This window comes from Hemitrygon akajei, chromosome 8, assembly GCF_048418815.1.
Source record: "Hemitrygon akajei chromosome 8, sHemAka1.3, whole genome shotgun sequence".
Taxonomy (NCBI): domain Eukaryota; kingdom Metazoa; phylum Chordata; class Chondrichthyes; order Myliobatiformes; family Dasyatidae; genus Hemitrygon; species Hemitrygon akajei.
In genome coordinates, this window is record NC_133131.1 from 101,361,346 (window position 1) to 101,433,434 (window position 72,089).

The window sequence follows — 72,089 nt, forward strand, 5'->3', positions numbered from 1 at the left end:
CATTTTCTTCCAGATCTTGTGTATTCCAGCAGTTTTCTTAAAACTTGAATCCCACTCTTCATATATATTTTCATTTACTTTGCACATTAACAACCCAGTAAAAAAAAACATCTTTTTCAAAGGGGCTCTCAAGAACCCAGCACAAATTGAAACATCAGTTGGCAGTTATAATCCAAATGCTAAAGATGGCAATTATTCCATGATAGCAATGTGCCAGATCTCTAAGGAATGGTAATTCCCATTTGTGCCATTAAAGGTTTCAATTATTAATATTTTTGAAGCTTACTGGCTCATCTAGTACATTATCAAGCCTTGAAGGCTTTTCCAATGTAGTCACAGGATCTCCTTTATACAAATGATTTTCTTGTCCAAAGCCGGTGGCTGTGAACTTGTTGATGTGACTGAATATTAATGATATAACTCCACCTTGTTTATATTTTCATGTGGGAATGAAGCTCTCATATTAAGTAGAGAAATATTAATTTTTGGTATCCAATAATTCAAAATAATATTGGAAGTAAAAAGACAATCAATGCCTTCCCATTTTTTCCCCTGAGAAAGATTAACTTCTACTAACCATTCCCAAATTCCATCAACAAACTGACAAAACACTGTTTGGAATTGTAAAGTCCTTGTGTTAGGGAATTCCAGCATTTATTCCCAGCAACAAAGGGCACTTCGTGGAATATTTCCACATTAGGATAGTGTACAACCTGGAAAGGAATTTTCAGATGGCTGTGTTACCATGTGCTTGCTGTCTTTGACTTTCATAGTGGCATAGATGGCAGGTTTGTGAATAACTGCACTTCATTTTGTAGATAATGCACACCAAAGGCTCCATGTGCCAGAGATGAAAGGCATTAACGATTGGGGTGGTTAAAGGCATCAGAAGTGACAATCAGGCAATCCTCCTTTGGCTTAGACAGTATCAAGTTTCTTGAGAGTCATTGAAACGGCACCTATCCTGGTAAGCGTTACTAATCATTTAGAAATAAAACAAGTACAGTAAGAAACATACTTGTAATATGATGCCTCTAGGCAATTGTATTTTGTGTGTTACAAGCAAGTTAGAGGTCTCCAAATATAAATTTGCTTCAGGAAAAATGTGATGATTTAAATTTTTGTAGAACTATTTCTATGAGAGTACAGAAATTTCTTCATTATCGAGTTCTTCATATTAATGTAATGGACATTCTGTGCTTTGTATCGTCTATGTATAAAAACATATTCAATTTAGCAAACTGATTTGCCCAACCCTTCTGCTTTACAAAATTTAAAGTTTCCCAGAAACATAGTTGGAACATATATATCTTATAATATAGTTCTTCTAAAAATTACAGTGGCATGCAAAAGTTTGGGCACCCCGGGTCAAAATTTCTGTTACTGTGAATAGTTAAGTGAGTAGAAGATGAATTGATCTCCAAAAGTCATAAAGTTAAAGATGAAACATTCTTTTCAACATTTTAAGCAGGGTATTATTTTTGTTTTGTACAATTTTAGAGTGGAAAAAAGGAGAGGAGCACCATGCAAAAGTTTGGGCACCCCAAGAGATTTGAGCTCTCAGATAACTTTTACCAAGGTCTCAGACCTTAATTAGCTTGTTAGGACGATGGTTTGTTCACAGTCATCATTAGGAAAGGCCAGGTGATGCAAATTTCAAAGCTAATAACCCTAACTCCTCAAACCTTGTGCCAACAATCAGCAACCATGGGCTCCTCTAAGCAGCTGCCTAGCACTCTGAAAATTAAAATAAATGATGCCCACAAAGCAGGAGAAGGCTATAAGAAGATAGCAAAGCGTTTTCAGGTAGCCGTTTCCTCAGTTCGTAATTAATTAATAATGGCAGTTAACAGGAACGGTGGAGGTTCAGGTCTGGAAGATCAGGAAAACTTTCCAAGAGAACTGCTCGTAGGATTGCTAGAAGGGCAAATCAAAACACCTGTTTGACTGCAAAAGACCTTCAGGCAGATTTAGCAGACTCTGGAGTGGTGGTACACTGTTCTACTGTGCAGCGACACCTGCACAAATATGACCTTCATGGAAGAGTCATCAGAAGAAAACATTTCCTGCGTCCTCACCAAAAAATTCAGCATCAGAAGTTTGCAAAGGAACATCTAAACAAGCCTGATGCATTTTGGAAACAAGTCCTGTGGACTGATGAAGTTAAAATAGAACTTTTGGGCCACAATGAACGAAGGTATGTTCGAAGAAAAAGGGTGCAGAATTTCATGAAAAGAACTCTCCAACTGTTAAGCACGGGGGTGGATCGATCATGCTTTGGGTTGCAGCCAGTGGCACAGGGAACATTTCATGGGAGAGGGAAGAATGAATTCAATTAAATACCAGCAAATTCTGGAAGTAAACATCACACAGTCTGCAAAAAAGCTGAAGATGAAAAGAGGATGGCTTCTACAACAGGATAATGATCCTAAACACACCTCAAAATCAACAATGGACTACCTCAAGAGGCGCAAGCTGAAGCTGAAAGTCCCCCGACCTAAACATCATCGAAAATCTGTGGATAGACCTCAAGACAGCCCAAGAATCTCACAGAACTAGAAGCCTTTTGCAAGGAAAAATGGGCGAAAATCCCGCAAACAAGAATTGAAAGACTCTTAGCTGGCTACAGATTTACAAGCTGTGATACTTGCCAAAGGCCGTGTTACTAAGTACTGACCATGCAGGGTGCTCAAACTTTTGCTTTGGGTCCTTTTCCTTTTTTGTTATTTTGAAACTGTAAAAGATGGAAATAAAAAAAGTAATCTTACTTAAAATATTAAAGAAATTTGTCATCTTTGTGGAAATCAGGTAATCTTTTACTCAGCTATTCACAGTAACAGAAATTTTGACCAGGGCTGCCCAAACTTTTGCATGCCACTGTATGTATTGCAATGCACTGCTGTTGCAAATTTCATGACATAAACCAGTGATATTAAACCTGATTCTTAGTTGTGTTTGTTTCATAAAACATGAAAGCTTAGTTCAAGAGTTGTTATTTGCAAGGGGACAAGAAACAAATAGTAAGGAGGAGTCAATATTTCAGGTTGTTGAGCAATTTTTCAGAGAACAAGCTTGTCAAGAACAAGCAACATTCTTGCTTGTGTAACAGGCAGGACACCATCATGGGGTTATAACTTCCTTGAAAATAGCTATACCCAACATATTTATTGAGTAATTCAAAGACAACATATTGTTGCAAAAATGTAAATGATCGGCTGCACAAATCATTAAATACTGTTATCACAGTGGCAAATAAAATTAAGTCCCATGTTCTCAATTCTCGAGTATTTCGAGAAATTTGTATTGAGAAAGATGATCAGTTTGAACACTTGCTATTGCACACAGAAGTCAGATGGCTCTCAAAAGGAAACTGCCTGAGACACCTTTATGTAGTTTGTGAAACTGATGATTCTTTGTTCAAAGTAAATTTATTATCAAAGTACATATATAGCACTATATATACACCACCCTGAGACTCATTTTCTTGTGGACATGCTCAGTAAATTCATAATAGAATAAAAACCTCAGCAGAATCAATGAAAGACCACCCAACTTGGGCATTCAACCAGAGTGCAGGAGACAACGAACTCCAAATGCAAAACGAAGAAATAATAAATAAATATCAAGAACTCAAGATAAAGAGTTCTTGAAAGTGAGTCCACAGGTTGGGGAAACATTTCAATGATGGGGCAAGTGAAGTTATCCCCTTTGGTTCAAGAGCCTGATGGTTGACTAGTAAACTGTTCCTGAACCTGGTGGTCTGAGTCCTGAGGCTCTTGTACCTTTTTCCTGATGGTAACAGCAAGAAGAGAGCATGTCCTGGGTGGTGGGGGTCCCCGATGATGGAAGCTGCCCTCCTGTGACAGTGTTTCATGTAGATATGCTCAATGGTATAGAAGGCTTTACCTGTGGTGGGCCGGGCCATATCCACTACTTTTTGTAGGATTTTCCATTCAAGGGCATTTGTGTTTCCATAACAGCCTATCAATATACTTTCCACTACACATCTATAGAAGTTTGTCAAAATTTTAGATGGCATGCCAAATCTCTGCAAACTCCTAAAGCACTGCCATGTAATTGCACTTACCTGCTTGGCCCAGGTCAGGTCCTCCAAAATATTAACTGAAAATTTGAAGTTGCTGACCATCTCCACCTCTGATCGATAATTAGCTCCTTGATCTTGCTGACATTGAGTAAGAGATTATTGCTATGGCACCTCTCAGCCAGATTTTCAATCCTCCTCCTATATGCTGATTCATCACTTTTAATTCTGCCTGACAGTGATGTCATTATTATACTTGAGCATGGCATTAGAGCTGTGCTTAGCCACACAACCTCATGTTACAACTGTGCCATTGGAGATCGTAGGGGTGATGTTGTTGCCAATCCAAACTGACTGGGGGTCTACATGCAAGGAAATCAAGGATTCAATTGCACCTGAAGGTAGAGGCCAAGGTCTTGGAGCTTATTGATTAGTTTTGAAGGGGTGATGGTATTGAATACTGAGCTGTAGTCGATAAAAGAGCATCCTGATATATACACCTTTGCTGTCCAGATTTTCCAGGGTTGGGTGAAGAGCCAATGAGAAGGCATCTGCTGTGGACCTGTAAATTGGAGTGGATCCTCCTTTCCTCCTGGTTCTTTAACTCTGCTGCTTGAATAAATTGTGGCTGAAAATGGCCATGAGTATCAGCAGCACGTCCACTACATTGTGACTGATAACAACACATGGGTTCTCTTCTCCTCTGCTCTCTCGACCCTCCATTCTTCCAACAGAACTCACCACTGCCAGTAAATAAGACAGTGGTTTTCTGCGGCATGAGAAAGAGTGCTGATTGTTCCATATGACACTATTACTCAGTAGTCTGAGCCAGTTCCATGCTTTGCATGTTTGGCTGCAAGCAGGAATGGCTTAATATTACTTTTTAAACTGATACATGCCCTTATGTAATAGATGTGGTTTACAAGCAACACATCATTAAATTTTATTTTTTGCCACCACAGGGCTGTTGTTACTGGGGAATGTAAAATATTTCATTCAAGTTTCCTAATGACAAATGTAATACACACAGCTCTAATGACAGGTCACAGCCTACGTTTCCTCTAAGCTGTGCGAGTGTGCGTGCGCACATACATTTTTCAACCAGTGCACAAAGGTTAGTTACTTAAAATAATGTAATTAATAATTATACTTACTGAAAATAATCTTTTAGCCAAATGTTTCTGGTAACTAGTCAGTTTTTCAAATAACACAATGCACGTCACCTCACCCTTCCTGTTCCAGTTTGTACAGCTGCATTTCGGAGGCAGCCATCTTTGGTGGACAGTGTTCATATCATAAAGCTTACAAAGATCTGTTTCAAATCCTGTAGATAGCTTAAACTCTTATTAAAAAAATTTTTGATTCACTATGTCAAATTCAAAAGAAGCAAAGGGCGTGAAGTGCAAAAGAACTGCAAATTTGTTTAAAGCTGGATGGCTTAACAAAATAGTGGAAACTGCTACACCAAAAGCTCATGAGGTCATGAACGTTCAACTACGAGAAATGTTTATGTATGATTTGGAAACTGGAGTTATCTGTTTGTATTGTCGTGATGCAAAAGTTGCTGGAGAATTTGCTAGTGGAAAAAGGTGGGATGATATTCGGAAACCTGACTTTTTGAAGTGTCACTTGGCAAGTAAATCGCATTTGGACGGTGTACAAAAGCTCAGGCAACAGAACCCATCATTACCCATTACAGGAGTGCTACGGTTGAGTGCAGATGAGCAAGAGCAAAAACGATCAAACCCAGGAGATCAAAGTTCTTATCGACAGTGTGTTGTTAGCTGTTAAAATGAGTAACTCTTTACATTCAGTTCAACACATTAATGAACATATGGAAAAGTATGTTCAACTCCCAGACAACTGGCGAAGCAAAAATTATGCACTCGAATTTCTGGAGATTATCAACTATATTGTTCAGAAAGACATGTTTGAAGAAATAGCATCAGCAGATTTTCAAGTTCGTTGTTGACTTTTATAAATAGTTTTTGTGTTCATTTAGGTTTCCTGAAGATGAGGTACAAGAATGGTCAGCTTTTAATTTCTCCGCAATTGCAGATTGTGACTTCACATTTGGTGATGAACAAGTTAATGTCTTATGTCTAAAATATCATGATTTACTAGCTGAAAATATTGTAATAGTTAGACAGTTTAATGTTTTCAAATTTTCCATGTAAGGAAAAATTAAATCCAAACCAATTTCAAACTTTGCTCAAATGGGGGCATTTGTACTTCAAAAGGAACAGTTTTGCGACCTTGCACAGTTGATGGACAATGGGGGAACCTTTCTTGCATCTAGTGGGGACTGTGAGTGAGGTTTTAGCCTAATGATCAACTAAAAAACAAGCTGAGAAACTTTTAGGTGAATATCATTTGGATATGTTAATGAAAATCTAAAGCTATAAAATTGGATTCTATTAGTCTGGATAGAGTTTACAAAGAATGGGTAAATGCCAAAGACAGGAGAGAGTGACTTAAATATGTATGTTATTTTGTTGTTATTCTATGCAGTTTTATGTCACATAAAACCTACATAAACTGTGCCACGCATGCATTCAGTGCACACATACTTTTGACACAGGAACCAAATTTGCACAACGTAAGATTTTTGCGCACACTGACTACTAAAAATTAGAGGGAACATTGGTCACAGGTTAAAGCATTCATTTTGGTCTATATGTGCTACCTAACAATGAATATTCCCAGCATTTTCTCTTTTCATTTTCAATTTCCAGAATACTTTATTATGTAATGCAAATCCAATTTAGCTACAACATTTCTAAAAATAAATCTTTAGACCAACAATAGCTTATACTAGGATGAGCATATCTCAGTTAAAAAATAACTTAACTAATTCAAGGATATTTTCATCAACTTTGAATTGAACTGAGATCCTTTGGAGAAAAGATTCATGTTTATCCCTCTGTGTTATCCAGTTCAGAGTACCTTTAACACAAATTTTAGTAAGGTGCAGCGACTGAAATATTTAACAATTAAATAAAAACAACCTTTTCATGTCTTACACTATCAAAATATCACAAAATGCTTCACATAAATGTATCTGTAGCATGGTATGCAAAGTAAATTGAGTTTGTTAATGCCAAAAAAATACAATAGAGAGATAAATAAGACTTATTTCTTTAATGGAGAATACCACTGAGCAGTTTTACAAAAATGTAAAACAAAGTTCAAAAAGACACTTTCAAAGACTTCAGAAATCGAACACTTCTCCTTACTGAAATAAGTAAAGACTGAGGAGCCACACGCAGTATTTAGAGGATCTTCACTTTAATTTACATAAGTAAATGCAGGATGTAATGTGTCAAAAATCAGTTCTCATAAAAATAGGTATTTGGTCCAGGATGAATGAATACATTAAGTTGACATTGGAGAAAGTTGCCGAGGTCTGGTCTATGAGCGAGTGTACTTGCCCCAGATGTGCAGCATAAATACTGAAGCGATGAACAGTAGGCTCATAACAAGCACTGGAACAGGCCCACTGAGAAGAGAAAGGAAGAAAAATCAATAGAAGCACATTTAATAGCACATACACCACAGCTTGTTTTTACTTCCAATATTAAAGTAATGACAGTAATCCAAGGGACAAAAGAGACACCTAGTGGTGCAGCAAGAGTAGCCTGCATAGTCATTATGTACAAAGTACAACTTCTCAGCTTAGGTAAAACTTGTTGAACCTAGAACAAGGCATGCATTGTTCTGAACTTAAAAGTTGGCATTTCTCCTTTTAGACTTACAAAATATTACATACACCATGAACCTAAAACCCAATGACTTTTAGATAAAATTTTTGATTGTATACTTATAACCTGGACAAATTTTGAATTGAAAACTCAATCTCATATCTCTCCTTTTATTTCCTTCTCCTGTGAAGTTAAATTGAAGTGTACCTATCTACATGTCTGACAAATTGTAGCTGTTCTTTATTTTAGCTTACAATCAAGCTTTGACACGAAGCCTTAAGGTGCCCAGACCAAGATATTATTAAAACTCAATAACAAAGAAGGGAATAGTTATCACAAAATTGCATATTTTGCACAAGCAGGAAATCTTGGCCACATTCTAACCACAGACAAAGATGGTCCTATAATGATTCTCAACAGCTTACGACATTATATTTTAAGAGGTTAAATATAAAAGTCTAGACCTCATCCCACTAGATCATTTCAGACCCAGAACAATTCTGGTTGTATGTGATTTATCTGAAGTGGAGATACTTTTCAAAAAGTTGAAAAAAATTTCAATGACAAAAAATTCAAGTAACAGCAACTTCAGCTTTAGAACATAGAAAGGCTGGCATCATGCAGCTAACTATAACTTATTGTGATAGTTCATATTCTTTGATGTTTATTTAGTAAGGAATTTAAGCATTATATTAACAGATTTTATCCAAGCAAATTTTAAAATAGCAAAACTGAAAGTCAGAGACTTAAAGAATTATCCAGCATAGAAAATAGGAATTCAGACATCTTGCCTGCATCAAATGTCAAATTCCATGCTGTCTTCCTTTCAAATGCCCACATTCTCATTTTATCCACACTAATTAACTATTGCAGCAGAATGGAGCACAAATTGGATTCGGACAAAATGCAATGACACAATGATGTCAGCGGGCACTATTTCCTATTCTAAGAACAAAGAACCATGGATCCAGGCAAAAATTCAAAGGAGGCATTTAAAACTCAAGTCCTTGTACATGACAGCTAGCTGGGAATTATGAATATGAAAGAAAAAAGCTGTATTAACATAAAAAGACTTTTGAACTAATTCTGAACTAAACATTCAAATAGAAACCATTTAATTGAGGTGAAAGTTATTAGTTTGCTTTTGTCCTTCAAACAATTTGCTCTAATTAAAGTTTATTTTTATTAAGTTATGGATAGAGATTAAATATATTCTGGATCTTAAAATGAAAACAATCACAGCTTTGACCAATGAATGATATGTTTTTTTAAAGATCCTGAACTCATCTGACTTATTCAAGTTATTAGATGAAGAATGGACATTGACATAAAGCTCTTGTTTCATTTCCCAAGTGTAGTACAATAAACACAAGGTATTGAAAGCCTCAGATCAATGAGTGCATGTTCTTGGAAACACAGTCAAAGCTGATAAACTCATCTATCACTAACATACAAATCCAAGCTACCATTTGACCTTCAAAAAAATACTGACAACACACAATGAACATACTACCCTAAAGAGCAACAGATCCTCTTATCCAAATTATTTACTAAACTGAAATGAGTTAAGATGAACTCAGAAGTTAGACACCTACCAGAAGAGTATATACAGCCACTGAGTTAATGCTTAAAATTGACAGAAACAAAAAACAACCCCACCAGAGAGATGGAAGTAACACTTAAAGGTGTATACATCTAATTTTCCACTCCAGACACATTTTACAAATATACTGTTGAAGACCTTCATAAGACTTTGGGGCTGTGTAGAAAAGATCTTTGATGTTCACTGATGACAAAGACATGGGAGTCCATTGAAGCATGATTAGCACAGAAAACTGATAACAATTTAAAGAGAACACTTTCAGAACAGATGCTGATTACATGAATATAGGATACATTTAATATTAGATAAAATATATAATGGTAATGTACCCCTAAAAATGTTTCCTTCATTTTGGAGGAACTATTGCACAGGATCAGAAAGCTGCAAACTCAGCCATCTCCATCATGTGCACTGACCTCCTCAGCATGGAGGACATCTTCAAAAAGCAATGCCTCAAAAAGGAGCCTTAATCCATCATCAAGGAGCCCAACACCTAGGAATACCCTCTTCTCATCATCAAGATAGTGGTATAGGAGCATGAAGATGCACATTCAATGTTTTAGGAACAGCTTCTTCCCCTCCACCATCAAATTTCTGAACAGACAATGAACCCATGAAAACTACCTTACTATTTTTAAAGAGCAAACACAAGGAAATCTGCAGATGCTGGAAATTCAAACAACACACACAAAATGCTGGTGAAATAATGTACTGGTTAGGCACAGGAATACATTCAGCCAGAGACTCATTCCACCAAGATGGAACACTGAGCGTCATAGGAAGTCATTCCTGCCTGTGGCCATCAAACTTTACAACTCCTCCCTCAGAGGTCCTAGACTTATTTCCACTTGGCATGATTAACTTATTATTATTTATGGTTTTATATTGCTACATTTCTACACTATTCTTGGTTGGCGCGGCTGTAACGAAACCCAATTTCCCTCTGGATCAATAAAGTATGTCGGTCTGTCTGAACATACAGGTCAGGCAGCATCTACAGGTAGAAGCACTGTCGACATTAGTCCTGACGAAGGGTCTCAGCCCGAAACGTCGACAGCGCTTCTCCCTATAGATGCTGCCTGGCCTGCTGTGTTCCACCAGCATTTTGAGTGTTGTTACTATTTTTAAACTCATTTTTTGCACTACTTATTTAATTTTATATATTTCTTACTGTTATTCATAGTCTTTTATTATGTATTTCACAACATATGCCAGTGATATTAAACCAATCTGATTCTGTGTGTGCCTCAGCTGATCTGCTACCAAAACCACATGGACTTGACTATTCCATAGGTGCCAGCTGGCTTCTCCTTTTCCACCCAATGCAAAACTCACTGAAGCTCATTGGTGCTTCAATTCCAGTACTGTCCGTCTGTTATCTGTACCTGTCATCTCCTGTGCTTGCTGAACTACATTGCCCCCTAGTGAATGGTAACAACACTTAAAATTTGTTACCGATAGGCATTTTTCCAGTTCAATAACAAGCATGAAACACTATATCTCACTGCATCACTCTATTTTTGGCCTTTTGCACATTTCACAGCTTTCATACCTTGACTGGTCATGCCTCCAACTATCTAGGTTTAAAATCTCTCCACCCCTCCACTTCACTCTTCATCAAAGCTGCTACTGAAAATTTATCACTTTAACCAAATTGTTGGTCACCTGTCCTAATATCTGTAATATAAATAAAATTAGTTTTTACAATACTCAAACGACATTCTTGTCAACTTGAAACTAGTTGTTGATCTGGAAGAAGAGATATTGGGGAGATTTAATCTGGAAAACACGAATTTCATTCAATTCTGGAAACCAAATACAATGGATTGGGACACATTTGGACCATTTGGTTTCCGGCTGCCTCCTCCCTCTCCAAATCCAGGATGCGAGTCGTCCAGAGAAGACCATTGGCTGTCAGCTACTACCATTAAAAGATGTGTTCACTGCCATAGCGAAGAAAAGAGCTGAAAAAATTCCTGTTAACTTCACCCATCCTAGCAGTCACCTATTCACCAAATTGTCATCAGTGAGACACTACATGTCCATCACCACCAGGACTACATGTCAACTTCAAAGCATCTTTCCTGCAGCTATTCAGCTTCCTGCTCTCCTTGTTCTGTTGCTATTCATTTAAGTTTGATTATTGACATTGCACATGTGACTGTTCTGATAACTGATTGCTCATGGCTGTTTGCACTATTATCCTATAAATTGTTGGTTGCTATTGTCCTTTGTTTTATGCTTGGCACTGAACTACAATCATTTCTGATATGTTTTACATACTGGCAATAAAGTGATTCTGATTCCCTGAAGTTTCATTGAAATAGTTAAAAATGTATTTTAAAAAACTGTTTAACTGGGTAACAAACTATGTATTTAAATGAAATGCAGAACAAAGTGGAACACTACTACAGTACTATAAAACTGGGTATTGGTTCCTGATAGTTATTGACAGAGGAATTCATTCAATGCAAGCTGCAATGATTGACAGTAAAGGAATGAAATCAGTGCAAACACCCCTAGTGTAGATAATGGACTGCTTCATACATTACTTTCAATGATTGCATCCTCCAAATCACTATTTTCATTGTAACATTCAAGATGATTGCTGATACCCTCAAATTCTTTGACGTTCCTAATTTGAGGTGTGAATTTATTTCATTTTCACTCCCAGCCATTTCTGACATTGCCAAGCCTCAGTGCTTGAAACCATGGTGAGCAAAACAGTTCTGATTTTCTTAATGCTTATTTCTTGCCAACTATCAGCGACAGATATCACTGGGTTTTTTTTAAAAACACAAACACATGTAACTGTTGCTGTTTCAAAACTGTTCACTCTACGCATGATGTAGTGTCTAATATCACACAAGTGATGTGCCTGATGCTAGGTAAAAACTGTTCGCAACAGTCCCAATTAAGCGGCATTGTATCCCAAATAAACAAAGGGAATCGTGGATATTTTCTCTTTTAGTTTTTGCTTTTTAAGAGTTGTCCAAAGTAAGCGACTAAACCAATTAACCAATGTATAAGCAAAATAGTTCCATTGTAATGAGTGGGTGCTGTCTCCCCCCTCCCCAACATGGACATGTTACTCTAAAGTTACATTAAAGCCATAGTAAGTAATGAAAGTTATAAAAATTCATTCCCTTATCACCAGACTAATATATTTCATATTCAATAACTGTCCCTTAATTATATCAGGCTTTGTTTACAGCAAACTGCGTGAAATCTCCCTACTTATGTAATTAAAATTAGAAAAGCCATCCCTCGTACATCTTCCCTCTATCTCCGCTACCTGAGGCTATCTGAAATGCTCTTCCACAAAACTGATTCTAGAACACCAATGGAGGCCTGAAACCAAATATGTAACACTCCCATCATCACTTGCTATTGTCAAAATGCAGTGCAAAATGTAGTACATAATGTAGCAGAGTGATTTTTCCCCCAGAGTTTTTGCTCTGTGAAAGGCATAGTAAATTTTCGAGTCCGAATGACTAACAGACATGCCATTGATTTCCCTTTCTTACCATGGATTTTCAACTATTTAGTCCATCTCATTGAAAAAAAATGGTGTGGCGCAATTTCATTAGCTTATCACTGAATACATCTCACTATAAGCCAAAGACAGGCATCACATACAAGACAATTCATTTAAAAAAAAATTTAAACCACCAAATATAAAAGGTCACTAAATGTAGGAGTTGGAGACAGTTGTTTTTTTTCAGCTCATCAAAACGACATTGCTAAATATCACCTTGCAGAACATCCCACTTCTATTTCTTTGAAACATTCAAGGCTGCATTGAGCAGGTTACTGCCCCAATCATAACCTACTGCATGGTTATGAAGTTCAAAATGCAAAATAATAATGCCATTTATTTGTAATTATGCTGCAATTTAGTTGTCAAGTTAAAAAGTAATATGCTTATGCAAGTCTTCTATATACTTGGCATCCAGCAATGCCGATCATTTAATTAGAAATTTATTAAATTAACATAATACATTCATTTAATGTTGCATGGTAACTTCCTAAAATGCACTGGTTTACCAATGGAGCCAGTGTTCTGTTGAAGAGCAAGGTTTTACAAGGATAAAAAAAATTAAATATTCTACAGATTATAGTGTGTGCAAAGTAACTGATCTGCATAATTGCAAAAATTCATTCATTGTTAATTCTCAAAGCACTTTTCCATGTAACTGCAAGAAATGTAATACCTTCCCTTCCTACCATTTAGGCACCCAAAGTTCTTCTAGTGAGGTAGCAATTGAATTACATTTACCAATTTTATACATTGCATTTCATGTTTATGACATGATCTCCTCTACACTGGAAAAATAAAATGCTTTCTCAATGACCACTTTGCAAAATACCTTAAAGTGACCTTGAGCTTCCAGTCTCTTTAACTGCCCATCCCACTCTGATCACTGTCTTTGGCCTCCCACATTGTTCCGTTGATCCGTCAAAAACCAACATAAGTTTGTAAGGCACAGCTCATCTAGAGCTCTGATGTAAGATTGCCCACTTGTAAAACTAACTCAATTAGTTTGTTTCTGCAAAAGTTTACCTGATCTGCTGCCTATTCCTAGAACTCTGTTTTATTTGTTTGCAAACAATTGTATTCTGCAACTCAGGTGCAGCATGCGATTTTGTTTCTCACTCTCAAATACACTCAGCAATTATGTTCAGATGGCACTTAATATAATTCTAATCCGGACACACTCTATCATGCACATTCCCTTTATACTTGTCAGTCCTTTGTCGCTGAATTAAAACATGCTTGTTTCACTTGTCTAGTTCTGATGAAAGGTTGTCAACCGAAACATTACTTTTCCTCTCCTTGGATGCTGACTAATCTATGAAATATTTTGAGTATTTTGTTTTTGCTTCAGACTTTTAATGTCTGCAGGTTTCCTCTTTTCATCAGCATTTGGTCATCTTTGCAAACTTAAAAAACATTCTTTCATAAAGCAATACCAACATTTAATCTTACATTGTATCCAAGGAGTAAAAATAAGTTGCAAGATTTACTTGTAGAATGGCTAGCCACAGCAGTTTGATGCCCATTCATGCAATATCTCAGAGATCTTAAATCAATAAATTGCTTGGCCAATAAGAATCAGGAAAATAGCACACTGGAAATATAATGCAAGAACACGAGAGCCTGTCAACATCTGCAAATCCGCCTTTGCATTCCACAGATTTGGCTGATCCGAGTTACACTGTTTCTAACTCTTATTTACACTAATCACTGTTAGGCTGAGTAGTTAAATACTTTAATACTATGCCTGGTAGTTTGGATTTTGCTGAGTGTTACAAGACTCAGCATTAATACATCAGTCCCTTGCTTCATACTACTTTGGAGAATGTTGATTCAATATGACGCTCTTGGTCCAATATGTACCCACCCGTACTTTAACACAAAAAAGACATCTTCTTGGACTGCAAGCTGGGAACTGGCAGAAACCCCTGCTCTTTGCTGGTGCTGCTGCAACAATAGACCATGATCTCCTTGCCACTCAGGCAATGTGCAACTACTGCCCATGTAGACTGGTGTTGCTTAGCACCAAAATATGCTCCTTACGCCTGCTTCCAGGCCATCAGCACTATCTTAGGATCACTTACTCTTTGTGTTGACAAATGCCCAGGTAATTTAGTTTCTCTGACTGCCTCTTACTGGATATGATGCTAACTGCCGTCTCCCAATCTCAGTTGAGCATGTTACCAAAGAGGTATCTGGGGCAAAATATGCAGCCAGAGAAGGGTTGCACGTTGCAGTAAAAGCTCCTGATTCAAAGGGGGAGTCATAGAGCAATGCAGAATGGATACTTCAGCCAGAGTCCATGCCAACCACATTGTCCATCTAGCTAGTCCTAAATTTCCTACATTCAGCCTGTATCGCTCCAGAGTGCCAGAACCTATCCAAGTTCATCTCAGACCATAACATAGGAGGAGAATGAAGCCATTCGGCCCTTCGAGCCTGCTCTGCCATTCCATCATAGCTGATGTATTACAAAGAACAAAAAATCTGTAGATGCTGGAAATCAGACACACACGCATGCACACACACACACACAATGCTGGAAGAACTCAGCAGGCCAGGCAGCATCTATGGAAAAAGAGTACAGTCGACATTTTGGGCCAAGACCCTTCAGCAGAACTGCAGCAAAAAGCTGAGGACCAGATTTAAAAGGTAAGAGGAGGGGAGAGAGAAACACAAGTTGATAGGTGAAACCTGAAGAGAGTGGGAAGTAAAGAGCTGGGAAGTTGATTGGTGAAAGCGATACAGTACTGGAGAAGGGGGGAGTCTGATAGAAGAGAACAAAAAGGCCATGGAAGAAAGAAGAGGGGAGTAGCACAAAAGGGAGGCGACAGGCAAGCAAGGAGATAAGGTGAGAGAGGGAAAAGGAGAATAGATCCCACTCAACCCATTCTTTCACTTTCCTTTAACCTTTGACTCCCTGACTATTTAAGAACCCATCAACCTCCACTTTAAATATAACCAATGACTTGGCATCCATGGCCATCTATGGCAAAGAACTCCACAGGTTAACCACTCTCTGGCTAAAGAAATGTCCCATCTCTGTTCTAAATCAATGTCCCTCTATTCTGAGGCTGTACTCTCTGGTCCTCAATTCCGTCACTACAAGAAACATCGTCTCTATCTAGGCATTTCAATATTTGTAAGTTTCAATGAGATTCCCTCATTCTTCTATACTCCAGCGAATACAGACCCAAAGCCAGCACATCTTTTCTTAGATAAGGGGCCCAAAACTGCTCACAATATTCCATGTGGTCTGACCAATCCCTTATAAAGCCTCAGCATTACATTCTAGTCCTCTTGATGCTAATATTGCATCTGCCTTCCTTATCATTGACCTAACCTGCAAGTTGACCTTTAGGGAATCCTACACGAGGACTCCCAAGTCCCTTTGCACCTTTGATTTTGAATTATTTCCCTGTTAAGAAAATAATCTACACCTTTATTCCTTCTATCAAACTACATGACGATCCTTCTGTAGACTCTTTTGTTTCCTTAAGACTAGCTGTACATCCACCTACTTTCATATCATCCAGACTTGGCCATAAAGCCATCAATTCCATCTTTGAATCAATGACATAACATGAAAAGAGGCATTCCCAACACTTGTCAAGTTGGACCAACCCCCTGTGGAACACCATTTGTCACCAGCAGCCAACCATAAACCTCCCCTTTATTTCCACTTTGCCTCCTGCCAGTCAGGTAATCTTCCATCTATACTAATATCTTTCCCATAGTTAACCAGCTTATGTGTGGCATCTCATCAAAGGTCTTCTAAAAATCCAAGTAAACAACATCCACTGACTAATTAAGCTTCTTAAACGATAATATTGTATTTGCCTCAACCCTTTCTCTGGTAGCTCATTCCACATACTCACCACCCTGTGCATGAAATATATACCCCTCCAGTCCCTTTAAATCTTACCCTTCTTGCCCAAAATCTCTGCCTCCGAATTATGGACTCCTCTACCCTGGGGGAAAGACAGTTATCATCCACCTTGTCTATGCCTCTCAGAATTTTAAACACTTCATAAAGTTGCCTCTCATTCTCCTATATTCCAAGAGATAAAGACCTTGCCTGGCCAACCTCTCCCTGTAAAGTATAATGTCTTCCCATACTGTTCAATATACTAAATGTTAAGACTTTTTAATATTATCCACAATAATCTCAATATTATTAGACCAAACTATGATTATGGTATACGATTCTTATGGAAGACTGAAAAAGGTGTTGGGAAAACCTGCTCATCAATAAGGAAGAAAAGGACCAACAAAAAAAGTAGATTAACAAGTGTAAACATTGAAAACTAAATCAAATTAAACCTCAAAATAGATATGGCAATCTTAAACACAGTAAAATAAGAGTAGAAAGAAATAGGAATATGAATAGACCACCAGGAACCTCAACCCTGCCCTGTCATTCAATGTTAACACTCTAATCTACGTTGGCTTCAACTCTACTTCAGTGCCTGATTAGACCTGCTCCTAAATTTTTAGTTCAATTTATGACACCCATCGTGTTTTTTTTACCTTTACTCCTAAATGTATTATTAATTGGTATGCATATTATAATATACAGGTTTAACAGAAGCACAGGAAGGTCAGAGCACAAGGCCCTTTGCATTCTAGTCCATGCCTGCTCTATGTATGACCACAAATGCAAATTAATAGCCTAAAGACTTTTTGCAGTCTCATATTACAAACTGTTCAAGAGCATACATGTATACCTCAAACTTACAGAAAGTACCAAAATCTGTCACTGGAGAACTTCTTTTTTCCTCCCTCCTCTATCATATGTATTAAAAATATTATTACAACAAATAAACCTTCCAAATGAAACATTTCACACAAATTTCTAAACCTCACTCAATGTAGCCATTAGTCAGTCACCCTCATGGAAATAGGAAGTGACAGAGCTCAGGGAAGAATTCGATTTCCCTTACAGTGGATTAACCATGGATCATATTCTAGTCACCTCGCCCTCCCAATTACTTAAAAACAAATGATTTATCAACTTATTATTAATAAAAAACACATCTCGACTGTTTCCACTTCAAGCATGGCTTTCATTTTGATCAACTGAAAATGTTCTGGTTTCTCAGAACAGCAAAAATTACATGGCAACACTTCCAACATTGTGTGTTTTTAAAAAATGAAGTAGAAATGAAGATCATATGTTTTTTTTAAATTGCAGTTTCTACTGAGGGGAAAAATGCAGTACAATGCAAATTTAAAAGATGATTATGAAATATAGTCAAACAAACCCTGGATTGTAAATTACCAATCAATGAGAGATACTCCTATTAAATTAGATCCTTTTAGTATTAAAAAGGACCACGGCATCAGCTCCAAATGCCAATTCTAAACAAATATGTATTCATGGTATCAGCAATCATTGTTATGTGATTAAAGAAAAGCAAAATAGATAACGAAAAATGAAGAGGACTTTATAGATATTAGAATATTTACTAACATACTTAAGCAGATTTACAGACGATACAATCTTACTTAGCTAAAGGATGAACACTTTATTGTGATTCAGCATCCAGAAAATGCACTTACACTTTAAGCCCAGGAGAATCCTCTGTATAGAATCGCCACATTCCCCCCGTACCCGTCGAGGTAGTTCGACCAGCTCGGCTCACTGCACTATTGGCAGCTTTCCTGGGGAGGTAAAGGGGAGTTTGGGGAGGGAAGAGAGAAATAAGCTCCACATCACATTGTTATCTTTCAATTAGTACAGCAAAGGTATTCAAATGTATCTTTTATCAAGGATTATAGTAATTTCAATACGATCAAAATTTCTGATAGAATATATTTTTATTATAATTCCATTTACTAAGCTACACTTTTATTTTTAATTACAAATCACAGCTGTAAATATACAAAAATAAATTATACATAGAATACTGTTCCGTTCCCCTGAACTTTGAGTAGAAATAAAGCTTTGTTAAAAGCTATACATTTACAAAAATGGAAGGACAGCAATGCAGAATGGGGATGTCTTTACATATCACGCAGTGGCGACAGGTTTGAGGAAGCTCCATTCAATCCCCACTCTAAACTATCTTGCACATAGAGGATGCGATTTTCTGTGCTAACTGGGCAAGAAGGGATGAACTGAAAGAAGGTAGCATCAGTAACATTAGGGCTTGACACAACTTGATCCCGGGTCTAATGCTGTTAATGAAGGAAACAATATTAAAAATACAAAAAGAACCTGGCAGCGGTAATGGATGGAGTGGGAAAAGGGAGTATCAATAGTCCACGAAGCATGATCTCCAGTTTTGTAACACTATTACTGCCCATTAACCCACTTGACCTGGCTTTATTCTATTACCATGTCTCCTATCCCTCCTGCCACCTTCTCTACAACATAAAATATCCTTTTTATGTAAATCTCTATTTCCCAGTTCTGACCTAAATGTTAACTGCTTCCCTATTACCAGATCCCACTTAACCAGCAGAGCGTTTGCAAAACTTTGTTTTCACTTTAGATTTCTACAATCTGTAGCATTTGACTTTCACTCTTTGATGCCATATCCAAAAACTATCCCTGCAGTTGAGAGGATGTTGGGGGGAGGGGGGGGGGAATGGAGTGGCAAGTACAAACTAAAAGTTAAAGCCATGCCTCTGTTAGTAAAAGATGGCAACAAACTGCATTTCTGGTATTCCCCTGGGATCTAAATAACTACATTATCTTCAATCCCAGGCAGATGCGTCAGACAGCAATTGTCAGATTCAATAAGGGCTATTTTATCTCTTTCTGCCATTTAGCTGAGAAATTCCACTTGCTTTAACAGGATCAGTATCACTAATGCAGGATGGAGCACCACTTCTGTAGACAGGAGACCTAACGAGTGGTAGCCCTCAGGACTTAATCCCTGTTCTTCCTTTACATCAAAATTTGCTGCTGTTAAGTAAAGACCTGCATATAGATGGCAATTTCATAACCTCAAGATGTCTTGAAGCCAATGAGGTACTTCTGAAATGAAGTTGCTTCTTTTTAAATATAGCAAAATGTTCTCAGAAAGAATCAATATGTAGGCAGAATGTGAAGTTCTCTATATTGTGACAAGCATTGTAATAGCCTGTGAAACTAAAGCATCAGCATATTACCTCCACAAATTCTGGAGAATGATTCAGGACTCAAATAATGACACATCAGTCAGCATTAAAAACTAACGCAAGATGGCCCAACCATATCCAAGTTCTGCCAATTCTGCAGTACAGAACAATTGCAGAGTGCAGAAATTAATTGTTAAACTAACAACATTTACTAAGACCCACACTCAGTGGCCATTAGGTACCTAATTAAGTGACCACTACGTTGTTCATGGCCTTCGCTACTGTAGCCTATCCACTTCAAGATTCGATGAGTTGTGAGTTCAGAGATGCTATTCTGCACACCACTATTATAACGTGTGGTTACTTGAGTTACTGTTGTTTCCTGTCAGATTGAATAGTCTCAAACAAGAGAAAATCTGCAGATGCTGGAAATCCAAGCAACACACACAAAATGCTGGAGGAACTCAGCAGGCATCTATGGAAAAGAGTACAGTTGACGTTTTGGGCCGAGACTCTTTGGCAGGACTGGAGAAAAAAAGCTGAAGAGTAGGTGTAGAAGGTGGGAGGAGGGGAGAGAGAAACGCAAGACAACAGGTGAGACCTGGAGGGGGAAGGATGAAGTAAAGAGCTGGGAAGTTGATTGATGAAAGAGATACAGGGCTGGAGAAAGGGGGACCTGATGGAAGAGGACAGAAGGCCATGGGAGAAAGAAAAGGGGGACGAGCACCAGAGTGAGGCGATGAGTGGGCAAGGAGATAAGGTGAGAGAGGAAAAAGGGCACGGGAAATGGTGAGGGGATGGGGGCATTACTGGAAGCTTGAAAAATTGATGTTCATGCCATCAGGTTGGAGACTACCCAGACGGAATATAAGGTGTTGTTCTGTCAGCCTGAGTGTGGCCTCATAACAACCCATTTTAATTCCACTTCCCATTTCGACATGTCTATCCATGGCTTTGTCCACTGCTGTGATGAGACCACACTCAGGTTGGCGGAACAACTCCTTATATTCTGTCTGGGTAGCCTCCAACCTGAAGGCATGAGCGTCGATGTCTTGAACTTCTGGTATTGCCCACCCTCTTTCACCATTTCCCATCCCACTTTCCCTTTCTCACCTTATCTCCTTGGCCACCCATCGTCTCCCTCTGATGCTCCCCCCCCCTTTCATTTTCCCATGGCCTTCTGTCCTCTTCTATCAGACTCCTTCTCCAGCCCTGTACCTCTTTCACGAATCAACTTCCCAGCTCTTTACTTCATCCTTCCCCCTCCTAGATTCACCTAACACCTTGTTTCTCTCTCCCCTCTACCCATCTTTTAAGTCTACTCCTCAGCTTTTTCTCTCCAGTCCTGATGAAGGGTCTCGACTCAAAACATCAACTGTACCATTTTCCATAGATGCCTGCATGCGTGCATCTCTCTCTCGAACAGTCTGACCAATCTCCTCTGACCTCCCTTTAACAAGGAGTTTTCACCCACAAAATTGCTGTTCGCTGGATGTATTTTTGTTTTCAAACCATTCTCTAAAGACAGTTCTGCATGAAAATCCCAGGAGATCAGCAGCTTCTGAGATCTTCAAACCACTTCCATCTAGCACCAACAATCATTCCATGGTCAAAGTCATTTGGATCTTATTTCTTGCTCATTCTGAACAACTGAACCTCTTGACCACTGTGTGCTTTTATGCACTGACTTACTACCACACGATTGACTGATGAGATATTTGCATTAACGAGCAGGTATACCTAATAAAGTGGCTATTAAGTGTATTTATCCTTGAGGGACAAATGCATTGAGGTGCTTCAGTTCTGAACTTTCACTCCACTCAACTCCCACCTGAAGGCCCTTAAATCTTAATTTAAGGAGCTGCTGAGACACTGTTGAGCAGGAATGACCAAGGACAAAGAAGTGATGTGTTATAAAATTACTACCATCACCTTCAAGCAGCTTTTGTTCGACTGCAGGAAATGGTTTTCCAAGGTCAAAACCCCAGACCTGGTACAGAATATTTCCTACATGCTTCTGCAAACTTGTTAAATGACAGCAAGCACTTCAGTGCACTGAGAAAAAAAATCTATGATTTTTCCCTCAAAATCCTTCAACTCCATGAGAGCTAAGTTAACCACAACCACATCCTCACCCAGGTTAACACCCTGCGTTGGGAAACTCTAGTTACATTTAAGATAGCTGAATTGCCAGACAGCATTAGCCACATGCCTGATACCAGATTCTCAGAACACTTTATTCTTAACTCTGTCGAGGAAAAAGATTACCAGATGGAGAGAATCTGATTGAAGGATCCGATCAACGCCTCTCTGAAGACCTGCACATTCTTAATGACCCAAAAAACAAACTGCTGGAGAAATCCAAAGGGACAGGAACTCTGCTGCTCAGATGTATGGTCACAATTCAAACCGTTGAGCATTCCTTTGCCTCCATAGATGTTGCCTGACCTGCTGAGTACCTCCGGAAGTTTGTTTTTTGCTCCAGATTCCAATATCTGCAGTCTCTTGTGTTGCCATCCTGAATGAGTCCTTAAAATCCCTGGCAACTAAGTAGTGGAGAAAAAACATTGGGGATGGTCTTTAAAATTAAACTTCTCATCCCTTCAAGCATTACCTGCCTTATTAGAGAAATAATCTACAGTTTCTACATTGGCTTCAATCAGAACACAAAAGTAGGGTTGAATCAACCTATCCTGTCCATACTAGGTATTCAATCAACTTAGATCAGACCTTTCAGAATCGCATTGTTCCCTACAATGGAAGAAAAAGTGCAAGCATAAAGTTAAGCTCGTGGCTTTTTCCAATTTCTAAGCATACTAGTTGAATGTGACCTGGCTTTATTGCAGGAGCGACACAATAAATTCTTTGATTAAATAGCCAGAAACAACTACAGCAGCAATACCCCAAATTACAGGGTCATACTGTACGTAAAGGCCATTACAATTATCCAATGAAACAAAAAAGGCATCTTTTAACAACCAGTTGTCATGTAAATCTTCAATGTATTCTGACATTGAAGCTCTTAAATGACAAGGGTGTCAAAATTCCTTAACTCACAGAAAATGCCTTCTTGGATTCAAAATTGATGAACAGCACTTGAATTGTGCAATGTTTGACAATGCAATATTAAGAGCAACAAACACAAAAGAACTCAATCTCAACATACAATACTAATGATGTTAACATGGCAACAAGGTGCAATAATAAACGGCAATCAAAAACGGAATAAAATTAGCTTTTTAAAAATTTGAGTTGAAAATGCTAGATATTTTAAAGTCTAACCTTAACATTGTTACAATTGGATGTTAAAAAGCAGTCTAGATCAACAGTTGATGGCAGCGCTAACCTGCAGAAATTGTTGGAACTACAGAAAACTGGTGTATTTTTCCTTCTATCCAAATTGTCCCTCTCACCCCTCCCTCCATCAACTGCAGCATCGAGGACAACTAAAATATGGTGCCGCAAAAAGGCCACATCCATTATAAAGGACACTCACCATCTGGGACATACCCTCTTCTCATTACTACCAACAGGAGCCAGAAAACACACACCCTACATTTTAAGAGCAACTTTTCCTCCACCAGATTTGTGAATGGTCCATGCATACTACCTCACCATTCCTCTTTTGCTCTACTTACTGCACCTTCTGCCAATTTTGATCCAGCACTGCACTGCTGCCACAAAACAAATTTCACAACATACATCAGTAATAATACATTTGATTGACTCTACCCAGAATAAATATTAATGTATCACAATCTGCACATTTAAATATTTAATTATACAAATATGATACATTAATCTTGTTATAAACTATGGTATTGTGAAGAAGTCAGTGACATGGAGAAACACTGACGTATCAGTAACTGTTTCACAATTTGATATTCCTCAGAAGAAAAGGAAAGCGCATACTGCCAGTCATATTTAACTGTTTCAGAACACCAACTGAAACATTTAGTTTTGTCTGTCTAATACTTTAGAAAAGCTTAAGTCTCTCAATTCAGTTCTACAAAATTACAAACCAGTCTGCCTAGCCCAATATATACAGGGACACAAAAAAAGTAACTTCCTATTGATTTGACTATTAGTCAGTCCAATGACAGGAACACACTAAAAAAACCTCAATGTGCCAGATTCTTCCCAAATGAGGAGAGTATGAAAGGTTACTCAGTTGAATCAATGCAGTACTCTTCCACAAATGTCAGCAAACATCCCTCACTTGGTTTAAATATTTGTGTGCAAGCCAAAATAATGGAAGCAGACCATGGGCACAATCATAATTAGAACCAACCTTTCCACACCAGATATCCACATGTATAATTCCACCTAATCATATGACAGCAATCATTAATGGAAGCACAGATTTTTGCTGTTTGGTGTCATCAAAAGATAAATGTGGACATCACCATAGTGTAGTGGTTAGCACAATATTAGAGCTCGGGGCTTTCTGGAGTTCAATTCCGGCATTGATCTGTACGTCCTCCCCGTGGAATGTGTGAGTTTTCTCTGGGAGCTCTGGTTTCCTCCCACCGTCCAAAGAGGTATTGGATAGGTTACCTGGTCATCGTAAATTGTCCCGTGATTAGGTTAGGATTAATCAGGGCTGTGGGGTTGCTGGGGCAGTGTGGCTGGAAGGGCCTACTCCACACAGTACGGCTAAATAAATAAATGTACTTTCATATTGCTGTAATCATTTACTTCAGTATAGTCTTGAAGCAAAGATTTTATGGTAAATACTATTAAATCAATCTTTATATAAGGAAAACTAATGTCTCCTATTCAGCCCACAGGATTTATTATTTTAGTAAAATGGATTTACAATGCCATAATGCAAGCTTTAATTTTAACAATCTTTACCAATCTCACATTTTATGACAAAATAGTACTTGCTCCTTATTCTTTGATGCAGTCCCTAGATTGAGCACAATTGTCTGATTTTGAGAGCTTTGAGGTAGCTGATGAAATCAATGTGGGAACCACACATGCTTGTGCAAACAGGCAGGCAGCAATTGATAGGGCAGGAGGCACATAGTTTGTGAAATAATCTGCTTTGAGGTTTTTAATACCATCACAGCTGCTCCTTTTCCACATTGAGCAGTTATGGGCCTAAGATTGAAGCGGTCAGTGAGAATACTGCACCTTTCTCAGGAGGCTTTACGCACAATCTTCAACCTCTTCCTCTCTACACCTGGTAAACTCTTTCCAAGACAAAGTTTCTGTTTCTCGAGTCACCATAATTATCAATTTTAAACAGAAAATTAAATGTAAACATGAGAAACTCTGCAGATGCTGGAAATCAAAGCAACACACACAAAATGCTGGAGGAATTCTGCAGGTCAGTCAGCCTCTATGGAAATGAATAAACAGTCAACGTTTTGGGCTGAGACTCTTCTTCAGGACTGGAAAGGAAGGGGGAAGACACCAGAATGAAAGGGTGGGGGAAGGGGACAAAGGATAGGGGAAGCCAGGTGGGTGGGAAAGGTAAAGGGCTGGAGAAGAATGGATCTGAAAGGAGTATGGACCGTAGGAGAAAGGGAAGGAGCGGACCCAGGGTGAAGTGATTGGCAGGTGAGAAGAGGTAAAAGGCCAGAGTGGGAAGAGGAAGAAGGGAGGGGGAGGAAAAAAAAGGATGGAGAGATTGATATTCATGCCATCAGGTTGAACTCTACCAAAACAGAATACAAGGTGTTGTTGCTACACCTTGAGGGTGGTGTCATCTTGGTACAAGAGGAAGCCATAGACCGACATGTCAGAACGGGAATGGGAATAAATATGTTTGGCCACCAGGAAGTTCCACTTTTGGCAGATGGAGCACAGTTACTCAACAAAGTGGTCGATCAAATTGTGACCATTTCCAAAATATGCAGACTATTTTGTATAAAGCACATCTCTTGACCTTCAAAGAGTTTATGGACAGCATTTACACATTAGCTTGTTCATAGAACTGAGCTGTTATTAAATCCTGAAAATCAATTCACACTAACAGTTAACATTATGTTTACTCTCAACAATATTCTCAAATTGCTGTCTACAATGTTGTATAATACTAAAAACAAATAGTAAGTAATACTATTCAAAATTATTTACCTCTGCCTCACTGTGGATCCACCACCAGCAGCCCGGGGAGCCACAGCTTTACTAGGTGATCGGCTGGAGGCACCAACATTTGTTGCACTTGCCGCTGGTCCAGGCTGAAAGGGTCAAAGCAAGGTATTAGCACAAAGGGAGTAAAATGTTCTTGCCAGTTATAGTCAGTAAATAATAATGTAGATCCAAAATCTAACCTCCTAGTAGAGTAAGTTTCCATCATCTCTTAAAAATACAGTGCTTCTTTTCTACAGAAGTTGTGAATGAAGTGGTCTAACAAATAACAGTCATAAAGGGAAACTGAATAATCAAAATAAATTGAGCAACGTGCAAAATACATGAGGTCCAGCAGATGCTGGAAACCTTCAGCAACAAACACTGAATCTTGTGTTTAATCAAAATAAATTAATCCATCCTATCTGAAACTGTGAATTGCCATAGTTTGCAGAGTCAAGACTTCCAACTTCATCAAGTTAATTTAAGAAATCACTTTGAATTGTTAAGTGGAAGTTAATGTTGATTTACATTCTTGGAGTACATCATCTGTTTTACTTCACATAACGAAGTCAGGCTTTATTTTAATATATTTCCTCAAGGAAGTAATAAATATGAAATGTGATCCTAGTTAGCTTTTTGTTTTAAAAATAAACTGCTTGCCAACACTCAAAATAGAACAGGCATGCAAGAACAACAGCTACAAGATCATCTTATTGCACGCTGTTTCTCATTTTACACTGAACAACTAAGAAAATGACTCCTCCAAAAGATGGTTTGTCTAATGATATAGTACTCTGTATTGCAGTGATTGTCAGTCAAGGTTAATTGTTCAAGACCAAGATAGAGCCACGCCTTCAATATCAGTTGAGTTACGAAATGTAACTGTGCAGATCCCTTCCCCAGACCAGGAGACCTATTACAAGTACAAAAACGCACAGAGATAAAATACACGCACATTTATAGTCAAATACTAAGTCCCCTTCATTCACGAGTTATTCAATTGACAATATTCGCACTGTGGATAAATAAACTGTAATAACAGACATCTAGATGCTGGGTATTGCTGACGTGGCATTACTACAACCAAGTTTCTTCCTCAGTTTACCAAAATAAAAAGACGTCAGAAGCACACGTTTGTCCCCCCCCCCTCCCCTCCCCCCGGTGTATAAACGACTGAGAAAGTCATGAAAATCCCTTCTATAAGCCGGACAGAGGTTAGTTCGGCTAGGCCCCGACATCGTTGTTTCCCTCTGGGGAGAAGTGAAGGCCCGGTTCCGACTGCCTGTTATCCGTTAAAACAGGTTTTGCCACCCCCTGCCTGGGATTCTGGCCGACCCGCAGACCGCGTCTCTAGAGATAGCCCGTGGTGGAAGTCCACAAACCATGATAACGTCGCTGTCGGTCCGAGCCCGGCTCCCTCACACGGTGTACAACCCAACCCGATCCGATCCGACCGCAGCTGCCGAGAGCGGCCACGACTCACTCATCAGGACCCCTCCCTCTGCCTGGCAGCCCTCGCGTCGCCTGAACAATCCACTGAGAACAATACATCTAAATATTAAGGGGAAAATCACATCAGTCATATTTTTTGAAATTGTTCGCCAGCAACTTCATCGAATTTATAGTATGTACAGGATAACCTCGTTACGACTTGCACTGTATTATCCCTTTGCCTGCATTTTCTCTATATCCGGTATTTTTTTTTATCTTTACTACTTTAATGCATAGTGTAATAATTTAATCTGTATGCAAGACACACGTTTCATTGTGGCAATGGTCCTTTATTTTTATTCAGGCTCCGCTGAGGACAGCGCAGCCGGCTGAGGACCCCTCCCCGGGCTGCAGGGGGAGACGGGCCGAGTGCCGGCTGGCCGGCCATGGTGAGCGTGGTATTCCTGCACCCCGACCTGGGCATCGGCGGGGCCGAGCGGCTGGTGCTGGACGCGGCGCTGGCGTTGCGCCGCCGCGGCTGCCAGGTGCAGATCTGGACGGCTCACCACGACCCGGCGCGCTGCTTCAGCGAGAGCCTGGACCCGGAGCTGCGGGTACGCTGCGCCGGGGACTGGCTACCCCGCAGTGTGCTGGGCCGCGGGCACGCCGTCTGCGCCGTGCTGCGGATGCTCTTCGTCGCCTTCTACCTGGTCTTCCTGAGCGGCGAGCAGTTCGACGTGGTCTTCTGCGACCAGGTCTCGGCCTGCCTGCCCGTCCTCAAGTTGTGCCGGCGCCCGAAGCGGGTCTTTTTCTACTGCCACTTCCCCGACCTGCTGCTGACCCAGAGGCGGACCACAGTCAAGCGGCTGTACCGGCGGCCCCTCGACTGGCTGGAGGAGGTCACCACCGGCCTGGCGGACCAGATAGTCGTCAACAGCAAGTTCACGGCCGGCGTCTTCAAGCGCACCTTCAAATCGCTGGCTCGCCTGGAGCTCGACGTGCTGTACCCGTCGCTGAACTTCGCCGCTTTGGACCGGGAGCCCACGGGCTTCGACACCCCGCCGCTTCCTGATAAGGAGCTCATTTTCCTCTCCATCAACCGGTTCGAGCGGAAGAAGAACCTGGCTCTGGGCCTGGAGGCCTTGCACGCCTTGCGCGCCAGGTTGGCCTGGGCCGACTGGCAGAAGGTGCACCTTGTCCTGGCCGGGGGCTACGACAAGAGGCTGGAGGAAAACGTGGAATATCACAGCGAGTTGCGGGAACTGGCGGGCCGGCTGGAGCTGACCGACAATGTGACTTTCGTCAGGTCGTTCTCGGACGATCAGAAGGTTTGGCTTCTTCGCCGCTGCTGCTGCGTGTTGTACACCCCAGACAACGAGCACTTCGGCATTGTGCCGCTGGAGGCCATGTACACCCGGCGCCCGGTCATCGCCGCCAATTCGGGAGGGCCTCTGGAGTCGATCCAGGACCGGGTCACCGGCTTCCTCTGTGAGCCGTCACCCAGCTGCTTCGCTGAAGCCATGGAGAAAATTGTCAGGACACCTGAGTTACGGGCAAAGATGGGAGCCGCAGGCAGAACTCGAGTACTACAAACATTTTCTACAGATGCCTTCGAAGAACAGTTATATCGCTATATATGCAATTTAGCATAATGAAACACTGGAATGTAATTGCGGTGTTATTGTAGTCGCAAAGGCGAAATCAGACACACTGATTGGAAACAATATTCCTTTCAATAGCTGGCGCAGGTAAATTACAATAATTGGCAGGATAGTTTGGGGTTCTCGTTACGGGTTAAGGTGAAATGAACAGTAGCGGAAATGGCCAGCAAAAGGGCAGGTGGAATTTCGGACCAAAAAGGAAACGGGGTATCGCAGAAAGAATGGGATCCGTCTTGGAGATGAGATGAGGGGATGCTTTGGAATTGGCAGAAATGGCGGAAATTTAGCTGGCAACATGAAAAGTTCTTCATGCAAACAATTAAGTATTTTAAAAATAGCTGACATTTTGTGAGCTAAAATAATAAGTGTACTGCAATGGTAATTTGTCGTTATTTTGAAATGTCAAATGCAATGTTACATAAGTTCTTTTCATTACCACAGGAACAACCTCAAATTCTTCATTTCATTTAAAATTCACTCACCCCACTGTTTACTTTGTGTGATTTACATGCTGGCCCATTGTATTCTTCCAACTTTAGATTTATTTCAATGACTTGGGTTGTTGCCAGAGCATATCAACATTTTATCTTTGCCAGTTATCCCTTCACCCAGTAAAGCTGGTAGCATTGCTTTTCCACTCAGTGAAGCTCTGCGGCTTATTTAGTTTTGTTATTTGGTACTGTTGAAGTCCTCTCATCTAAATCCTTATATTGGTTGAGGTGACCCGGCTGCCAGCTGTTCTTGTTGAATGCTGTTGGCATACCTTTGCCTTCATTGTTGTTAGTCAAGCATGACCTGCTGATTTTAATGATTTAGATGCATTTTCTGGTGGAACCATTTCTATTGCTGCGTTTTTGAAAGGCTTCTTTCTAAAGAGACAGTAATGTTAACGGATACATGGAATATCTACAACCGTTTGTTTTAGAAGTTAGTTTAACCTTATTACAATTAGTAGTTTCTGTTGAATGCAAATCAAAATAAAATTGTAATGACTGAAAAGTATATTTCTATTAATAAATACTTATTTCAAAAGCCTTTTGCCATCAGACCAACAGAGAGAAATTAATGAAATTGTTTGTATTTCACTCAATTGAAACAAAAATCAACAACAGTGTCTTACTTTGAACCAAACAATTGTTTGAAAAATGACTTGTAGCATGTTGGTCTTTACAACTGCATTCCTACTTATCATTAACAGTACAATAAGTTCATGAGTAATTAGACTGGTAATCTTAGAAGTTCCGTTTCTCTCTGGATTGACAATTCCTGCTTTTTAATAATTTCATGTGTAGTCAGTGAGTTAACTTTGAATCCACTATTTCTGAATCATAGGACCAAACACTTCAATTATTAAGTGCAAAACTAAATAAAAGCTACAAGGATTATAAATGTTATCTTTAGTAAATCTGTGAAATTAATGCTCAAGGCTAAATGGGATTTGTTGAAAATTAAAAGCAATAAATTAATTTTAACCTTCTGTGGAGGATGAGTCTTTTTATTACTGCTTCAGGGTAACTATTTATACATTTCTTGTACAAATGCAGTTTTACATTTTAGAGGATTAGTTTTGCCACACTCCATATTCTTTTCTAGTAGAAAAAAACTAAGTTTTATAAAAACTTGTATCAGATCAGCAATGATACGAAATGAGGAAATGAAACTAAATTCTGCCCTAATAGACAATATCTCTGTCTCAGCTATTCGTGCCAAATACATTTACAGCTCTGTAATATGTAGCAGATGTGTAAGTAAATTATTCTAATTTTTAATGGAAGAATTTTAAAATAAGTGCTTAGTGACTCCAATCTATGGGAAATCTCTCTACAATTACTTTATTAAACCACACACAGTGTAGTTTTAGTCTCCCTTGTTTACAGAGTGCAGAGGCAGGTCAGGGAATCTGGTCCTCTCACAAATTGCTTTGTCTGACAAAGAAACAGGTGAGGAGAGGATTTTATTTAACCCAAGATTCTCAGTGTGCTCAGGATAGTTTCTCTTAAGAGAAATTATAAGAAGGCATAATTTTCAAAATAAAGGCTCACTTGTTTAAGATGAAACTGAGAAAGAGTTAGGAATATAAAGTTGACGTTTATTTCGGCCTTGGGTATACAGTATTCAGATTCTAGGATTGCAGAGGAGTTAAAGGAAGGCACAAAAGTGGGGTTGTAGCTCACTTCAGATCAGTTATGATCTTACTGAGTGGCTGAACAAACTCAGCAGGTCATAATAACCTGCTCCTATTCAAATGATTGATGTTGGGGCAACAGCATTCTACTTACCGTAGATTTCGCACTACAGAGTGCACCTGATTAAAAGCCACTGGCTCTAATTTTAGAAAGAAAATCAATTTTGTACTTGTACAAGCCGCACCGGATTTTAGGCCGCACCGGATTTTCGGCCACAGGTGTCCCACGTTGTAATATGAGATATTTACACAGAAAGATATTACACGTGAGGATTTTTTAACTTTTAATTAAATCCGTATGGTAACATAAACAAATACATATTGCAAATGCTTTTTTTCGAACCGTGCCTGTAACGCGGCTACTTTTAAATATACATACGTATCGGTAACACAAATTACGTTGCGTATACTTTTTTACTGAACAACATTCCAATATCTCCTAACGACTGGTAAAAAATATATATACTGCAGCCTACCAGGAAAAGTTATTGATCGCCTTTAACTTAAAAGCAGCGTTTCGCTCGGGTCTAATGCCGCTCGCCCCCCACCTTCCCGTTTATCGCAAACCGGTATTTCCCACAAGACGCGGCGAAACCGGGTGTGACATAGCATCCCGCGATGTAGTACAGAAAACAAATATAGTTAAAACACTTCTAAATTTAACTAGAAATTACTAACAAATGAATTACTAAGCGAAAATGTTATAAACTAAATAACTGCCATAAAGGCAGCACAATGCTTTTCTTCGAGTGTTTTCCATGTTGATGAGGGTGAGTACAAATGACTGATTTACAATAATTTAATTGTGAAAGTGCGCTTGATTTATCGTACAATTTCATTGGACCTCTGTGAACTACTCATCAATTTTATTGGTCTACTGTTAGGAGGCAAAATGTTTTTGGCGGCATGAAAAAAAATCATGCATTAGCCGCACCGTAGTAAAGGCCGCAGTGTTCAAAGCTGTTCAAAATGTGGGAAAAAAGTAGCGGCTTATAATCCGACATCTACGGTAGTCTATTTCAGGCTTTGATGAAATATCCATTGCTTGCCCAGATGTGAGGAGTTCTGAGGATAATCATCCAGCCAGCTCTGTCTGTTTTATTGGCACACCATCCAATGCCCTATAAGTTCACACAGAATATGTCAGTGCTGAAATGCACTGCAGTAACTTGCCGAGGCTTCCTTTTCAAACCTATAACATACCCTGTACAATTGGAAGAGTAACATGTAAATAGGAATGCCACTAGCAATATTCCCCCCCCCCCCATTAACTATCATTCATAGCTACATTGCATCCCTTTATCTTTGCTGGATCAAAATCCTGGAGATCCCTGAAATATTAGCATCATCACAAGGTTTGCTGTGTTTGAGGTCACTCTCCATCACCTTTAAAATCAATTGTGAACAGTAAAATACAAATATTAGAAATGCTGGACATATTTTACAGGAAATGGTGCTAATGTTCAGACCACTGATCTTACATTACCATTTATTTCATGGTCATAGAACACTACACAGAAAAAGGCCCTGGGACCCATCTAGTCCATGCCGCACCATTAACGTGCTTGGTCCCATGGACCTGCACCTGGACCATAGCCCTCCATACCATTCCTTTCATTACTCTTAAATGTTGAAATTCACCCTGCATCCATCATTTACACTAGCAGCTCATCACCCTCTGAAGAAGTCCCCATCATGTTCCCCTTAAACATTTCACCTTTTCACCAGTAAATGATGATCACTAGTTGCAGTCTCACCCAACCTCAGTGGAAAAAGCCTCCCATACCCCTCATAATTTTGTATACCTCTATCAAATCTCCCCTTAATCTATATTCTAGGGAATAAAGTCCGAACCTATTGAACCCTTCCTTATAACTAAGGTCCTCAAATCCTGGCAACATCCTTGTAAATTTTCTCTTCACTCTCTTGATCTTATTTTGATTACCGAGGGCACCATGGTAGTGTAGCGGTTAGCGTGATGCAATTACAGCTTGGGGTGCTCCGGAGTTTGGAGTTCAATTCTGGTGCTGATCTGTAAGGAGTCCACTACTTTTTGTGGGATTTTCTGTTCAAGGGAATTGGTGTTTCTATACCAGGTCGTGATGCAGCCAGTAACTACACAGCTATAGAAGTTTGTCGAAGTTTTAGACGTCAGGCCGAATATTTGCAAATTCTTGAAGCAATAAGGGCATTGCAGAGCTTTCTCTATCATTGCATTCCTGTGCTGTGCCCAGGACCGGTCCTCTGAGACAATTACACCAAGGAATTTAAAGTTGCTGACCCTCTCCACTGATCCTCCGATGAGGACTGGCTCATGGGCCTCTGGTTTCCTTCTACTTTCAGCTCCTTGGTCTTGCTGATATTGAGTAAGAGGTCATTGTTATGTTACCACTCACCAGATTTTCAGTCTCCCTCCTATATGCTAGTTCATCACCACCTTTGTTTCGGCCTAAGACAGTTGTGTTGTAAGCAAACTTGACTATGGCTTTGGAGCTGTGCTTGGCTACACAAACGTAAATGTAAAGCAAAGAGAGCAGGGGGATAAGCACACGGCCTTGTGCAACTGTGCTGATGGAGATTGAGGAAGAGATGTCAATCCAAACTGACTGGGGTGTGCAAAGTGAGGATTCAATTGCACAAGGAGATACTGAAGGCAGGGTCTTAAAGCTTACTGATTAGTTTTGAGGGGATGATGATATTGAATGCTGAGCTGTAGTCAATAAAGAGCATCGCAAGGTTGAGTGAAGAGCCAATGAAGTGTAATTTGCTGTTGACCTGTTGTGATGGTAAGCAAATTGGAGCTGACCCAAGTAATTTCTCAGGCAGGAATTGATATGTTTCATCATCAACCTCTCAGAATACTCCATCACCGTGGATGTAAGTGCTATTGGACAATAGTCATTGAGGCAGGTTATAACATTCTTCTTAGGCACTGGTATAATTGAAGCTTGCTTGAAGCAGGTGGGTACATTGGACTGCTGAAGTGAGAGGTTAAAGACTTCAGTGAATACTCCAGCCAGTTGATCAGCACGGGTACTACCTAGCCAGGAACCCCGACCGGGCCAGACGCTTTCTATGGGTTCACTCACCTGTTCGCATGTCAGCCTCAGTGACTGAAATCACAGAATCATCAAGGGCTGTGGGAGTTTGTGATAGTTCCTTTATGTTTCAATAGTCAAAATGAGCATAGAAGGCATTAAGCTCACCTGGAAGTGAAGCTCTGTTGTTGCCTACGTCGCTTGATTTAACTTTATAAGAGGTGATAGTATTCAGACCCTGCCTCAAATGTGGAGCATCATTCGTTGATTCAAGTTTAGTCTGGAATTGCCACTTCGCCCGTGAATTGGCTTTCTGGAGATCGTACCAGTTTCTCTTGTAACTTCCTTGGTCACCAGACGTGAATGCCCCTGATCTGGCCCTCAGCAAATTGCGGACTTCAAGGTTATCTAGGGCTTCTGGTGGGGGAAGATTGAATGACTTTATGGGGACACACTCATCTACAATTGTTCTAATAAAGTCTGTATTCATTAAGATCTACAGATGAGTGGCCCAGTCCAGACTCAAAGCTACCCCACACCTGCTCCTCTGCCTCCTGCAGCCAACTTTTTGTTGTCCTAATCTCTGAAGCTTGGGTCTTTTAGCCTCTGCCTCTATTCAGTTAGGAGAACGACACCAAAGTGATCAGATTTACGAAAACACTGTCTGGACATTCCTTATCTTAATATAAAAGAGGTCATGTGTTGGGACCCCTGGTGCTACGGGTTCAAATAAGCCTGGTTGAAGACCCAACTATGATTTGTAACACATCAGGATGGACTGTTTTTGTTTGGAAATGGCATCATGCAATATCTTAAGCTCTTGATTATAGTTGGCCATTGGTGGTATGTAAACTGTGGTCAGGATTATGGAGAACTCCCTAGGTAAATAGAACGGACAGCATTTGAATATTAGGTGTTCAAGGTCGTGGGAACACGAGTTTGACAAAACCACCATGTTGGAGCACCGCTCAGAGTTTATCATGAAACACATATCTCCACCTTTAATCTTTTCCAAACCAGTTCGGTCCATTCTGTGAATTGAGAAGCCTTTGGATCCGATTGCAGTATCTGGCGTGCTAGGAGTAAGCCACATCTCATTTAAACATAGAACACAGTAATAGATAGATAGATAGATAGATACTTTATTCATCCCCATGGGGAAATTCAACATTTTTTCCAATGTCCCATACACTTGTTGTAGCAAAAACTCATTACATACAATACTTAACTCAGTAATAATATGATATGCATCTAAATCACTAACTCAAAAAGCATTAATAATAGCTTTAAAAAAGTTCTTAAGTCCTGGCAGTTGAATTGTAAAGCCTAATGGCATTGGGGAGTATTGACCTCTTCATCCTGTCTGAGGAGCATTGCATCGACAGTAACCTGTCGCTGAAACTGCTTCTCTGTCTCTGGATGGTGCTATGTAGAGGATGTTCAGAGTTATCCATAATTGACCGTAGCCTACTCAGCGCCCTTCGCTCAGCTACCGATGTTAAACTCTCCAGTACTTTGCCCACGACAGAGCCCGCCTTCCTTATCAGCTTATTAAGACGTGAGGCGTCCTTCTTCTTAATGCTTCCTCCCCAACACGCCACCACAAAGAAGAGGGCGCTCTCAACAACTGACCTATAGAACATCTTCAGCATCTCACTGCAGACATTGAATGACACCAACCTTCTAAGGAAGTACAGTCGACTCTGTGCCTTCCTGCACAAGGCATCTGTGTTGGCAGTCCAGTCTAGCTTCTCGTCCAACTGTACTCCCAGATACTTGTAGGTCTTAACCTGCTCCACACATTCTCCATTAATGATCACTGGCTCCATATGAGGCCTAGATCTCCTAAAGTCCACCACCATCTCCTTGGTCTTGGTGACATTGAGACGCAGGTAGTTTGAGGGAAATCTCTCATTTCCCTCCAATACAGTAACCTTGCCTTCAGGTCCTCAATTTTGTTCTCCAGCAAATGGACCTTTCTTAACAAAATACTGGATAGAGGGGTTCTCATCCCCCTGTGTTTCAGCCTGGCTTTGAGTCCCCAAGCTCCTACCTTATTTCCAGCCATGGCGATATACCTTTGTCTGCTTAGAGGTGCCGTATCTCCCAAGTCCTTCAGAAGATCATGAGATCTGTAGGTCAGTAAGTTGATTTAAAAGTACATTGCTTAAAGAAAATTTACATGCTGAAAACATTGGCCTTCATAAATTAATGTATAAATCAAATGCATTCATTTATGAAGGCCAATGTGCCAGAAGCTTTCTTTACAACCCTATCTGACACCACTTTCAAGGAATTATATTTCTGTAATCCCAGATCCCTCTGTTACACTGCACTCCTCAGTGCCCCATGGCTCACTGTGAAGCCTGGTTGGTCCTCCCAAAGTGCAACACTTCACACTTGTCTGCACTAAATTCCACCTGCCATTTTTCAGCCCAGCTAGTCCAGACCCCACTGCAAGCTTTGATAGTCTTCCTTGCTGTCTGCTACACTCCCAGACTCGGTGTTATCCACAAATTTGCTGATCCAGTTACCACATTATCATCTAGATTGTTGATATACATGACAAACAACAATAGACCCAGCACTGTTTCCTGCAGCACACCACTAGTCACTCCAGTCACACTCTGACTCCAGTCAGAGAGACAACCATCTGTTGCCACCGTCTGGCTTCTCCCGCAAAGCCAATGTCTAATCCAATTTACTACCTCATCTTGAATGCAGAGTGACTGAAACTTCTTGACCAACCTCCCATGCGAGGACTTGTCAAAGTCCTTGCTAAGGTCCATGTAGACAACATCCACTGCTTTGCCACCTTCAACTTTCCTGGTAACTTCCTCAAATAGCTGTACAAGACTGGTTAGACACGACCTATCACACAGAAAGCTATGTTGAATATTCCTAATCAGTTTCTGTCTATCCAAATATTTGTACTATATATCCGGTCCTTTAGAATACCTCCCAATAACTTTACCACTACTGATATCGGGCTCACCAGCCTATAATTTCCTGGCTTATTCTTAAAGCCTTTCTTAAATAACAGAACAATGTTAGCTACCCTCCAATCCTCTGGCACTTTACCTATTACTAAGAATATTTTAAATATCTCTGCTAGGGCCCCAGCAATTTCTACACTAGCCTCCCACAAGACCTGAGGGAACACCTTGTCAGGCCCTGAAGGTTTATCCACCCTAATGTGCCTCAAGACAGCAAACACCTCCTCCTCTGTAATCTGTATAGGATCTATGACCTTTCTGTTGCCTTGCCTCAATTCTAGAGATTCTGTGTCCATCTCCCAAGTAAATACAGATGCAAAAAATCCATTTAAGATCTCCCCCATCTCTTTTGGCTCCACACATAGATTACTACTGTGGTCTTCCAGAGGACCAATTTTATCTCTTGCTTTCCTTTTGCTCTTAACATATCTGTAGGATTCTCCTTTACCTTGTCTGCCAGAACAACATCATGTCTTCTTTTAGCTCTCCTGATTTGCTTCTTAAATTTTCTCTGGCATTTCTTGTACTCCTTAAGTACCTCATTTGTTCCGGCCTGCCTGTACCTGCTATGCCCCTCCTTCCTTTTCTTAACCAGGGTTTCTATATCTCTCAAAACCCTAAGTCCCCTAAACCTTTTATTCTGACAGCAACATGCAAACTCTGTACTCTCAAAATCTCAATTTTGAAGGCCTCCCACTTACGAAGTACACCTTTCCAGGGAACAACCTGTCCCTATCTACCTTTGCTAGATCCTTTCTCCAATTTAAAATCTCAACCCAAGGACCAGACCTAACCTTTTCCATAATTACCTTGAAACTAATGGCATTATGATCACTAGATGCAAAGTGTTCCCCTACACAAACTTCTGTCACCTGTCCTGCTCATTCCCTAATGGATTTAGTATTGCACTCTTCATTGGGACTTCTATGTATTCTATGTATTGATTAAGGAAACTTTCCTGAACATGTTTGACAAACTCTTTCCCATCCAACTACTTTACAGGAAATCCCAGTCAATACGTAAAAAATTAAATTCACCTACTATCACAACCTTATATTTCTTACAATAGTCTGCGATCTCTCTACAAATTTGCTCCTTGAAATCCCGCAGACTGTTGGATAGTCCATAATATAATCCCAATAACGTGGTCATACCTTTCTTATTCCTCAGTTCTACACATAAAGCCTCACTCGTCTGTTCTGACTGAGCACTGACGTGACATTTTCCCTGACTATTAATGCCACCCCTCCTCCTTCAATCCCTCCTGCTCTATCTTGTCTAAAACAATGGAACCCTGGAATACTGAGTTGCCATCACTGCTCTTCCTGAAACCAAGTCTCACTAATGGCTATAATGTCATAATTCCATGTGCTGATCTGTGTCCTAAGCTCATCTGCTTTTCCTACAGTATTCCTTGCATTGAAATGTACGCAGTTCAGAATGATAGTCCCATCATGTTCGACCTTTTGATTCCTGACGTTATATGTAGGCTTACGTAGTACACCACTATCTGTGTTCTGGCACGCATGTTCCCATCCCCTTGCAACTCTACCTTAACCTTGCCCCCAACCCCGTGCAAACTTTCCTGCCAGGATATTAGTCCCCCTCCAGTTTAGGTGCAAACTTACCCTTCCATGGAAGACACTCCAATAATCCAAAAATCTGCAGCCCTCCCTCCTGCACATCCCCTTAGCCAAGTGTTAAACTGTTTGAACTTCTCATTTCTGGTGTCACTAGCACACAGCGCAGGTAGCAATCCTGGGATTACTACCCTGGAGGTCATGTCCTTTAATTTAGCACTTAACTCTCTGAATTCACTTTGCAGGACCTCATCACCCCATTGGTGTCAACATGGACCACAGCCTCAGGCTGCTCACCCTTTCACTTAAGATTGCAGTGGACTCAATCCAAGATGTCCCTGACCCTGGCACAAAGAACCTCCTTTCTGTCACTCTAACCAACAAAATTTTAAAGCTTGCCTCTTCTTCCCTTATTCCCTCCTGAGCCACAGAGCCAGACTCAGTGCCAGAGACCTGACTGTTGTGGCTTTCCTCTGTTAGGTCATTTCCCCTACCCCAAGAGTATCAAAAGTGGTATATTGTGGTTGAGGGGAACAGCTACAGGGGTACTCTGAACTGGCTGCCTATCCCTTTCCCCCTCCTGGTAATCACCAGGTTACCTGTGACCTACACCTTGAGTGTAACTACCTCCCTGTATGTCCTGTCTGTCAACCCCCTCAGCCTCTCGAATGATCCAGAATTCATTTAGTTCCAGCTCCAACTCCTTAATACGGTCTGTTAGAAGCTGAAACTCGATGTACTTCCTTCAAGTGCAGTTGTTAGGGACTCTGGGGGTCTCCCCAACTTCCCACATCCCACAAGAGGAACATTCTACTCTCCTGCTTAGCATCCCCACTGCTCTAAATGTGCAATAAGAATAGATATTGAAAGAAAAATCTACCTACAGCCTACGCCTCTCCTCGCCAAAGTCTGATCTCCCCACTCTAACACTGGCTTACTCACACAATAGCCGCTTCGGTCCACAATGGTCCACTCAAACCTAACTTCTTTTTATTAGATCTTGCCAAGTGCTTAATCATACACAATCCAACATCTCATTGGGAACTATGGTATGCAAATTATGGCGACTGCCCCCACTTGCTTCTTTTAAACTTTCTCTCCCTCTATGCAAGCTAACGTCTCTCAGGAACTGTGGCACACAAAATATACCAACTGGCTCTGCTTACTTCTTTTAAACACTCACTCCCTCTATGCAGTCTGATGCTTCCTCAGGAACTGTGGCATGCAAATATACTTAAACATCTGCAGTATTTTTTTTTACGGACAATGATGCTAACCTTGCACTTTAAGAAATTCAGAGTAGATTTATTATCGAAGTATGTATGCTGTATACAATCTTGAGATTTGTCTTCTTGCAGGCAGCCACCAAACAAAGACACACAACAGAACTCTTTAAAAAGAAGCTCACACAACAAAGATCATCAAATACTCAATGTGCAAACAAAAAGAACTCAGAGTGCCTAAAAGTGAGCCCGCAGTCACAGAGCCAGTTAGTGCTGAGGCGAGCGCTGATGGTTACATGCCAAAGCTGCAGTCAGTTCAGCCCTAAAGTGATTAAACCTCGAGGAGTAGTGAGCTAAACACCATTTCAAACTGTGCAAAGAGTAGAAGGAAAAGTAAACAAAAACACACAGGGCCTGAACTGCAGAGTTTGCGGAAGGGAGTCCACAGCCGAGTTCAGCGCTGAGGCGAGTGAAGCTCATCCAGGAGGCTGATTGCTGATGAACAACTGCTCCTGAACATGAAGTGCGAGGGACCCAAGACTCCAGTACCTCCTGCTTGATGGCAGTAGCGAGAAGAGAGGGAGAACTGTCAAATGCCAGCTGTCAACGCTGGACAGTCGTACGTTTGCTGCTCTCATCCTTGATGATTCTAATCTTGTTCGAAGCTTTCATCAATGCTGAGTAATGGAACCGACCACAGGTTCGACTTCTGGCAACAGGCCTCAGCATAGTATCCAACCCCAGCAATGGCCACCCCGACCATAACCCTACTCCCCAGAGTCTAGTTCACCGCATCCCCTGAGATTGTAAAAGTGCAGACATCATCTACAAGTCTCTCCCTCTCTTATTAGCTGAACCACAACTATAATCGCATTTAAAGCAGATCCAAGGGAGCATTTTTTTAAAAGTTAACATTCAAGTGATTTAAAGCTAAAAGGGAAAATGAATAAAATTTTTAAAAAGATATCTGCAGATACTGGAAATCTAAAGTAAAAATAGAAGATGCAGAGAATACACAGCAGGTTAGGCCACATCTGTGGAAAATGAAACAGGGTTGAAGACCTTTTATCAGAGCTGGGGGAGAGAGAAAGAAGCTCATGAACATGCAAGAAGAGTCGGGGAGGTAAAGGGAAGTCTCTGTAAGTAAACCCAGGGTGAGCATGGGGAGAAACTGGACAATGAGTGAAGGAGGCAGTTAGAGAGAGAGTCAGCACAGGGGCACCTTGTTCTAATTGTCAAAGTAAACTTTATTCATAATTTAAAAAAATCACCAGAATAAACTGTGCAATGCCTTTTCATTCTTACATTCATAGACAATGTGTTAAGTAGTGTTCAGTTACATTCCTTGTTCTAGATCGACTCAGGAAAGGAGAAATCTGTCAAGATCCCCCATTGTCTTTCATGTATCAAGTTGCCACAGTAGAGTAGTGATTATCTCAACATTATTACAGATCGGGGTGTTGAAGTTCAGAGTTCAATTCCAACACCATCTGTAAGGAGTTCGTACATTCTCTCCGCGACTGCGTGGGTTTCCTCTGGGTGCTCTGGTTTCCTCCCACATCCCAAAGGCATACTGGTTAGTAGGTTAACTGGTCATTGTAAATTGTCTTGTGATTAGGCTAGGGTTAAAATAGCTGGGTTGCTAGGTGGTGATGCTCTTCTTAAATATGAATTATACTATTCATCTCAACCACTATTTGTTGTAACAAATTCTACCTTCCAACTTCTCAACTTCTCTAAGTAAAGAAATTGCTCCCCAATTTTCTTTAGGATTCAGCTAAAAATCATTGCAATGCAAAGCAGGGGATACAATCATTCTCCAGTGGTCCAACTTCCATGCATCTAAAGGATGTGTACTTAGCCCACTGCTCTCTTTGCTCTACACCCATGACTGTGTGGCTAGGCACAGCTCAAACGGCATTAATAAATTTGCCGATGACACAACTATTGTTGGCAGAATTTCAGATGGAGACAAGGAGGCATACAGGAATGAGCTAGATCAGTTGATTGAGTAGTGTTGCAACAAATTGTGCACTCAATGTAAGTAAGATCAAGGAATTGTGGACTTCAGAAAGGGGAAGTCAAAGGAACACATACCACTCTTCATCGAGGGGATTAACAGTGGAAGGTGTGAACAGTTTCAAGTTCCTGGGTGTCAACGTCTCTGAAGACCTAATCTGGGCCCAACATACGGATGCAACTTCAAAGAAGGAACAACTATATTTCATTAGGAGTTTGAGGAAAAACTTGGTCTGTTACCAAAGACACTCACAATTTTCTACAGATACACTGTGGAGAGAATTCTATCTGGTTGCATCACCTTCTGGTACGGAGGGGGCACTGAACTGGATCGGAAAAAGCTGCAGAAAGTTGAAAACTCAGCCAGCTCCGTCATGGGCATTAACTTCCCCAGCACCAAAGACATCTACAAAAGACAATGCCTCAAAAAGATGACATCCATTATTAAGGACTTCCATCACCCAGGAAATGGCCTCTTCTCATTGCTACCATCAAGGAGGAGGTACAGGAGCCTGAAGACCCACACTCAACATTTTAGGAACAGCTTCTTGCCCTCTGCCATCAGATTTCTGAATGAACAATGAACCCATGAACACGATCTCATTATTTTTTTCTGCTCTCTTTGTGCACAACTTAATTTATATATATTTCATAGTGTAATTTATAGTTTTATTATTATGTATTGCAAGGTACTGCTGCGGCTAAACCACAAATTACACAAATATGCCAGTGATATTAAACCTGATTCTGATCCCCAAATAAAAAAAGCAGTAAATTTCCTGCTCCTGATCAATCCCAATGTCAGACTAGAACTCAATACTGGAAGTTAACCAAGAGTAATACAAACTGAATTGTTCCTGGACATTTCTATATTTTGAGTTTGGAGTTTTTGGCCTTCAAGCACAGTTATCTCCAACCACTAGTTTTTGCTCAGTATCTGAAGTGTGAAGAACTACAGGGCACTTTCTACTTATTTCACAAGTAATCTTTATGTCATCAAGAAATGTTCATCCGGAAAGACGAGTACTCTTAGAGTTGGTGCAAGTTGTACAAACTCTAACTATACATTTAGAATCGGTTTTCAAACAACTTGAGCACATACCAAAATTATATTGATAATTTTGCAAATATGAAAGTCATATCTCTTCCAAGTCAGAGCACACAGTGAATTTTAAGCAGAAATTTACATTAGGATTAGAGAGGATGTATAACAATGACCTGATCAAGATTTACTTCAGCTTTATTTAATTCATGCAAATTAGCCTCTTCCTATTCTATGAGTGATATACTTACTGAACTTAACCAGGTTCTTGTGTTTCTAATTCATGCAGATAAGGCAAAATGTATTCAGCAGACTGCTTGCAGTTTTCTGTTGGCAAATGAAATATTACCCAAAATTCTTCATTCATTTATGACTTGTCTGCTGTCTGGAGAAATTGTATCTCCCTGCCTCAGGAGATTGCTTTATTTGGTGTTCTATTAAAACATATTAAAAAGTAGAATTTTCTTGAGTATGATAGGATATTTTTTATTAAGTATACCATGTGACAGGAGCAATGTTGTAATGTGTAAATGAAATAATACCTGTCACACATATCTTTTATTAAATGTTTTTTTAAATGTCTTCATTTATGAGACTAAGCGAGGGAATTACTGTATGAACGATAGGCCCGCTCAATAATTATTTTGGTTGTGAATCTGAAAAAATGTCTTAATTTGTTTAAAACTTTCAACAGAATAAATGTATCTAATTGTGCTATGCAGTTAATATGAGAATATCACACAGTACATTTTCCAAATAGTAAGATCACCTTTCAAAAGTGTGGACTCTTACTTAATGTGAATTACAATAAAATGGAAAATGGTTTAGTTAACAGTCATGACACAGATATGGTACTATGTGAAACTACGTATCTAATAAGTACCTACAATTGACAGGCAACCTTGCTCCCACATATACAATTCTGTTTCATCTTGGCAATGCATTCCACCCAGATTTTGATCCATTCGTACTGTAGTGGCCAAACATTTTAATTCCCATTTCCATTCCTGTCCAACACGTCAGTCCATGGCCTCCTCTTGTGCCACAATGAGGCCACTCTCAGGGTGGAGGAGTGACCTCATGGCATAAGCACTGACTTCTCCTTCCAGTAAAAAGAAATTTCCCTCCCCCTTCCCTCTTCTTCTATTCCCCATCTTACTTCTCACTTAACTATCACCTCCCCCTGGTGTCCCTCCTCCTTCCCTTTCTCCCACCGTCCACTCTCCTCTCCCATCAGATTCGATCCTCTCCAGTCCTATACCTTTCCCACCCACCTGTCTTCCTCTATTAACCTTCTAGCTATCTTCCTTACCCTCCCCCACCCTTTTCTTTCGGTATCGCCCCTCTTCCTTTCCAAGTCCTGAAGGGTCTGGGCCTGAAACTTTGACTGTTTATTCATTTCCATAAATGTTGCCTGACCTGTCAAGTTCCTCCAGCATTTGTGTGTGTTGCTGTGGATTTCCAGGATCTGCACAACCTCTTTTGTTTATAGCTTGTTTACTGATGTGACATAGTCAAGGCCAGTTCAGATTGATTACACACATCAGTCTGAACTGGCCTCAACACTTAAGAGAAGTTTAGATAGGTATATGAATGGGTGGGTTTTGGGGGCTATGGTCTGGGTATAGGTCAATGGGACTAGATCGTTTAAATGGTTAGGCAGGGACTAGATGGGCTGCAGGGCCTGTCTCTGTGCTATAGTTTTCTATGACTGTATACTGTATTAAACAGGAGTTTAGTTTGATGCTTCATCCATTAGCATCTCTAATAATGCAACCATCCCCAATGATACACTAGAGTTTTGGATCAGGTTGGCTGTCTACATCCAGCAAACAGATTCTGATTCTTTTTACTCACAACAGCTGAATGATTGCAACTTTCCTGAAGCTCCTTGATCTCTCTTCAGCTTCAAACCAAGCCACATTTTGCAAGTAACTGCCTGATTAACATATCACAATCTTTCTCAGATATGTTGCCTACAAAAACTGTTGGAGTCTCCTTTCTTAGTCCAATATGCTTTCCAACCAGAAGCCCTGAGATTGGCATCCTGTTTGCTCTTTATTTGACCACTGTTCATGGGGTACAGCATGGAGACAGTTGTGGTATCATCCAGTACAGTTTTTAATTCACTTTCAATTGGCTTCATTGCAGGGGATATGGCATGCAAATTGTGGATGGATCTCCAATCCATCTGTAGTTGTCTTACAAAGTCACATTCCCACAATACTGGTCCTTCTGTTTTTACCACGTACAAGCTCAATGTGGCTTGCTGATTGTTGTATTTCACTGTTACAAATGTCATTCCCACAGGAGTAATCTTTTCTCGAGTATAAGTTCTTAGTTGGATATCTGCAAGCTACAGTTCAGTATTTTTGAAATGCAGTTCGAACTCATTTTGTGGGATGACTGGAACAGCCAAACCAGTGTCCAATTCCATTTTAATTAATTTGCCGTTCACTTCTGGTGTAAGCCATATTGTTGTCTGTTGTTAATTTACACATGGTGAATCTCAGGGCTACACAGTCCTCGTCACTCTCATCATGATCAAATTTTTCATCAACAGCATGGAGATTAGTGCTATTTTTGAAACTGCAACTTGACTTTTTAGCTCTTTCTCTTCCATGAATAGTCCATTTAATTTTGTCTGCCCAACCTGTTCTTTGTCTGTGTCCTACTTTGTTGCATTTTCTGCAAATTTCACCTTTAAATCTGCATTTGTTTGGTGTATGTTGGTCCTTGTGACAATGGTAACACAATTTGTTCAGCCAGGCTGGTTTCTGTTTAGACATTGCAATTTTGTTCATGCTCACTTTCATTCCTGACTGCAACTCAATTGCATCTGTCTGCGGTTTCCATTGAAACAAGGATTTCAACTGTTCTTTTCAATATAAGTTGTGCTTCAGTTAGAAGCCATTTTTAAATTCCACAAACGAAACAATCTCCTAGAGCAACACACACAAAATGCTGGTGGAATGCAGCAGGCCAGGCAGCATCTATAGGGAGAAGCACTGTCGACATTTCAGGCCAAGACCCTTCGTCAGGACTGACTGAAAAAGATAGTAAGAGATTTGAAAGTAAGAGGGGGAGGGGAGGGGAAAATGCGAAATGATAGGAGAAGACTGGAGGGGGTGGGATGAAGCTAAGAGCCAGAAAGGTGATCACTCTGCCTGTTCTCCATCTCCCTCTGGTGTTCCCCTCCCCCTTTCTTTCTCCCTAGGCCTCCCGTCCCATGATCCTTTCCCTTCTCTAGCTAAGTATCCCTTTTGCCAATCACCTGTCTGGCTCTCAGCTTCACTTCATCCCACCCCCTCTGGTCTTCTATCATTTCACATTTTCCCCTCCCCCTCCTACTTTCACATCTCTTACTATCTTTCCTTTCAGTTAGTCCTGACGAAGGGTCTCAAAACGTAAACAGCGCTTCTCCCTATAGATGCTGCCTGGCCTGCTGCGTTCCACCAGCGTTTTGTGTGTGGAGCTTGAATTTCCAGCATCTGCAGATTTCCTTATGTTTGCCAATCTCCTAGAGTATCATTAAGCCTATTACCAAACTGACAATGCTCAATCTTTTCAATTCAGCCATGTATGCTTTTTGTGTGGGGGTTGGATTTGATGTTTCTCTCTGAACAACTTTCATGTTCTTTATTTCATGGCTATCTGGGAAGATGAATCTCAGAGTTGTATATGGATACATATGTTGATAATAAATCAATGTTTGAACCTTTGAAATTGGCTCCTTTTCTTTGTGATTCTATTATGAAACCTAAAACATTCTGCAATCAACAATGGTTTCGGCTCTCAAGGTTCCTGTATTATATTGACAATATCCACAAATCTCATGTCTGCTGGTTTGGTAGGAGCAGTTAAACTTCAAAGCAAGCTGTGTGCCTTTAAATACAATTCACTCAGCAAAATTGGTTATTTAATTTGCTTCAAAATATTGCTCTATCTGTTGTGTAATCAAACGCATCAATCTTTTCCAAGTATGTAGCCACTTCTGTTACTTTTAAAGAATACTCACTCTTTATGAACCCACAAATACTTCCATTTTTTAACTTCTTTTAAAAATACAATTGTGCCTTCCCTTCCGAAGCACATGCGCTGCACTGCCTTTAAAAAAAACTTAACCCTTTCTGCACGCGTTGGGCTGCATTTTCTACTCACCTTTTTTTTTTAACTTGAACATTTTGCTGCACTTGAACAGGTTGGTAGCTGCCTGAGGTTCATTTAAAAAATACTTTATCACCAACATTATGTTTTTTTAACTTCAAAACATTAAACTAGTTCAAAGGAAGACACGGGAGTCCGCAATGTGAGTCCAACTATAGGTTTACTTTAAACGAGACATGCATTTATCACATAGTAGCATGATGACGAATGTAATCCACATATTTATATGATTAACCTGTTTAACCTGTATGGGTTATTTAAATGAACAAGAATGCTTAATCAAACTATACGTATATAAGATTACTCAATTATTACTGAAATATTAAATACACAACAATACCCTTATAATTTTGTTTACTTCTATCAAAAGTCCCCTCGATCATCTGTATTCTAGAGAATAAAGTTCTAACCTTTTCAATCTTTCCTTCTAACTCAGATTCTCCAGCCCCAGGAACATCCTTTTAAGTTTTCTCAGTACTCTTTCAATATTATTTACATCTTTCCTGTAGGTAGGTGACCAAAATTGCACACCATAATCCAAATTAGGCCTTGCCAACATCTTATCCCGCCTCAACAATATGTATTAAGAAGATCCAACTGCAAACTCAAAGGAGATCAAGGTGTTCACTATTATCCTATTATCTCACTTTGGAGAAACCGGTCGTTGTCATACATTTGGATTGTCAGAAGGCCTCAGTTGGGCACCACACAAGAAGTTAATAAACAAAAATTGAGCATGTGGGATTGAAAATAACATTCTAACATAGAGTAAGGATTTGTTTCCATCCAAGGGGTCAGTGTGGACATAGTGGAGGATTACAAATACCTGGGGATACGAATTGACAATAAACTGGACTGGTCAAAAAACACTGAGGCTGTCTACAAGAAGGGTCAGAGCCGTCTCTATTTCCTGAGGAGACTGAGGTCCTTTAACAACTGCCGGACGATGCTGAGGATGTTCTACGAGTCTGTGGTGGCCAGTGCTATCATGTTTGCTGTTGTGTGCTGGGGCAGCAGGCTGAGGGTAGCAGACACCAACAGAATCAACAAACTCATTCATAAGGCCAGTGATGTTGTTGGGGTGGAACTGGACTCTCTGATGGTGATGTCTGAAAAGAGGATGCTGTCCAAGTTGCATGCCATCTTGGACAATGTCTCCCATCCACTCCATAATGTACTGGTTAGGCACAGGAGTACATTCAGCCAGAGACTCATTCCACCGAGATGCAACACTGAGCGTCATAGGAAGTCATTCCTGCCTGTGGCCATCAAACTTTACAACTCCTCCCTCAGAGTGTCAGAAACCCTGAGCCAATAAGCTGGTCCTGGACTTATTTCCATTTAGCATAATTTACTTATTATTATTTAATTATTTATGGTTCTATATTGCTATATTTCTACACTATTCTTGGTTGGTGTGACTGTAACGAAACCCACTTTCCCTCGGGATCAATAAAGTATGTCTGTCATCTGTTAATGGACAGAAGAAGAGAGTAGGAATAAACAGGTCACTTTTGGATTTAAGGGTGTGACTAGGATTATCACAGAGATCCATATCAGTAATTTCAATGGGCCACGAAATTCAATACATTTATGTTTCTCAACGTTACAGAGTGTTAGTTTTGAAGAGAATAAGACAAACAGGCAAACTGAATGGATGAAGAAAGGGTAGTTGGGAATACAATATGGAAAAATAGAGGTTATCCACCTTATAGGGAAATGAAACTGAAAGGCAGATTTTTTTAAATTTGTTAGTGATTGAAAGATATTGTTTTTCAGAGGTACTTGCATGTACATGATCACTGAAATTTAATGTGCAGGTACAGAAAACAGTTAGGAAGGGATATATTATGTTGGCCTTTCTTTGCAAGAGGATTTGGCTACAACGTTGCCAAATCTTGATGTAATGCAATTGTAGCTTCAAGTTTCAGCAGATATGGTGTCAAACTAGATGCCGAGAAGGGCAATGTTATGAAGAGGGGATGAAGTGGTCTTTGTGGTGCATGCTGAGTTCACACTTAAACCAATTACCATTGCTGCACTGTCTGGATATGCTGAGAAAACAGCCAGTGATGTGGGTGGATGTTGTTTCCTACATTCCACCTTTGCCATAGCTGAATGTCGAGTAGTGCACTGAATGGGTTAATGGGTGAGGTTTGAATGCAGAGAAGTGAAATTAAAAGGAACTGGACTGGAGGGCATCTGTTAAAAAGATGTTGGATCGGCTGGGAGAATTTCCCCTGGGGCAAAAGAGGTTTAGGATTGACCTTATAGAGGTTTATTGGGCATAGATAACCACAGTCATTTTCCCAGAGACAGGGAATCTAAAACTACAGGGCACAGGTTGAAGGAGAGAGAAGGAAAGTGGACCTGGGATGGGTACACAGAACAACCTGCCACAGGAGATGGTACAGCTGGGTACAAATGCAACGTTAAAAAAGTACTTGGACAAATACATGAATAATAAAGGTTCAGACTTGAGGGATAGGGGTCAAATGCAAAATAATAGCATTAACTTGGCATCTTTGTTGACATGGACAAGTTGAGCAAAAGGGACAGTTTACATGAAGCAGAACTCGCAGTACAAGAAGCTCAACAGCTTGCAATCATGAAGATTATGTAGTGCCCAAGGTAGATCAATAGTGAAAAAGTGTACAGCTGGGATGAAGCATGCCACTGCTTTAGAAGGAATAAATAGAACACAACAATCTTAAAGGAATATTTATTATATTAGTTATTATTGATGCTCAGAGTTAATCCGCAGTTAATGAAAATCATATTGTTATTTTTGTTCTCATTTTACTGCAGTTAGATCTATTTAAATGTAGATCCTTACCATACTAACTAACCTTATTATCTTGGAAGAATGTTAACTTTTATTGCAGCAATAAAATACATTTCTTCTTTAGTCTGTTGTTAACTTTATTATTCCCACAAATAGGTGAAACATGATTAACATGATTATAATTCAGCCAGGGCTTTGGGTTTTATTTTTATGCAGCAAAAGTTCAGATTCAATTATTTTTAATAGATCTATCAATGATAGAAAATGCCAACAGGGTATGTTAAAGTGAGTATTTATGGAGTAGTGCCATCAAAGGACTATTTATTACAGGCTATGATGCTTTGATTTCCATGGACTGTATTTATATACAAAACAAGCTCCTCCAATGAGAAATTTTATAATATTACATTGTTACATTTCAGCAAGTGATGTTAGAATAAAGCACATGATCACTGCAGTATCACAAACACAGGAGTAATACAGTATATCATCACTAAAATCTTAAATAAGCATTTCATTAAATGCACTTAAAATAACAAGATCAATTAAGGATTTTTATATGAGCTGCATTCAAATGCACCTTTTTTTAAACAATTATTCCAATCTCAAACTTACATGATCACTGTGCTAATGTGCAGCAGCCTTCCTCTGTGTCACAGAATAATTCATATCTTTGCAGAAACATGGTGTGTTATGTGGGCCATTTTCAACAAGTTCAATTAATGATTTCCCAAATAAATTTACTTATGCAACCACATGCTTGTGTGGGGTTACAAATCAGCCATGGTCTCGTGGTTTAGCCGACTGATAAAGCAGGTTTGAGTGGCTAAATGGCCAACTCCAGCCTCCATGTTCCTTTACATGGCACAATTCAGTCGTAAAAACAATCAGCATGTCCATTCCAACATGCCCGATGAGCTGTCATTAGGTCACAGTTTTTCTTGCCCCCTAGAAATCCAGCACAGCCTCTGCCATAACCAATGCATTAGTGGCTATGCTTAGCATTGCTGACTGCCACCACCTCACTATTGCAGTGAGCCCTGTGTCACAATGATGCACCAAATGCAACATCAGGCTCACACATCCTATGTGTTGCAGAAGTAAAGTCCAATCTCTTCGATAGTTAGAGTCAGTTGTGCTCTAGACAGCACAAAGCCTGAAAATTCTAATAATACAACAACACAGTATTGTATATTCTAGGCCTGTTTTATTTATGAGTTGCAATAAAAAGGGCAGTCCCGTCTTGGGATCAATTTACGTTCTATAATCCTGTATTCTGCATTCCATTATTGCTTTGCCTTTGTAATACCTCAATGCATTGATGCAATGAAATTATCTCTAAAATTGGCATACAAAACAAAGTTTTTCACTGTCCCTTGGTAGACACGATAACAATAAACCACTTACAATCATTAATTTTGTTCTCCCCACACACAAATTATTTATGATTTAGGTGCAGCAAGTTGTTCACACCGGAATAGGCCTGACGTGAATGGCCAGAACTCAGCATGAAAACCACCATTAAATTGTGTCTTGTTCCGGGAACTGAGGATGAGATCTGGCTCTGCAGCTTCCTGAGCCTGTTCCACCACTCAGCTGAATCATGACTTTTAATTTCAGATGAGGATCATGTACTGCCAGAGAAATTGCACGTGGACTAAAATTTAAAATGGCACTTGTTCTCCTCTGGAAATGGCAATTTATTATTGAATGTGGCAAGGCCTACCTTCCTGAGCTGCCTCTGGTTAGGAAATGTTCCCCCAGATCTACATACTACAGATACGGCCAACAATCAAAACTGGGAAGTGCTTGCAAAGGACAATTTTTTGTTTAACAGATTTTGTAGTGACTATATAATCTGCTGCCAAAGATTCAGTTTGATATTCTACAGTGGGCCTTAGCCCCAAAATCACCAGTGAATTTTTCTTAGTCTGTCCTACTTACCTACCAGTGACATTAGACATATAAATAAGATGGTGAATAACAACAAACTCAAAGCACTTTTGTCTATTATTTCATTTGTCTATTCTCTCTCTTATTTTATTTCTCACATTGTATTCCAAGTAAGGAAGCTGTTTGGTTTATCATATTTATATTTTTAAGGATATGCAGCTTGAACTGACCCTTCCAGCCCAACGGGCTGCATTGCCTAGCAACCCACCTATTTAACCCTAGCCTAACCACAGGACAATTTACAATGAACAGTTCATCTGCTAACCAGTACGTCTTTGGACTGTGTGCACCAGAGGAAACCCTCTCATGGGGATGAACGTACAAATGATTAGAGTTAGAGGCATCAGAGAAACATTAAAAATATTTAACCTTTTTGTAGTTGCTCATGGCTTGGCTTCGCAAATGAAGATTTAGGAAGGGGGCTGCCCACGTCTGCAGTCTCTGGGGTCAACTTCAGACAACCCACACACCTGAACCGCCTACACGCAGGATCGGAACTGCGGCTTCCAGTGTCATCTTCCACCTGCCGTTTTTGCCCCTTTCCCATCGCTGCAGGGCTTGATGAATGGTCAGGGAGGATGGTCGTAGATGTGGGCATGTCCTTCGGCCTGTGCAATGGTTTTCTTTTGGTGGAGTGCAGTGCGCGTGGTACTGGCCCTACCCTTTACACCCGGGGTTCATCTGCCATAGCCTAGCAAGCTGGTACGGTGACAGCGAGGTCCTCGGGTCGTAGGAGTTACATCTGAGTGTCCTTCTCTGAGGTGGATGGCCTGACGAGGCTGGCAAGCCTACCTGCCCGGGTTTGGAGTCAGAGTTGTCCCTCTCTTAGGCTGGCTGCCAACCAAGGCTAACGAGCCCAGCCTACCCATCCGGTTATACCGCCAGACACTCGGTCGCGCCACAAAGTAGCAAGCTCGGTGGAAACGGTGGGGGGGGGGGGGTGGGCACCAATGAGAAGGTGTTGCTATGGATGCAGTAGTGTAGGAGAGGCCATTTGCTGTGGCCTCCTGCCTAGCAAGCCAGACAGTGACCACACGGCGATCACTACACTGGGAAAGGAGAGGATGTATTGCGTGTTCACTTTCCCCAGGGTGAGTGGGACATTAGGCTCAGACCTCACCCGCCCCCCCATTGTCATTACTAAGTCAATTTCACATCAATGGGGAATGCACTAAACATTTACATTCATCTGCAATGCCATATTATGCACTAAAATGCTTTTAGGTCAAATACAACAGATGGCCCCACTTTTTCTTGTGGGATATTGTAAAATGATGGTGAATTTACTGTTAAAAACAGTGACAGGTGATTTACCTTCATAAACTGCTTAGCATAAAACTGGTAGTTAGCTATCTAATTGACGTCCAGATGTTTAAACATGAATGGGATAGAATTTCTGGCTAACTTTAATAGCAATTCCAAAGATTCTTTTAAAAAAGATGCTATGGAGATGCCATCTCACAAAGGTACTACAAAGTCCTCATTGGAGAGCCACCAGACACTCATACACTCCAGTTCCAGACAGAGCTTCGGTTTACTGATCACAAGTCATATATTCCTGTATGACTTGCATTGGAATGGAGCACATTATGTTCCAAAACACTTCAAAAGTAATAAAATACAACTTAAGTGTTGTTACTATTGTAGTTAATAATGAAGATTATTTAAAGTTCATAAAGTTCGAAGTACATTATCAAAGTATGTATACATTATAGAACCTTGAAATTCATCTCCTAATGGTTCAGTTCAGTTCAGATCCATCAAACCTAATTTATAGGTTGTAGGGGCCCCTTTGCACATCTTGGGTGGTGCCTATCCCTCTCCAAGCCAGACTACAGCCGATGTCCTCCAACTCAGTGGCTCTCCCTGGTCTCGAACTGATGGCCATTGTATTCCTCTGCCCTGGTTTGTGACTTTGTTGACAAGGTTCTTCACCCAGTGGTGCCATGTTAACACCACCCCCACACGTCGTTTATACCACCAGCAGAAGCGGTGCACCGGGATGGGCCAATTGGAGGTAGACGTGAGAGGTTTAGGAGATGGATGAAGACCAGTGATGCCCGTTCATGCCACAAGGTAGAGTGCAGCTGCCAGGCATCAGAGGTAAACTCTATCCAGAGCACCCTACACCCCCCTTACTGGCTGCCATGAAACAATGAAACTCAAAGACAAACCCCATATGCATGAACTGTCTAACACCTAATGTGCAGAGAATAAAAAAACACATCATGCACATAAAAGAGTAAACTGACTCATAAAAATGACCGAAGACCCAATGTGCAATGAAAAAAATGCAAACAGTAACCATGGGCAAATAGTGTTTCTGAACAGAAGTCCACAAAGAGAGTCCGAGACCCATAGTTCAATGCAGAGCCGGGTAAACAACGTGGAGCAGCAGTCTTAATTGCTCTGTACCTCGCCTCGGACCCTGACACCTGGACCTTTTCAATCTGGCACTTAACTCTCCATCTGAATTATGTTCAAGACCAGATTCAAAGTTCAACACAAATTTATTACTTTGTTGTGACTGCGATCAAAGTTACTGGAAAGGCACAGAAGCTGGTGATATCGAAGTACTTATTCATCGTAACAAGCAGGCATCATTCTGGAGACATTCTTGGTCAAGGCTCACAAACCCAAAAGTACATCACATTTTTATATGCAAGATCAAAGGTAACAGCAGGTGAATCAATACAATTTCATTAGATACAATGACATTGTTTACTTCATAACTTTGGGTTGGAAAATTGTTCTTTTGAGATCAATCATGGAAGCATATTGTAGCTGAGAAGACACCACTGAAGATCCAAACGCTTTATGCAGAAATTAATTATTCTAACGCTTTTTGATGATGGAGAGCCAGACACCCAAAATAAATGTTGCCTGGGCTGTATCTGAGCACACAAATATGATAAATACACAAAAACTATTGATTGCCTGTACCTGTGATCATGTTTGATATGCTAAATGACAACATCCATCTGGTGTGCCAGTTTGCACTGAAGTCACAATGATTCCTTAAGGTTGTTATAGTCAGGGGTGGCAATGGGGACAAGCTCTCACTACCTATTAAATGCTCTCAATGGCATGCGCCTCAAACAGTCTCTGACAACCAAATCCAAACAAGGCCTTCATGTGTGGCTTAGCTACTAAGTCCAGGGGAACAGTTTTTACTGACAGAAGGGACAAAGGCACCTTAAAACCAGTTGCTTCAGGCAGATGGGGCTCATCAGCCATGGTTGGCAGCTCATCTAGAAGGAAAACTCTGATCTCAAACCTCTGCTGCTTAGTAGCGCTAACCACTCAAGGCTTCGGAAGTAAACCCCAAGGGAAAAATCTGCAGCTGGAGTCCCTAAAAGCAGCTTTCTGTTGAGATCAACATTGGCTGGTAATTCCAGCGATGCTGATGGTGCCAAACTGTATCGGTCTCTGCCGTTCCTTTGGGTTCATCAGATGTGTGGAGAGGGGAGCCTGCTACATGGGCAACAGCTCGCTCTCCATATCGTACTGCCCAGGCTTGTATATCTAGTCAGCTGGGACACAAGATCCATGGTATTGTGTATCTAGTCAGCTGGGACACAAGATCCACGGTATTGCACGTCTAGTCAGCTGGGACACAAGATCCACGGTATTGTGCATCTAGTCAGCTGGGACACAAGATCCATGGTATTGTGTATCTAGTCAGCTGGGACACAAGATCCACGGTATTGCACGTCTAGTCAGCTGCGACACAAGATCCACGGTATTGCGCGTCTAGTCAGCTGGGACACAAGATCCACGGTATTGCGCGTCTAGTCAGCTGGGACACAAGATCCACGGTATTGCGCGTCTAGTCAGCTGCGACACAAGATCCACGGTATTGCGCGTCTAGTCAGCTGGGACACAAGATCCACGGTATTGCACGTCTAGTCAGCTGGGACACAAGATCCACGGTATTGCGCGTCTAGTCAGCTGGGACACAAGATCCACGGTATTGCGCGTCTAGTCAGCTGCGACACAAGATCCACGGTATTGCGCGTCTAGTCAGCTGCGACACAAGATCCACGGTATTGTGTATCTAGTCAGCTGGGACACAAGATCCACGGTATTGCGCGTCTAGTCAGCTGGGACACAAGATCCACGGTATTGCGCGTCTAGTCAGCTGGGACACAAGATCCACGGTATTGCGCGTCTAGTCAGCTGCGACACAAGATCCACGGTATTGCGCGTCTAGTCAGCTGCGACACAAGATCCACGGTATTGTGTATCTAGTCAGCTGCGACACAAGATCCACGGTATTGCGCGTCTAGTCAGCTGGGACACAAGATCCACGGTATTGCGCGTCTAGTCAGCTGGGACACAAGATCCATGGTATTGTATATCTAGTCAGCTGGGACACAAGATCCACGGTATTGTATATCTAGTCAGCTGGGACACAAGATCCATGGTATTGTGTATCTAGTCAGCTGGGACACAAGATCCATGGTATTGTGTATCTAGTCAGCTGGGACACAAGATCCACGGTATTGCGCGTCTAGTCAGCTGGGACACAAGATCCATGGTATTGCGCGTCTAGTCAGCTGGGACACAAGATCCATGGTATTGCGCGTCTAGTCAGCTGGGACACAAGATCCATGGTATTGTGTATCTAGTCAGCTGCGACACAAGATCCACGGTATTGTATATCTAGTCAGCTGGGACACAAGATCCATGGTATTGTGTATCTAGTCAGCTGGGACACAAGATCCACGGTATTGCGCGTCTAGTCAGCTGGGACACAAGATCCATGGTATTGTGTATCTAGTCAGCTGCGACACAAGATCCACGGTATTGTATATCTAGTCAGCTGGGACACAAGATCCATGGTATTGCGCGTCTAGTCAGCTGGGACACAAGATCCATGGTATTGTGTATCTAGTCAGCTGCGACACAAGATCCACGGTATTGTATATCTAGTCAGCTGGGACACAAGATCCACGGTATTGCGCGTCTAGTCAGCTGGGACGTAACGTCCACAGTATTGCGCGTCTAGTCAGCTGGGACACAAGATCCACGGTATTGCGCGTCTAGTCAGCTGGGACGTAACGTCCACAGTATTGCGCGTCTAGTCAGCTGGGACACAAGATCCACGGTATTGCGCGTCTAGTCAGCTGGGACACAAGATCCACGGTATTGCGCGTCTAGTCAGCTGGGACACAAGATCCACGGTATTGCGCGTCTAGTCAGCTGCGACACAAGATCCACGGTATTGCGCGTCTAGTCAGCTGGGACACAAGATCCATGGTATTGTGTATCTAGTCAGCTGGGACACAAGATCCACGGTATTGCGCGTCTAGTCAGCTGGGACACAAGATCCATGGTATTGCGCGTCTAGTCAGCTGCGACACAAGATCCACGGTATTGCGCGTCTAGTCAGCTGCGACACAAGATCCACGGTATTGCGCGTCTAGTCAGCTGGGACACAAGATCCACGGTATTGCGCATCTAGTCAGCTGGGACACAAGATCCACGGTATTGCGCGTCTAGTCAGCTGGGACACAAGATCCACGGTATTGCGCGTCTAGTCAGCTGGGACACAAGATCCACGGTATTGCGCGTCTAGTCAGCTGGGACACAAGATCCACGGTATTGCGCGTCTAGTCAGCTGGGACACAAGATCCACGGTATTGTGTATCTAGTCAGCTGGGACACAAGATCCACGGTATTGCGCGTCTAGTCAGCTGGGACACAAGATCCATGGTATTGCGCGTCTAGTCAGCTGGGACACAAGATCCATGGTATTGCGCGTCTAGTCAGCTGGGACACAAGATCCATGGTATTGTGTATCTAGTCAGCTGCGACACAAGATCCACGGTATTGTATATCTAGTCAGCTGGGACACAAGATCCATGGTATTGTGTATCTAGTCAGCTGGGACACAAGATCCACGGTATTGCGCGTCTAGTCAGCTGGGACACAAGATCCATGGTATTGTGTATCTAGTCAGCTGCGACACAAGATCCACGGTATTGTATATCTAGTCAGCTGGGACACAAGATCCATGGTATTGCGCGTCTAGTCAGCTGGGACACAAGATCCATGGTATTGTGTATCTAGTCAGCTGCGACACAAGATCCACGGTATTGTATATCTAGTCAGCTGGGACACAAGATCCACGGTATTGCGCGTCTAGTCAGCTGGGACGTAACGTCCACAGTATTGCGCGTCTAGTCAGCTGGGACACAAGATCCACGGTATTGCGCGTCTAGTCAGCTGGGACGTAACGTCCACAGTATTGCGCGTCTAGTCAGCTGGGACACAAGATCCACGGTATTGCGCGTCTAGTCAGCTGGGACACAAGATCCACGGTATTGCGCGTCTAGTCAGCTGGGACACAAGATCCACGGTATTGCGCGTCTAGTCAGCTGCGACACAAGATCCACGGTATTGCGCGTCTAGTCAGCTGGGACACAAGATCCATGGTATTGTGTATCTAGTCAGCTGGGACACAAGATCCACGGTATTGCGCGTCTAGTCAGCTGGGACACAAGATCCATGGTATTGCGCGTCTAGTCAGCTGCGACACAAGATCCACGGTATTGCGCGTCTAGTCAGCTGCGACACAAGATCCACGGTATTGCGCGTCTAGTCAGCTGGGACACAAGATCCACGGTATTGCGCATCTAGTCAGCTGGGACACAAGATCCACGGTATTGCGCGTCTAGTCAGCTGGGACACAAGATCCACGGTATTGCGCGTCTAGTCAGCTGGGACACAAGATCCACGGTATTGCGCGTCTAGTCAGCTGGGACACAAGATCCACGGTATTGCGCGTCTAGTCAGCTGGGACACAAGATCCACGGTATTGTGTATCTAGTCAGCTGGGACACAAGATCCACGGTATTGTGTATCTAGTCAGCTGGGACACAAGATCCACGGTATTGTGTATCTAGTCAGCTGGGACACAAGATCCACGGTATTGCGCGTCTAGTCAGCTGGGACACAAGATCCATGGTATTGTGTATCTAGTCAGCTGGGACACAAGATCCACGGTATTGTGTATCTAGTCAGCTGGGACACAAGATCCACGGTATTGCGCGTCTAGTCAGCTGGGACACAAGATCCACGGTATTGCGCGTCTAGTCAGCTGGGACACAAGATCCACGGTATTGCGCGTCTAGTCAGCTGGGACACAAGATCCATGGTATTGTGTATCTAGTCAGCTGGGACACAAGATCCACGGTATTGTGTATCTAGTCAGCTGGGACACAAGATCCACGGTATTGTGTATCTAGTCAGCTGGGACACAAGATCCACGGTATTGTGTATCTAGTCAGCTGGGACACAAGATCCACGGTATTGCGCGTCTAGTCAGCTGGGACACAAGATCCACGGTATTGCGCGTCTAGTCAGCTGGGACACAAGATCCACGGTATTGCGCGTCTAGTCAGCTGGGACACAAGATCCACGGTATTGTGTATCTAGTCAGCTGGGACACAAGATCCACGGTATTGTGTATCTAGTCAGCTGGGACACAAGATCCACGGTATTGTGTATCTAGTCAGCTGGGACACAAGATCCACGGTATTGTGTATCTAGTCAGCTGGGACACAAGATCCACGGTATTGCGCGTCTAGTCAGCTGGGACACAAGATCCACGGTATTGCGCGTCTAGTCAGCTGGGACACAAGATCCACGGTATTGTGTATCTAGTCAGCTGGGACACAAGATCCACGGTATTGCGCGTCTAGTCAGCTGGGACACAAGATCCACGGTATTGTGTATCTAGTCAGCTGGGACACAAGATCCACGGTATTGCGCGTCTAGTCAGCTGGGACACAAGATCCATGGTATTGCACGTCTAGTCAGCTGGGACACAAGATCCACGGTATTGCACGTCTAGTCAGCTGGGACACAAGATCCACGGTATTGTGTATCTAGTCAGCTGGGACACAAGATCCACGGTATTGCGCGTCTAGTCAGCTGGGACGTAACGTCCACAGTATTGCGCGTCTAGTCAGCTGGGACACAAGATCCACGGTATTGTGTATCTAGTCAGCTGGGACACAAGATCCACGGTATTGCGCGTCTAGTCAGCTGGGACACAAGATCCACGGTATTGTGTATCTAGTCAGCTGGGACACAAGATCCACGGTATTGTGTATCTAGTCAGCTGGGACACAAGATCCACGGTATTGCGCGTCTAGTCAGCTGGGACACAAGATCCACGGTATTGTGTATCTAGTCAGCTGGGACACAAGATCCACGGTATTGCGCGTCTAGTCAGCTGCGACACAAGATCCACGGTATTGCGCGTCTAGTCAGCTGGGACACAAGATCCATGGTATTGTGTATCTAGTCAGCTGGGACACAAGATCCATGGTATTGTGCATCTAGTCAGCTGGGACACAAGATCCATGGTATTGTGTGTCTAGTCAGCTGGGACACAAGATCCATGGTATTGTGTATCTAGTCAGCTGGGACACAAGATCCATGGTATTGTGCATCTAGTCAGCTGGGACACAAGATCCATGGTATTGTGTGTCTAGTCAGCTGGGACACAAGATCCATGGTATTGTGTATCTAGTCAGCTGGGACACAAGATCCACGGTATTGTGCATCTAGTCAGCTGGGACACAAGATCCATGGTATTGTGTGTCTAGTCAGCTGGGACACAAGATCCATGGTATTGCGCGTCTAGTCAGCTGGGACGTAACGTCCACAGTATTGCGCGTCTAGTCAGCTGGGACACAAGATCCACGGTATTGCGCGTCTAGTCAGCTGGGACACAAGATCCACGGTATTGTGTATCTAGTCAGCTGGGACACAAGATCCACGGTATTGCGCGTCTAGTCAGCTGGGACGTAACGTCCACGGTCGACCCTGCAATGGTACAAATAACTGAGCCATGTTACCTGGTTTGATGCAAGCCAATCAACACAACTCCATTGTTTTAAGTTTGGCTCTTGCATACGTAACCTCTTAGTTTGTGGAGCTTTTAATTTCAATTTACTGCTTGCAATTTACAAAAAAAAACTGAAGGCTTGTTGCAAGCTTACTGTACTTACATTTACACTAAGAACTGAAGTCTGGTTCTTGTTTGAATTTATACTTGCTATATTCACATAACTCCAGAATACTCCCTAACAATCTGAGTATATATATGTCACTATCTTCAACCTTGAGATTTATTTTGATCTTTGTTCCAATACTTTATCTTAATGTCACTTCAAATAATCCATTTTTAAAGGGATTGAAAAATTGGTTTGTTAATTACTATGAACTAACTAAAGAGAGCAACTGTGTGTCTGTGATATTCTTGGTCACATAAATCTCCAATGAGAAGATATTTCATTCTGCAATAGAAACAAGGTGCTGGCTGAACTCAGGGGGGCGGGTAGCAGAACAGCCAACCTTTTGGTTCGAGACCCTTCATCTGGACTGAAAGGTGGAGGGGAGAAAGCCCTTATCGATGCGATAGCTTGTGTGTAGTATGAAGGATCTAACTACTTAGAAAGTGGTGGGTGTCTAGAATGCGGTCTGGGGTAGTGATGCGGGAAAATACAATAGAGGTGTTCAAGAGGCTCTTAGATAGTCACATGAATGTGCAGAAAGGAGATGAACGTCATAGACATGAGAAAGACTTGCATATCCAGAAATCTTGAACAATACCCACAGAATGCTGGAGGAACTCAGTAGGTCAGGCAGCGTCTACAGAGGGAAATAAACAGGCAATGTATCAAACCACGTAAGCATAAGGAATCAATTTAGATGCAAATAATTATGAATATAATTAATTCAACACAGAATTGAAGGCTGTTTTCCATCCATTTAGAACCATTACAGAAATGTATTGTCGCTGCTGTAGATGAGGTTCAATTAGCATTCTGCTCAGTGGCTGATTTAGAGCAACTTTGTAAAGGAGATGACTGCACCTGAAATGTGGATGTTTCATTGCATCATTCACAGTGAGAGCAACAAATAACAAAACACTCAAAGCACGTCAGCAAAGTTATTCTAGGAATTGAACTACATTAAAAATCATGCTTTGAATGAGTTGCAAATTCTAATTGAAGGACGTAATGAACAAAAACCCAACTTGAGATTCTCTTTGCTCAGTGGCCTTTCTGCAGGGAAAGCAACCCTTTGATTAGCCTAAGTTGCCTGGTATTAAACTTTTATCTGAATACAACAACAAATAATTCACTCTAGTTCTCTCAGTGACTGATGGATTTAACCTTTTCACCTGACATACTGCTGCATCTGGTCAAATTAAATCAAGAACTGCAAGAAATGACAAAAAACATTACCTCAAAGTTCAAAGTAAATTTATTATCAAAGTACATAAATGTCACCATATACAACCCTGAGTTTCATGTCCTTGTGGGCGTACTCAATAAATCCATAATCAAATAATAACCATAATGGAATCAATGAAAGGCCGCACCAGCTTGGGTATTCAAACAGTGTGCAAAATACAAACTGTGCAAAAACAAAATGAAAGAAATAATGATAATCAATAAATAAGCCATAAATATTGAGAACATGTGATGAAGAGTCCCTTGAAAGAGTCCATTGGCTGTGGGAACATTTCAATGATGGGGCAAGTGAAGATGAGTGAAATTATCCCCTTTTGTTCAAGAGCCTGATGATTGGGGAGTAATAACTGTTCCTGAACCTGGTGGTGTGAGTCCTGAGTGTCCTGTGCCTTTTTCCTGATGGCAACAGCGAGACGAGAGCTTGTCCTGGGGTGGGGGGGGGGGGTGCAGGGGTCTCTGATGATGGACTTTGCTTTCTTGCAGTAACACTTCATGTAGATGTGCTCAGTGGTGGGGATTGTAGGATTTTCCATTCAGGGGAATTGGTGCCTCTATACCAGGCTGTGCTGCAGCCAGTCAACACACTCTCCACTATGCATCTATAGAAGCTCGTCAAAGTTTTAGATGACATGCTGAATCTTCACAAACTTTTTTTGTAATTGCCCTTACGTGCTGGGCCCAGGGTGAGTCCACCGAAATTAAATCAGAGGAATTTTAAGTTGCTGATCCTCCGATGAGAACGGTCTCATAAACCTTTGGTTTCCTCCTCCTGAAACCAATAATCAGCTCCTTGATCTTGCTGATACTGTTGTGGCAGTACTCAGTCAGACTTTGTCTCTCTCTGAAACATTGATCATCACCACCTTTGATTCACCTCCTGAATCTCAGCATTTACAAATGAGTATAACACCTCTTAGATTAGTTGTTTGATCCCTTCCCTTCACATTCACAATGAAAACTTGTGCAAAGAGTAATAAGATATGCACAGACGTTATAAGGGTGACACAACTGTTTGTCTTCAAACTAATTCAGTTCAGCACTTTAAAGAGTTGGAGCTGAAGTGGATTTGGTTAGATTTCAGGTTAACTTGTTCAGTTTAGAGGCATATCATTTTCTATAGGCAGAAAAATGGAAATGAATACATGAGGGATTGAACATGTCTGGTGTACTAATTTCCAGTCTATATCCTTTGTGTTTAGCAGCTGAACTGCTGGGACTTTTGTGAAGCGGTGATATTGTTATTGCAGATTATGCTCAATTATCTATTAAAGTTATTTCAGGAAAAAAAGTAACAGCTATACTTGTGTATAGTTTATTGATTTTTTTTTTAAACTGAAAGAGAAGCTATATTGAGTTTATTTTGTGCATAGCACTGTGTGTATGTGTATCAGATATCATCCACTAACTGAAACAGATAGAAACAAATACATGCCCGGGAGAAGTTGGCACACACTCTCAGTCCTGGGGCATGCTATGCAAGGACAAGAACATTTGGAATTCTTTGTCATATTGACTATTTTCTACTGGAAGCTGAACTTTAAAAAAAATAGCCACCTTGTCTTTTGATTCCAGTAAATGCTGCCATGTTATTTTGATTAACTGTAAATGAATAAAACCAGTGCAGAAACCTAATGTAGATAATGGACCACCTTCATACATTGCTGTCAATTATTACATCCTCCAGATCTTCAGTTTCATTGTAACATTCAAGATGAGCATCAATACCTTCAAATTCATATTAGTTCCTAACTTGTTAAAGTTGGGAAATTGTTTCACTTTCACTCCTGACTGTTTCTGGCAGCTCCAAGCCTGAATGTTTGAAACCACAGTGAACAAAACAGTTCTGAATGGTCTTACTGCTTATTCCTCACCAACTATCAGTGACAAAAATCGATGCTTCTTGACCACAAACAAACACAGGTGATGCTATTTAAAAACTGTTTGCTTGGAGTACAGGGCAGTGTCTATCCGCCACACAACTGTATGTGACCGATGCAAGTTAGAAACTGTTCGGCAATGGTCTCCTGTCCCAATTAAGTTGCACAGTGTCCCAAATAAATAAAGGGAACCCTGGTTCTTTTCTCAATTAGCTTTTGTCCCAAATGACCCAATTAACCATTGCATCAAATCGTTTGTAGTGCATGCTTTTCAAATGATTTGAAATCTCTCTCATCACATCTGGGTAGCACTGGCTGAGTCACTGGTTTCAGTGCAGAGTCATTTAAATATCAGCATTGCTTCGGGGTTACAGTACAGATGGTTAAGATCAAAGACGGCCAGTAATGGTAGTTGTCCTTGTGAAATCCATTCCTCATACTTTTGAGCAACAGATCATACAGATACCAAGGAATTGTACCATGTCGATTCAGATCTGACATTCACAAGATTCAAGATTGTTTAATGTCATTTCCCGTACACAAGTGTAAAGAACAAAATAATTATTACTCCAGATCCAATGCTGCACAAAAACAACACAATAATATAAAAACAATAAATATAAATACATAAGATAATTTGTATAATAGATTGATTGTATGTCCATAAAGTGATGTTAGACACAGGAGTGCCTGTACATAAGGTGACTGACAGGAAATGATAGTGGTTGGGCGTGTGGAGGGCTAGGTTAGTGGATGGAGGTGTTGTTCAGCTTTACTGCTTGGGGAAAGGAGCTGTTCTTTTTTTTTGAGTCAGGTGGTCTTGGTGTGGATGTTACATAGCCTTGTTATTGATGGGAGTGGGACAAAGAGTCCATGAGCAGTTTGGATAGGATCCTTCATGATGTTCCTGGCTCTTTTCTGGCACCTTTTGTATGTATGCCCTTGATGAAGGGTAGCCTGGTGTTGTGTCGACTCTGACTGTAGAACCTTCTCACCTGCCACAGAGCAGCTTCCCAAGCATGCAGTGATGCAGGTTGTTAGGATGCTCTCCACTGCACATCTGTAGAATGAAGTAAATTACATGTAGAATGTAATTTAGCTCTCCTCAGCCTCCTTAGAAAGTAGAGGCATTGGTGAGCTTTATTGAACATATAGAATGTGTTCTGGAACCATGAGAGGATATGCACTCCAAGGAGTTTGATAGTTTCTGCTCACAACACAACAGTAATACATAGAACAATAAAACCATCAGCATTTTTATAGATGTAATTTATACAGTACATTATCTATATCAACTAAAAATGATCATTATTATTACATTGCTGGTAACATACAATGATTGATTATAGGTACTTGAGAAAGTTTAAGATTGCTATCTATGAAGGAGCATCCTTGAAGACATCAGTGCTTAATTCATTAAAACAATACTTCAGAGCTGATTGGATGTTTGCACACAAATTGATTGCAAAGTAACAGTGTTCTTCAAATAAGAAAGGACTTTCTGCAAGTAAGGACTAAACTTACTTGTGGCATCAATCATTTTTGATGAGCAAGCAGTATGTGAAGGCGAGTCTGGCTTCCTGTCAGAGTTGCTATTTGATTAAGCCACTGTATATGAATGTAGTGGAGTGTTTATGTTGCCCATCTTATTTGTTGAAAAGCACATTAGCTCTGTCTCCAGCACATGGGCTTAAAAGCCTGCACTGCTTTGCAAACTGCATTATTTTCCTGCAGACGGTCTTTGTATTTACTATTCCTCAAAGGAATTTTTTTTAGAATCACAGCTACCGAAAGCATGAAGGATTTATGACATTGGAAGAAGCAGAGTTAAAGGGATTGAGTAGGGGTGGAGGCATACAGATGTTGTCAGGGATAGGGCAAATAAACTCTTCTTCAGTGTCTACGAGACAAGGGAGATGATTATTGACTTCACAAGAATGCACACCACTCCCACCCCTCTACATCAGCAGCACAGCAGTGCAAACATTCAATCAGCTCTTTTATTATTGTTTTAATGAATTAAGCACTGGTGTCTTCAAGGATTCTCCTTCATAGATAGCAATCTTAAACTTTCTCAAGGACCTATAATCATTCATAGTATGTTACCAGCAATGTAATAATAATTAAATGATAATCTGTATCAACTAAAATTATGTACTGTATATATTAATTACATCTATAAAAATGCTGATGGTTTTGTTGTTCTATGTATTACTGTTGTGTTATGAGTGGAAACCATCAAGCATTCCAATGTAGTAACTTTATGGCCCTTGGATTCATTTATTTTAAATTTTTTATCATTCATTTGTGAAATGTATGAAAAGCATATGAAGTCAACATTTACCATTCATAAGCTGCTATTAAAAACAATATTAACAGCTGATTTCTTAAGTGCTTCCGGTGAAGGCATCAGCCGTCTGTTTGAAGGTTTCAGTCCAATGACAAACAAGGACATCTATATATTGCCTGAAGAGTTTGGCCTAGAGTGAGTTCCATTTGGAATTGTCATGCACCATCGATCATGCAGATGTAGAGTACTGTACTCCAAACACACTCTTGGTGCTTCCCTATGGATGTTGGGTAGGCTTTAGAGACTCAGTGGATGAGTAAATCATTACAGAATACTCAACTTCTAATCTGTTCTTAGAGTCACAATATTTATGTAGCTGGTTCTCATAAATGATGAATCACCCCCCCCCCCCCAATGAATTTTGGAGACTTGGTGATGGTGATGCCTTTAGTCTTCTTGTCAGAGACCATCAGTGCACATTACTTGTGTACAACTTATCACTTAACCACACAAGCCTCTATTATGTAGGCTTGGATTTCATTAACTCAGTAATAATAAATGGAATTGAATACTAAGCAGTCATTAGAGAACAGTGGTATAGTGGTATACTGCCGCTATAATAGAGGGAAGAACACTGTTGAAACCAATGAAGGTGTTTGGTTCTGGGAAATTGAATGAGGCAACAGGTGCAATTATTTCTCGAGACAGATGACTGGCCATCAACAGCTATTGCAATCTCACTTATTGCTAGATTTGGCTCCTACCAGACTGGAGATTTCACCCTGATACAAACTGACTTCATACTGGATTGCTGTACATTGTCACTGGTGGTCATCCTTCCCTTAATTCTGCAGCCAGGTCTTTTGTCTATATTTGGGACAAGTCACTTTAGTGGAACACTAAATGAGAATTGATGAATGCACATATATACACAAATGTACTGTATATTACATTAGAGATTTCAACCACGGCTGTTGATTAAGAATAAACTAGGTACAGCAATAATTGGACTGTTTAGGCTTGTGACTCCTTTCACGTTGAGGAAATGCGTGTGATCTCTACATTTTGGTGACCTAACAGATTTGTTAATTTGTACAGTAGAGTAGCTCTGTTCAGTTCTCTAGACTGACCTCAATATTCTGCCTGCCTGTTACATTAATTCTCCATCCCAACCAATTCTAACTTCCCTGCCTTTGACCTGATGCACAGTTTGGAGATAGTGACCATAACTCCAAGTTTTGAAGTAATTGTGGAAATGATGAGGAAAGGTGCAGAATTTAATGGTCTTGAATTGGAGGAAAACTGATCTCACTATTTGTAAGGCCTGACAAAATCAGGTGATTCTACAGAAGTGGAATAATAATAAGTTAGGGCTGTAACAGGGCAGATAAGGATCCTGAATTTTAAGTGATAAAGAACTGGATAATGAAAATAAAGGAAGCTCATCGCAATTCTGTTAAACTGAAAATAAGAGGACTTGCAAGAGTATAGAAAGTTAAGGACACAAAGTAATTAGATGGTCAAGGAAAGGGCACAAAATGTGAAGGCTCAAGGGACTAGTAGTTCTGTAATTTGGAATATCTACAACCTCTCTAAAACCCAACAAAGGTACCTAAAATATGAAATGCAGTATTGATTTTGGAAGACTGCAATATGCCCCAAGTTCATTGCTGGAACATCCTGCAGGTAGAAGTGTATTTCTAACTTGTCTCATCATTCATGAAGTTTATATTTAGTGGTGTAGCCATGACAACAAATAGAATATCCAAGCAGATCTAATAACACGGCTTGCTTGAGGATCACAGCTCAAGATGAAATGCCATGACAGGCCTTGACCATTTCATTTGATGGACCCTCAGGACATGTGGGTATTGCAGTCTGCATCTCACTCAGAGAGACAGGAAGAAAGGACTATATATAGTCCCTTCAGGTTATTGAATATTCTGACACATTCCATCAGGTAACAAATGGATCTGTAAAGGACAAGCAGAAAATTTATCACCGAGACCTCAAGCATCGCTGGTAACATCTCCAAAGTCACAAAAACTTACTGCAAAGATGTTTTCATACATCCAGCAAATCATCTTCAGGCCAAAATATATCATGGAGAGGAGGAAGAAAAATGACAGACAGAAGAGATTTATCAACTCTAATCTTCCTCATCAGTGCATGTGCCAGTTAGTGATGTACCCACCCTAGCTATGGGAGAGAAAGGCATTTCGATCAGTTAGTAGGTACACAAGTGCTTTATTTTCTTTGCCATCTATTATAAGATTTTATTGAACACATGGCAATGGGCACTTTGCTTCCATGTGATAATAACTCTGGTAAAAATGGAAATCATGCAAATCCAACAAACTTATTGTTTCTATTGATATTTTATAAAAATTGTTGGGGTTAATATATACAATAGCAGGCAGAAATCTGAAGCTGGACCTCATTGCACCTTGAACATTGGAAGATGGGTGCAACAGGTCTAATTTATGGAGGCAGAGGGGCAACCACATTTTCAAAAATGTTTTGAATGCCACAAAAGTTTGGGTGTTTTTGAGAAACCCTCAACAATGGACTCAGTGACTACTTCCAAACCTATCTTGTAATTCTGTCTGGAGAGACATCAGACACAAAATCTTCACTGGATGCCCACTCTAAGGCTTGTAATTCTGGAATCTTCATCAGCCAAGCAGACACCATGAGATATTTTGATGTAAATCCTGGAGCAGCAGGAATGGCCCTGTAGGCCCACAGTGACTGCACGACTGTTTGCCTTTGATCAGACCTGCTCCTATTGACCTTTAATTCAAGGACTAGACTGAACCAAGCACTGCAGAGCAATCTTGTTTCTCCATTAACTTACCTCGCACCAACACGGGGCAATGTACAATTGATAATTAACCCACCAACGCACACCCAGAGGAAATCCACATGGTTATTCAACACACACGGCACTAGAGTATTGAACCTGGGTCACTGGGACCATAAGGGATCAACTCTATTAATCTGCCATACAACAGCAGTGATAGATATTTGGGAATCAGAAACCTTTTAAGGAAGCAAGTGGGCAAATAGACAAATTAAGTCAGAGCCTAGAAATTTCTTTGGCAATGCTACTGACAATTCTGTAAGAGGTTTTAGCTAATTCAACTGATTATTTTAAAATGAGTTTTAACTCTGCTATGCCTAAATATTCATGTATTAATCTCACCAAGGATAATTTGTAAGGTCAGATGTCTTTTTGGAGACAGAATCTTTTTATTTTAGCAGACAGGTGAAAGCAGACTTAAGTTGAGTGCAAAGGAGTTAAGATTTGTCTTTTTGAGAACTCGAACTAGTGTAATTTAATTGCTCATTACTATAATTTACATCCCTAGGGCTGCTATACCAGACATCCGCAGTCCAGAAATTTTTAGAAACCAAATTACATTTGCTGCATTAGGATACAATTGTGACACAGAGACCTCTAGAAATTATTTTGAGGCAGAACTCTATGCGCAGCGAATGTCCCCCAGAAGCATACAGAGCAGATAAATGCATTCGAGGCCAGCACTGACACCTTACTGTACAGACTATACTCCATCAGGAATGATATGAAGGACCACTCACCTTCTAGCTGCAGCAAAGTGCAATCTTTTCCAAGTGCTTACCCAGTTTGTTCATGTTCATAGGCATTATTCATTATTCTACTGAAGAAAATAAAATGGACCATGGATACTGGGTGGTAGATGGATGCAAGCAACAACTCCTTGCACCATTCAATGCACTAGAGTTGACATTCCCACATTACAGGAGATAGCAGTGTGACAAATGAATCTCTATCCCACAAGCGATGTCCATTTGTGATGGACAATTCCTGCTACAACAGTTTGTCATAACCAGAAAAGATCATTCATGGGCACGGATACAAGTCCTGTATCCAGTGTAACCTTTGCTATCACCTCACAAGCTAATGGCAAGTTGTAGCACAATCAGCTGGTGAGAGTGAGGTTAGTCAATATTCAAACCAAGCTTCATTTCCTCAGGATGTTCCAGTCGAGTTATAATTACCTCTTCTACTAGGCAAATGCAGGACATCCATGGAAACATTCCCAAACTCTCCCTGCCTTTTATTTCCATATGAATTTCTTATGTGGAACCTTATGAAAAGCCAACCAAAAGTTAAAAAAACATATCCATAGGTTCCCTCCCATCCCTTCTATGTTACATCTTCAAAAAAATCTAATGAATTTATCAAGCTTGATTCCCTTTCATAAATCCATGATTATTTTAATCTATCCTGTCACGGATTTTCAAATACAGTACATCTTTTGTTAGTGGATTATAATATATCCAAATATCAATGTCAAGCCAACTAGTCCTTTTTTCCTCCTCCTCTTTTTGATTAATGTTATCACATTAGCTACCCTCCTAGCTGCAGGAACTGTTCCAGATTACAAAGAATTTTGGAAAATTACCACCATTGCATCCACTATTTCTTGGATCACTTCTGAAATAGACTGTTGGACCCTAGGAACATATCAACTATCAATCGATCACCCTTTCCCTACCCTCCCTCTCACAAGATCATGTATCCTCAACATTTCTGGGAAGCTTAGCTGTACAAGGGTCCTTGTTTATCTTCACTAATCTTCCTCTTCATACACATTAATACTTGCTTTCACATGCAATCTTCATATTTACTACAAGCTTACTCAAATAATCTGTTTCCCCCTCTTCATTAATCACTTTTTCTTCCTTTGGTTTTAAACTGTTCCCACTACAGATTTACTGCTTCTTCAACCCATTTGTTTGCTTCCTCCTCACATTTAACAGCATCTATAATTCCATTGTTAGTCATGTTTGAGCTATCCTTCCTGTTTCATTTTTAAGTTAGATAGGAGTGAACCATTTCTTTTAAAGATTTAGGACCTTACTCTCAGAAGTACATACATCATTCTCCAGCTCATTCAAGAATTATACCATATTCTGGTTACTCCTCCCATTACACGACTGCTAATTAATCCTTTATAATTATGCAATAATAGACCTGTTCTTTACTTGGCTCCTCCATGTGTTTGCCCAAACCTTCATCCCATATACAGTACACTAATTTTACACCTCTAACTTCCGGCTTAACATCATGCCCAATGTCACCACTGCTCTTGGAATTGGTAAACAACTCCCACCAGTGTTTTCTGCCCTTTTACATTCTTTAGCTCCATACAGATTCACATAATCAGAACCAAAATTAGCCTTTGCTATTGCCTTAATGTCATCTGGACCCAGCAATGACCTTCATAACAAGGGGAGTTGAGTATAGGAGTAAAGAGGTCCTTCTGCAGCTGTACAGGGCCCTGGTGAGACCACACCTGCAGTATTGTGTGCAGTTTTGGTTTCCAAATTTGAGGAAGGACATTCTTGCTATTGAGGGAGTGCAGTGTAGGTTCACAAGGTTGATTCCCGGGATGGCGGGACTGTCATATGTTGAAAGATTGGAACGACTGGGCTTGTATACACTGGAATTTAGAAGGATGAGAGGGGGTCTGATTGAAA

The 72,089-nt window shown here is 40.9% G+C and overlaps 2 protein-coding genes across 2 annotated transcripts; one reads left to right on the forward strand and one right to left on the reverse strand.

Moving 5' to 3' along the window:
- Window positions 1-7,168: 7,168 nt before the first annotated feature.
- On the reverse strand, window positions 7,169-27,560 carry sec61b (SEC61 translocon subunit beta). The gene is made up of 4 exons (XM_073054281.1): window positions 27,419-27,560; window positions 26,040-26,143; window positions 18,447-18,548; window positions 7,169-7,541 (listed from the first exon to the last, which is right to left on the reverse strand). Exons 1-4 carry the CDS (start codon window positions 27,419-27,421, stop codon window positions 7,454-7,456), a joined length of 297 nt encoding a protein of 98 aa, XP_072910382.1. The 5' UTR covers window positions 27,422-27,560; the 3' UTR covers window positions 7,169-7,453.
- Window positions 27,561-27,849: 289 nt separating this feature from the next.
- Window positions 27,850-30,605, forward strand: alg2 (ALG2 alpha-1,3/1,6-mannosyltransferase). The gene has a single exon (XM_073054280.1). The coding sequence runs from the start codon at window positions 27,914-27,916 to the stop codon at window positions 29,117-29,119; it is 1,206 nt and encodes a 401-aa protein (XP_072910381.1). The 5' UTR covers window positions 27,850-27,913; the 3' UTR covers window positions 29,120-30,605.
- The last annotated feature ends 41,484 nt before the right edge of the window (window positions 30,606-72,089 follow it).

Coding starts and splice junctions, on each gene's coding strand:
- sec61b (XM_073054281.1), bottom strand. Junction 18,549..26,039: donor GGATCCACAGTGAGGCAGAG/GTAAATAATTTT, acceptor TTACCTCCCCAG/GAAAGCTGCCAATAGTGCAG. Junction 7,542..18,446: donor GATTCTCCTGGGCTTAAAGT/GTAAGTGCATTT, acceptor TTCTCTTCTCAG/TGGGCCTGTTCCAGTGCTTG.
- alg2 (XM_073054280.1), top strand. CDS start 27,914: ATGGTGAGCGTGGTATTCCTGCACCCCGACCTGGGCATCGGCGGGGCC.